At 47.2% G+C, this 53710-nt stretch overlaps 2 protein-coding genes and 1 pseudogene across 8 annotated transcripts; 1 reads left to right on the top strand and 2 right to left on the bottom strand.

The window, feature by feature from the left end:
* Window positions 1–621: 621 nt before the first annotated feature.
* Window positions 622–1565, bottom strand: LOC144307341 (olfactory receptor 6N2-like; annotated as a pseudogene).
* Window positions 1566–10279: 8714 nt separating this feature from the next.
* Window positions 10280–36215, bottom strand: LOC144307185 (olfactory receptor 6N2-like). Of its 7 annotated transcripts, none has more exons than XM_077886728.1 (3): window positions 35688–36215; window positions 35384–35546; window positions 10280–12082 (listed from the first exon to the last, which is right to left on the bottom strand). In XM_077886728.1, exon 3 carries the CDS (start codon window positions 11423–11425, stop codon window positions 10481–10483), a length of 945 nt encoding a protein of 314 aa, XP_077742854.1. In that variant the 5' UTR covers window positions 11426–12082; window positions 35384–35546; window positions 35688–36215; the 3' UTR covers window positions 10280–10480. The 7 variants fall into 7 exon arrangements, 2 of the variants coding, with proteins under 2 accessions (XP_077742854.1, XP_077742853.1); XR_013374116.1 differs by lacking the exon at window positions 10280–12082 and adding exons at window positions 20147–24083; window positions 25311–26267 and having other exon boundaries at window positions 35384–36215; XR_013374114.1 differs by lacking the exon at window positions 10280–12082 and adding exons at window positions 31082–32484; window positions 33152–33308 and having other exon boundaries at window positions 35384–36214.
* On the top strand, window positions 35533–48335 carry MNDA (myeloid cell nuclear differentiation antigen). The gene is made up of 7 exons (XM_077886726.1): window positions 35533–35948; window positions 40775–41057; window positions 42083–42219; window positions 42708–42884; window positions 43830–44252; window positions 45916–46104; window positions 48015–48335. The coding sequence occupies exons 2-7, from the start codon at window positions 40793–40795 to the stop codon at window positions 48147–48149; spliced, it is 1326 nt and encodes a 441-aa protein (XP_077742852.1). The 5' UTR covers window positions 35533–35948; window positions 40775–40792; the 3' UTR covers window positions 48150–48335.
* Window positions 48336–53710: the final 5375 nt, after the last annotated feature.

Below are 53710 nucleotides of genomic sequence, written 5' to 3' on the forward strand. Positions count from 1 at the left end.
GGGATTCCATCCATGATGTTGCCCGGATGACTAACTGACGACCTCAAACTCACAGTGCGGGGCATATTTCTACGACTCACTTCTCACTATCAGCACCCCTAGCACCCTCCTCTCTAACCCCCAATCTCCCCCTGTAGACAATAAATTCCCAGCTCCAGCTTCATACTTTCTTGAACTACGGATTTCCGGGAACATGGAGCCCTGTGCTTCTACAAGCCCTCTTCCCATGGTTTCTTAATCCACATCACCGGAGAATTCTTTCATTTTGCATTTGCTAACCTTGTTTTTCTCCATTCTCAGAGCTTCTCCAGGAATCCCATCCTGAACACGATCCCACAGTCAGCTTTTGTTATTCCAAATTCTTTCAAACGCAGTTCCATCTAAGTTTTAAGTTTACCTAAATATCTGTACCTACATTCTTATTTTTGGTTATTTTTTCTCAGATGTGTCCTTTCACCCATATCGGGTGGGTACGTGTTCAGAGGCCATGTCTACGATGTTCTTGGTTTGCCTCAATCCCAGACTCAGCCCACTTGAATTGGAATATGGAGCATGTTTGAAAAAATTACTTTACTGATTGTTTGATTGACTAACTAACTAAATCCAACAGTCTATAGATCATCAGGGTCCTTTCAAAATGGCCCTAATCTGCTGGATGACCCTCCTGACAGCCCCCTTCACCTCCTTGTTGCGAAGGGTATAGATGATGGGGTTGAGGAAGGGGGTGAGAAGGGTGTACACCAAGGCGATACACTTATCTGTGCCCTCCGCTTGACTCCCGGGCAGCCCCACATAGACAACAAAGGCAGAGCCAAAGAACAGGGCCACCACGGTCACGTGCGAGGTGCAGGTGGAGAAGGCCTTGGCCGGGCTGGCGGCCGAGGGCAGCTTCAGCACCGCCCTCAGGACACCCCCGTACAGTCCTAAAATCAGCACAAAGTTGCATGTGTTGATCATGCCAATCACTGCCCCGTGCACTCGAGCGTGCCAGGCCGTGTCCACACACGCCAACCTCATCAGGGGGGCCAGGTCACAAAAGTAGTGGGCCACCTGCTTCCGGCAGAAGGGCAGGGCGGCCGTGAGGCCGGCTGGCACCAGGGCCGCCGAGAAGCCGGCCACCCAAGCGGCCCCCGCCAGCCCCAGCTGCGCCTTCCTGCTCATGAGCGCGGGGTAGTGCAGCGGGCGGCAGATGGCCAGGTGGCGGTCCAGAGCCATGACGGCCAGCAGGGAGCACTCCGTCATGCCCAGGGAGTGCACGGCGTACAGCTGGAGGAAGCAGCCGGCCGCTGGGATGGGGGGGCGCCCACGGAGCCAGGTGAGCAGCAGCGTGGGCACCGTGGCGCTGACGTACCAGACCTCCAGGAAGGAGAGCACGCCGAGGAAGAAGTAATGGGCGTGGACAGGCCCGCATCCGCCTGCACCAGCACAATGATGAACGAGTTCGAGGCCAGTGTGAGGACATACACGCCCAGGGTAGCCAGGAAGGCGAGCGGCCGCACGGGCCCGGGGGCCCCGAACCCCGTGAGAACGAAGGTCTGCGGCCACGTGCGGTTCAGCCGATCCATGAGCCCTCGAAGCAAGGGGCAAAGACAGGAGATTCACTACCTGTAGGAATCTTACTCCTAACAAATTCCCCAGGGCCAAGAGTATCAATGAATAAACCTGAAAATAATGTAAATGTTATCAAAACACTGTTCAATCCTCACTTTTCAAAAGAGGAACTGAAGGCCTGATGGCAGAAGGTCCCGCTGACAGTTGGGGTGGAGTCCGGGTTCCTGCTGCACAGCCGGTGCTTGGCCAGGTGGATAGAATGTGACCCCAGAGTCAGACCCAGGGTTTCCTCCCACATCTCCCACCGGGAAATGGGAGAGACCAGAAATCCTCACGCTCATCCCCTCACAATCCAAAGGAAACATCCATCAATGCTCTAAAGCATCCACACCTGCGTGCCCTGTCGTCAACAGTCAGTTGTGCTAACCTGTGGAAGAAGGGGACATACTTCCTCAGCTGTGCCTGCTGGGTCTCCTGGGGGAACCCGTCTGCAATTCAACGATGTTCTCAGTCAATGCTGGAGGAGAAAATAGTGAGAGAAGAAAGAAATGTCCTCTGAGAAGAGCCCTTCAAAACTCAGAATGGTAAGGCCAGAAGCGGAATCAGGAGTAGATGTGGTGAATTCTGAGGAAGGGTTCCCACAGAGAATTCTGTCCCAGGAAGTCCCTAAGATGGGTGTGTGTGGACAGATGAGATCGGGGCTCCATGGTGTGGGTCTAGAAAGACAAGGCATAAGATAAAACCCATTCTCTTTTGGAATTGGCTTCCTAAACTTGCATTGCCACTAACTCAAAATGAACATTGAGCCTGACCTTTCCCCTCTCTTTACCTTCTCTTCTCCAAGATGCAAAGATTTAATCAAAATCCTAGAGGAGAACACAGGCAAGAGCCTTTTTGAACTTGGCCACAGCAACTTCTTGCAAGATACATCCATGAAGGCAAGGGAGACAAAAGCAAAAATGAATTATTAGGAGTTAATCAAGATAAAGAGCTTCTGCACAGCAAAAGAAACAGTCGGGAAAACTAAAGACAGCCTACGGAAAGGGAGAAGATATTTGAAAATGACCTATCAGATCAAGGGCTAGCATCCAAGATCTATAAAGAACTTATTAAACTCAACAGCAGAGAAACAAATAATCCCATCATGAAATGGGCAAAAGACATGAACAGACATTTCACCAAGGAAGACACAGACATGGCCAACAAGCACATGAGAAAATGCTCCGCATCACTTGCCATCAGGAAAAGACATATCAAAACCACAATGAGATACCACCTCACACCAGTGAGAATGGGGAAAATTAACGAGATGGGAAACCACAAATATTGGAGAGGATGCGGAGAAAAGGGAATCCTCTTGCACTGTTGGTGGGAATGTGAACTGGTGCAGCCACTCTGGAAAACTGTGTGGAGGTTTCTCAAAGTATTAAAAATAGACCTGCCCTACGACCCAGCAATTGCACTGCTGGGATTTACCCCAAAGATGCAGATGCAGTGAAACGCCGGGACACCTGCACCCCGATGTTCACAGCAGCAATGTCCACAATAGCCAAACTGTGGAAGGAGCCTCGGTGTCCATCGAAAGATGATGGATAAAGAAGATGTGGTCTCTGTATACGCTGGAATATTCCTCAGCCATTAGAAGACAAATACCCACCATTTGCTTCGACCTGGATGGAACTGGAGGGTATGATGCTGAGTGAAATAAGTCAATCGGAAAAGGACGAACATTATATGGTCTCATTCATTTGGGGAATATAAAAAATAGTGAAAGGGAATAAAGGGGAAAGGAGAAAAAAAATGAGTGGGAAATATGAGAAAGGGAGACAGAACATGAGAGACTCCTAACTCTGGGAAACGAACTAGGGGTGGTAGAAGGGGAGGTGGGTGGGGGTGGGAGTGACTGGGTGACGGGAACTGAGGGGGGCACTGGATGGGATGAGCACCAGTGTTATATATGGCAAATCAAATTCCAATAAAAATATGTATGTATAAAATATATATATGTATCTGTTAAATATAACTATGGACAATTTTAAAAAAAAGATTTAAATAGATGTCTTATAAAGGCCTTATTGCCTTGGAAGTCTGTGGTTCCCTAAAGCTACTGAAAAATGTTTTTGAGGTGAAGGTGGAGATAGGTGATTTACACTAAGGTCCCCAGAGTTCTCCTCCCACACCCTACACCCTAACGGGCCTCCCCCCAGGAAGGGTCGACACCCTCCCTGGGTCCTCTGCTTCCCTACGCTCACCTGTGCCACCCACTCCGTGCCCATTACCTGACTGTTGGGATGACAGTGACACTCACAGCGACCTCCTCAGCATCCTTTCCACCCCCAGACTCTCCCCTACTTATACCTCACGTTCCCGCACACGGTCACCTCCCTGGGGCTCCATGCTGGGTGCTCCCCAGGGTTGCTGAGTGTGACTAGGTCTCCCCCAGGGGTTCCTCTGAGGCAGGCAGTTGAGCACAGGGAAGCGAAGCACGTATGTTCTGTTGTTCAAGTGACTTTTCTCAACCCTGCAACCCTGATCCTTGGGCTCTGGAGTCCAGCCTCGGGGCTGTAGCCGCCTGTGGGTGACTACAAGCTGTTGCAAGTTCCACATAGCTTTCTCTGGAGAGACACAGCCCATCTCACATAATCTTGTGCACACATGGATGGTAACACTTTGAACACCCCCAAAGTTTTGTCTTTTCACAATTCCCCTTACAAAGAGTTTCTTCATCCAGCTTCTCTTCCCTAACCTTGGCACCCTGTGAGCATAGTCTGTACAGGCACTGCTGTCACTTCTGTGCCCAACATCACCACCTCCATGTTGTCATGTTTGTTGTGTCTCTATCATTGCTCACTGGTTCCGTCATGGTTTATTGAGCACCTAATATGCTGCTGTAAGTGCATGTTCCAAGTCTCCGTTACCAGTACGGCTGCCATGACCTACACCACCTCCATTATGATCACCCAGGACTTCTGCATGAGGTTTATCTACCCTTTCATGATTACTTTTACTTGTGTTCATACCCTTGATATTTTCATCAAAACCCTTGAGATGAGCATCTGAGCTCTAACCTCAGCTGAGCATTGTCTGTGAGTATATACCTGAATAAATATGGGATTCAGAACAATAATGGAATAAAAGCATTTATCTATTGATAGTAATGCATTTGAATCCTTCACAAATCCAGATGTACTTATCTTCTTTGTTTTGAATCAAAGGTGGGAACAAGACAGCTCCTAAATTAAATGTAAGGTAAAGAGGTAACCGCAGAACATGAGCAAGTACATCAATACTGAAGCAGAGGGGAGTCATGAAATGTTCTAGGACCCAATTGGAGAAGCTTCATGCTGGGGCCGAAGACTTTTGAGCAAAAGGGAAAGAAGACATTTGCCTTTGAGGGGTGCAAATGCAATTTCAGGACTGGAAGAGTCTCTGAGGAAAAAAAAAAATTCTCAAGTATTTGGACAGAGAGCCTGGTTCAATCTGAGCCAGCATTGAGCCTACCTCCCATGTCACGTGAGGTGCCGACCTTTCTCCTGGCAGAGAGTTCTAACTGGACTTTAACTAAATCGCGTGTCCTCCACAGTCCCAAGTACCAAAATACTCTTCATTTTTATCCTCACTTCATGGTTCTGTATAGATTCCTCATCTCTCTAGACTCTTCAAATGAATAATCATGCTGTACCTAGAAGGGTCACATTAATGATTTTTTTTTTGCTGTCGCTATATCACATCACATTGGTATTCCCACAGTCAATTTTTATTGAGGCTTTTATGAGCCAGACTCTGAAACTGAGTTGCATGTTCACTTGCACTCGGACACCTGGATGTCTTGGCCTTAACTCAGAGGATGACAAGACTGTGCACATGACGTAAATACCCAGGAACAGGACTTGTAGACATTATCTGGGACCAGCAGTGCAGAAATTAAAATATATATTAAAGGGCCAAAGTCTTCCATGTACAGGCCTTGCCAGGCCAGGAAAGCGGTGTCTTCTCCTGTATCATCCCCTTTCAGCAGATACGGCTTTCCTGGCATTTTACTCTGCACGAGAAAGACACAAGACCTCATGTCTTCCTCAAGTCATTCATGATGTGGACAGGCAGACGCTTAAAACATAATGAAAGATGCTTCAAACATCTTTAAAACTTAAATGCTTAGTTGTTATTTTTTTTTTAATTTTTATTTATTTATGATAGTAACAGAGAGGGAAAGAGAGGCAGAGACACAGGCAGAGAGAAGCAGGCTCCATGCACCAGGAGCCCCACGTGGGAATCGATCCTGGGTCTCCAGGATCGCGCCCTAGGCCAAAGGCAGGCGCCAAACCGCTGCGCCACCCAGGGATCCCCTAAAACTTAAATGCTTAAAACATAAGTGAAAAAAGCAGGACTGGATGTGTTCAAAAATTCATAGTATCATTGTTTAATATTTGGGGGAAAAAGTCTGTTTATTTGAAATTAAAAGTGAGCAGATGAACAATTGTTTTAAGGCAATGGCATTGTAAGTGATTTTAAAATTTTATTTGTCTCAACATCTTAATATGCTGTGTTTCTGTATAAGGTGTCCTTGGAAAGTGTGATTTAAAGGTTAGAAAAATTGGGGATCCCTGGGTGGCTCAGCGGTTTAGCGCCTGCCTTCGGCCCAGGGCGTGATCCTGGAGTCCCGGGATCGAGTCCCACATTGTGTTCCCTGCATGGAGCCTGCTTCTCCCTCTGCCTGTGTCTCTGTTTCTCTCTCTCTGTCTCTCTCATGAATAAATAAATAAAATCTTTTTAAAAAATAAAAATAAATAAGTGTTAGAAAAATTGTATCGAGTATCACAAAAATAATGTGAGAAATATGGGAACTCACAGTCACTGGTTTTATTCTTTTATTTAATAGATCTTCCAAACATCTTGAACTCCTAGGCCTTACGTTAGGAAGTGGGCAAAATGAGATGCGTTAAACACAGTCCTTCCCTTCATGATGTTTACCATAAAGTTTGGGAGACAGGCCCACAAATCAATCATATAAAAAAATCTAAGGTTCTTTAACCACAGGAAAATGTCGACTTCATACACGAGATCGATCTGAAAGTAAAATTACAATGGACATTATTTCTAGATTTTCATATTTACAGAGGACCGAGGTTTAGAAATACACTTTATAGATATTGTTGTGGGAAAACGAACTTTCATCCACTGCTGATGGAAGAACAAAGTGACATAACCCCCTCCCAGGAAAATGCAGGCATATTTACCTGTATCCCGTGCATCTGCACTATAGGCCAGGAGCAGCGTTCCCGGACATGCGTGCGCACACGTGGGAAGTGAAATAGGCACAGGTTGTCCGTGTGGCTCTGTACTTAATAGGCAAAGGCTGGAGTGACTCAGGGGTCCTTCAATGGGGCCCAGTGAGGCTAAGCACAGGACGGAGTCCCATGGGGTTGATTTAAAATGGGAACGCACTCTCTGCATGGAACTGGAAAGCTCTCCAAGATTTCTCATTAAGGAAAAGGACAACAAAGGATGAGGAATAAAGTATACAGTATGGGGCCTTCTGCTTAAGGCGGAGACATTACAAGACATTCTCATCTTCAGGGCTTTGCCCGTAGAAACGCCGTAATCCTACAGGAAGAAGCATTACAGGTGGTTTCCTATCAGCACGGGGATGAGGAACAGATGGGCTGGGAAGGTGGGCAGCAAGTCTTTTGTATGGAAGTACTTGCTGACTGCTCGGTTGTCCAACTCTTCAGGAATATCATTTGCTGAAGCAAAGAAAATTATATATATATTTTTTAAAAAAACTACCTTACTTAGATGATACACTCTAGCCCTATGTCCGTGGACTCTAGTGTAGCACCCCTGATGTTCCAGAGGAGTTATTAATGGCACCTCTTTGCTCTCTGATGCATTTAGCTGGAGCAACAAGCGCCCGCGCTAGGCAGGCAGCCAGGCCGTGGGCACAGAGCCTGGCCCGGCGGCGGTGAGCGTGCTGCTCTCGCTGGAGCCCATCCAGGTGCCATCGGTGGCCAAGCGCACAGAGCCCAGCCTGGCCTTGAACGCTCATCCCAAAGAGCCTGTGCTTCTCACACATTTAACTCACATCGGAAAAACTGATGCCGACTGTAGAAAGCCGTCAGCTGAACAGAACTCCGGCCAGAGGCGAGCAGCCGGGGCGCGGCTCCCTCGTGGGCCTCGGTGGGGTGGGAGGCAGCTGCCCGCTGTGCTAGGCCCGACCTACACTTTGTAGTTTGGAGGGAAGGACGGCGAGGGGGTCGCAAAAAGGGAGAGCTGGGGACACGAAGGCGAGGGGACTAGGAGCAGTGAAGAGCTCGAGGTAACGTCCCGTCTGCGGCTACGAGCGGCTGTCGACCCGCGGCCCTGACTCTCCGGGACGCCTGCGGGTTCGGGGGTCGGTTCTTCAGTCCGTGGACACCGAGCCCCGCGCCACGGGCCAGCGGGCTGCCTCCAGGGGCTAGGTGGCCGCTGATGCCTCCAGAACGGGATCCGGAGCCCCAGGCGCCCCGCGGAGTAGACCCACAGAGACAAGACCACAGGGCCCTCAACTCCTACGACCCAGGCCGACCCAGGGGGCCGCAGGGCCCAGGAGCCTCCAGGCTCCCCGCTGCCGCCGCCCGAGAACAAAGGCCCCACCGGGCGCACCGACCCTCCTGCCGAGGCTGGCAGCGCGAAGGAGGGAGGAGAGGCCGTGGCCGCAGCCGGTGCCTGCCTTGCAGTGTCGCCGATTCCTCTGGAGTCCACGAAATAGACATGTGAGCTGCGGGGGTCCCCAGGGGCTCAGGGGTTCAGCGCTGCCTTCGGCCCAGCCCGTGACCCTGGGATCCCGGGATCGAGGTTGCGTCAGGCTCCCTGCACAGAGCCTGCTTCTCCCTCTGCCTGGGCCTCTGCTGCTCTCTGTGTCTCATGAATAAATAAATAAAATCTTTTTTTAAAAAAAATGTGAGCTACGTGTGGAACTAAACACCCTCACAGGCAGAGATTTCCACTGCAGCAGCGTCTGTGGAGAACCTTTGAAGAGATGGCGACTGATGATCATACGGTGCCTAACGTTCTACTGTTGTCCTCCTTTTACAGATCAGGAAACTGAGGCACAGGGAAGTTAAGTGAACTGTCTAAGGTCGCACAGCGAGCAAATGATAGAATTAACGTTGGAGCCCAGGCAGAGAGGCAGTAAGGGCCATGCTCTGACCTGCCCCCTGCGCTGCCTCTGAAATACGGGGCCCACTCATGCATCGGGCACTTAGCTTGTGTCCTTTCACTTCATCATTAGAACTCTTTATTACAGAGCCTTTTTTTTCCTTTAAAAAGGTTTTATTTATTCATGAGAGACACAGAGAGAGAGAGGCAGAGACACAGGCAGAGGGAGAAGCAGGCGCCATGCAGGGAGCCCGATGTGGGACTTGATCCTGGGACCCCAGGGTCACGCCCTGAACTGAAGGCAGGCGCTAAACCGCTGAGCCACCCAGGTGCCCCCATTATTTTAAAGACAACAACAACAACAAAAATAAATAAATAAATAAAAAAAGACAACAAAATAGAGGTTGAAGAAAACATACCTTTTTTTTTTTTTTTTGGTTCAGGATCACATAGTCAAAAAGCAGCAAATCTGGGGACTGGGCCAACAGCCACCCCTCTCTGTCCTGGATACGTGGATGTCACCCCCCGGGGCTGCTTCCCCCCTTGACTCCTCTCAGCTCTGTCAGCAGGAGTGAGTGTGAACGGCCAAGTGCCATGGCCCTCGCTGGGCAGCGGGGACGAGGCCACTGCTCTCACCAGGGTCATGCCCCCCAGGGCGAACCCGCGAGCCTCGGACCCACGGACCCAGCTTGGGTCCACGTCTCCCGACGGCAGCATTTCTGACTCCGTCCGGCTGATGGTTCCTTCTTCTTCGGGGGATATGGGAAGATGACAACATCTGAAAGCAGCCACCACTGTCTCAGGCACAGGGCAGACGCATAAAAACTAATTGGGTGGATTTTTTAAGAGTCACTTGTATAAAAATGACCATGGGAGAGGCCGTCGAAGCCCCGTCAAGCGGCCTCCTCTGCACCAGGGTTTGGGTCCCGGCCGCCTCCCTAGGCCCGGGCCCCCGGCAGCGGCGGGCCTCCCATCCACACGTGGCCAGAGGACCGGAGTTTTCAGACTTCGCTCAGCAGAGGACCCAGCGGGTGGGGAGTCGGGGGAAAGGCAGGCAAGGTGACCCGACTTTCTGTCCCGACCCGTTTTCTCCTTGGCACACGTGGGCTTCGTCTACAGGGCGCGCAGAGCTCTTCTGTGGGCAGCTTGGTCTCTGTCCACTTAGCGGGGCTCCAGACCCTTTCCCAGGAATAGTCCGTGAAGATGGGCGGGAACCCAGACAACACCCTCATCGTCCCCCCAGCGGGGAGCCAGCGGTAGTGTCGGGCTCCCAGCTGCCGGCCCCGCGACACTGCTGCTCCCGGCGGGGCTGCGGCCCAGGCCACGCCAGGCCAGCTGCACCCACCTGCTCCGCCCACGCTCACCGCCGCCCGTTGGGGTCCTGCCTGCCGGCTCCCATCTTCCGTGGTCCCACCCCTCCTCTGAGACACTGCCCCCCGCCCCCAGCTCTACATGGTCTTCCTCCCCCCGCGTCGTGCTGTCTCCCCCGGTCAGGAGTTTGCATCGGACCCTGTTGGTTTGTTTTTCTCCTTCTCCTTTGTGGTGTTTCCCACCCACCCACCCCCGTTAGATTGGAATGGAATGAAACCCCTGTCCCCCTTGCCCCTCCCTCCACAGCTGTGAAGCCCGGTTACCCAGACCACGTCCTCCCGAGTGGCCGTTGGCAGCCCGTGTGACCCATCGTCTGACAGCTTCGTTCACGGGGTTTACTGTCGCTGTGGCCGGATGTCTGGCCGACCCACCAGCTGGTTCCCACTGTGGCCCGGGAGCTGAGCGGCGATAACAGAGGTCGTCAGTGTTGATTCAGAGCAGTTCCGACCCTGATGGTGACCCTCTTCACCGCCGCCCTCACCTCCTTGTTGCGAAGGGTATAGATGATGGGGTTGAGGAAGGGGGTCAGAAAGGTGTACACCAAGGCGATACACTTATCTGTGCCCTCGGCTTGACTCCTGGGCAGCCCCACATAGACAACAAAGGCAGAGCCAAAGAACAGGGCCACCACGGTCACATGCGAGGCGCAGGTGGAGAAGGCCTTGGCCCGGCTGGCGGCCGAGGGCAGCTTCAGCACCGCCCTCAGGATACCCCCGTACAGTCCTAAAATCAGCACAAAGTTGCAGCCCGTGGCCACACCGATCACCGCCCCGTGCACTCGAGCGTGCCAGGCCGTGTCCACACACGCCAACCTCATCAGGGGGGCCAGGTCACAAAAGTAGTGGGCCACCTGCTTCCGGCAGAAGGGCAGGGCGGCCGTGAGGCCGGCTGGCACCAGGGCCGCCGAGAAGCCGGCCACCCAAGCGGCCCCCGCCAGCCCCAGCTGCGCCTTCCTGCTCATGAGCGCGGGGTAGTGCAGCGGGCGGCAGATGGCCAGGTGGCGGTCCAGAGCCATGACGGCCAGCAGGGAGCACTCCGTCATGCCCAGGGAGTGCACGGCGTACAGCTGGAGGAAGCAGCCGGCCGCCGGGATGGGGGGGCGCCCACGGAGCCAGGTGAGCAGCAGCGTGGGCACCGTGGCGCTGACGTACCAGACCTCCAGGAAGGAGAGCACGCCGAGGAAGAAGTACATGGGCGTGGACAGGCCCGCATCCGCCTGCACCAGCACAACGATGAACGAGTTCGAGGCCAGTGTGAGGACATACACGCCCAGGGTAGCCAGGAAGGCGAGCGGCCGCACGGGCCCGGGGGCCCCGAACCCCGTGAGAACGAAGGTCTGCGGCCACGTGCGGTTCAGCCGATCCATGAGCCCTCGGAGCCGCTCCAGGATCTCCTTCTCTTTGGAAAACTGTCCTCGTGCCAACGAAGTGTGGGCACCTGGTGGGAACGGAGTTTCTCTAGCCGATGCCCTCCCTTCGCCGCAGAGGAGCCGCCCTCCTGAAGGCAGAAGTGGTCCGTCCCCCGTTACCGGATCTGCTGTTGACAGAGCTGGACCTCGAGACCAAGGTCCCTGACCCCACTGCAACTTTTTTCTAATTTATTGTATTGGGTTCTGGAGAGTCAGGGACCTGGATTTTGTCCCTGTTCCACCGTCAGGAAATAGGACATATAGGAACGATCTTTCCTCTATTCTTCCTGTACCTTCCAATGATGCAAAGACCAGCCAAATTAGGCTGTGGAAAAGACAGAGGTCATCCCCCATATGTGACTGTCAGGGACTCTTCCTGGAAGCCCCGCTGGAGCTTATAGACCGTGCCTACAAGCGCCGGAGGAAGAGGTGGGGAATGACGGAAATGCAGACGCTCTGACAACAGTCCCTGGCATCTCCGTTGCACGGTGCCCGATGGGTGCTCGCTCCCTCAGCAGACACACCGTGTCTTTTGAAAGATGATCCCCACCGGAGAAATGCGCCGGGAATTCCCATGGAGGAAAACCCTGCGGTCAGAAGTCCAAGCAAGAAGTCCTGTGGTATAAAGAAGAGGCTTCTCTGAATCAGGGATCTGGCTTTGGCCGTGCTGCGTCATTGGCCTGCAATGCACACTGAGCTAAGCCTCTTCTCCTCCCCCTCAACTTCTTCTCTAAAATAAATTTTTAAAAGAAGTTTTGAACAGATGTTTCCTAAGACTCTTACAACACAGAAAGGTCATGGTTCCCTAGAGTCACTGAAAATGTATTTGGGGTGAAGGTGGAGATAGGTGATCTACACTAAGGTCCCCAGAGTTCTCCTCCCACACCCTACACCCTAATGGGCCTCCTCCAGGAAAGGTCGACACCCTCCCCGGGTCCTCTGCTTCCCTACGCTCACCTGTGCCACCCACTCCGTGCCCATTACCTGACTGCTGGGATGACAGTGACACTCACAGCGACCTCCTCAGCATCCTTGCCACCCCCCAGACTCTCCCCTACTTATACCTCATGTTCCCGCACACGCTCGCCTCCCTTGGGCTCTGTGCTGGGTGCTCCCCGGGGTTGCTGAGTGTGACTAGGTCTCCCCCAGGGGTTCCTCTGAGGCAGGCAGTTGAGCACAGGGAAGCAAAGCACGTATGTTCTGTTGTTCAAGTGACTTTTCTCAACCCTGCAACCCTGATCCTTGGGCTCTGGAGTCCAGCCTCGGGGCTGTAGCCGCCTGTGGGTGACTACAAGCTTTTGCAAGTTCCACATAGCTTTCTCTGGAGAGACACAGCCCATCTCACATAATCTTGTGCACACATGGACAGTAACAGAAGGGAGTGTTGTCTTTCTAAAACATTGCCAGTGTAAGATGTGTCAATCAGCTTCATTTCCTCCAAAGACAAGGACTGGATGACCCAAGAAGACCAAACCAAGTTTGCCCATGACTAGCTTTGCCATGGTTTGAGAAAGGTCAGCAGCCCTGATATACTTCTTTGGCCCCCTTCATGTCCATGATGACCACCATTGCCACCACTGATGGCCCATGTCCACTATCACCCATTCACTGATTCTCTCATCAGTGCATATCTGCTATGTGCCAAGTGCTATCAGACCACCAGCACCACCAGCACCAGCACCACCAGCACCACCACCAGCAGCACTACCAGCACCACCACCACCACCGCCATCACTGCTTATGCTACCACCACGATCACTAGCACACAGATATCCTGATCCAGCTCCCTGACATCCCTCTCAGTTTATGACCACTGGAATCATCTTCAGAAAGGCCCTGCAGTCAGCGTACAAACCCTGACCTCAACTGGGTACCATACATGTGCATGCACTGGATAGATATAAAGGCCATAAGAGTAATAGACTAAAAACATTAATCCATTGGAGAATAATAGATCTGCATCATCGGTAGGTGCAACCACAGTTTACCATTTAGGAATCAGAGACACAGGACAAGATGGTAGCAAAGCTGAGTTGGCCAGCAAGACATTAACGATGAAAGATTTGCACATAGACCACATAAACTTAGAACAAACCATCTCATCTCTTCAAGTCAATCTAGAAAATCTTCCTGAGAGAGCTAGAGTAGTTTAAAAGGTTTTGAGAATTTAACTTTAGAAAATAATGTAGCCAAGGGAATCAGGAGACTCTCTACTCGAGTAAAAGGTTCTCAGATGCTTGGGCAATTAGAGGTTCTCATTCAGTCGTTTCTAGCCTTCAGCCTATACTTGGCATCACCTGAACACCTGACCTCCCTCCAGGTTGGATATTTGCAACCATCATTTGACAAAATTGCTGCCTTCCCCACGGTCCCAAACACCAAAACACCCCCAATTTTCAGTCTCAGTTATGGATTTGTGAGATTCTTTTTTTTTTTTTTAATATTTTATTTATTTATTTATTTAGGATAGTCACAGAATGAGAGAGAGAGAGGCAGAGACACAGGCAGAGGGAGAAGCAGGCTCCATGCACCGGGAGCCCGACGTGGGATTCGATCCCGGGTCTCCAGGATCGCGCCCTGGGCCAAAGGCAGGCGCCAAACCGCTGCGCCACCCAGGGATCCCGATTTGTGAGATTCTGAGACAGATCTCCCCCTCGCTTTATAGTGCCCGATTGCATATCACCCGGCTCTGCAGTAAGAGTATATCATAATGACTGTGTGTTTGCCTGCAGAAAAGCAATCAACGGGACACACACATGTATTTATAAGAAGCTAATACACAAACCCAGATCAATGCAATAATTAGTGCTAAAGATTTGGCGGTATTTATGAATAAGGACTGGGGTGTTCAAGTTAAAAGTGGCAAGAAGAAAGAAAATAAGAATTGGAGCATTTTAAGTGTAGGCTTTGCTTGGCTGGGGAAGACATTTATTTATCTTCTTCACGTCACCCTCCACCACAGGGCGTGCTCACTAATATTTATTCTGTATTAGACACAGAGCAAGAGCAAGAGGTACCTTTTGATGCCTCCATCAAATACAAGCAGCAAGAGAGAACAAGGTAGTGTTGAAAACAATTGTATACGTGATTTCTTTCATTTTTATTCATCCAAATATTCTGTTTTATGGAGATAGTTACATACAATATTGTTCTTTAAAGGAAAAAAAAGTGGGATCCCTGGGTGGCGCAGTGGTTTGGCGCCTGCCTTTGGTCCAGGGCGCGATCCTGGAGACTCGGGATCGAATCCCACGTCGGGCTCCCGGTGCATGGAGCCTGCTTCTCCCTCTGCCTGTGTCTCTGCCTCTGTCTCTCTCTGTGACTATCATAAATAAATAAAAATTAAAAAAAAAATAAAAAAAAATAAAGGAAAAAAAAGTGATCCAAAGGATAGAAAAATTATTATCAAAAGCAGCTTAAATAGTATGAGGAGGGGGAAAAGCACAATGATTCTGTTACTCATTAATTAAATATATTTATTTTTAAAAATTTTCTACGCTATTAAGGAATGTATGAGATGTATAAAACATCATCTCTTTCTTCAAGATGCTTAATTTGGAGTGAGGGAGACAGACCCCAAAATAGGCATTTATAAAACAACAGAGACACTTAAGTGTATGAAGAAATATTCAACCTGACTCATAATAAGATTCACAGAAATTTAAATACATTGAGGTGCTTTCCTCACCTTCGGATTGACAAGGATCCAGTAGTCTAAAAACACCCTTTGTTGGCAAGACTGCGGGGAACCAGTCTCACGCATTGCTCGTGGGAGTAGAGAACAGCGTGATACATTTGGAGGAAAATCTAGCAAGACTTAGGTGGGCTACGCACTCGCTTGTGCACAGCAATCCCGCTTCCAGCCTCTGTCTCTCAGAGATCTCTGCTATCTGAACTGATGTGTGCCCCGAGTTCTTCCGTAATTCCATTTGTAACGGCAAGACTGGAAGCGACCCATGACCCTTCCCATAAGGGACTGGATAAACTAAACGCACAATGGAATTCCATGGAGCCAGTTATCAACAGGCCATTTCTACAGCGATGTGGAATATTCTGGAGATCTCCAGAGCACATATGAGAATACTCTACATTTACTTGTTTTTGCATAAAGAAACACTTTTGCAGGGTTGTAGGAAGCACTTGGGAAAGTTGTTTCCTTTCGTGGGGATGAGGGCTGGCAAGGACAGAAAGGGGCAGATGGACACGGGTTGGAGAAATGCTCTGCTGCATATGCAATTTAAAGTGTTTTTAAGAAATTTTTGATGATGTAGGTATATTATCTATCAAGAAAAATATTTTTTAAACCCATGTTAATATAGTGACGTGGTGCGATCCTACCCTGGTTTGCCCAAGCGAGTTTGGTCAATGCCTATTTCCCAAGGATAATTATTAGTAGTGCCCTGCTTCATTCTTAAAAATATCTGGGTTTGGGGATCCCTGGGTGGCTCAGCGGTTTAGCACCACCTTCGGCCCAGGGTGTGATCCTGGAGACCCAGGATCGAATCCCACATCGGGCTCCCTGCATGGAGCCTGCTTCTCCCTCTGCCTGTGCCTGTGCCTCTCTCTCTCTCTCTCTCTCTCTTTCTCTCTCTCTCTCTCTGTCTCTCTCTCTGTCTCTCATGAATGAATAAATAAAATCTTAAAAAAATATGGGTTTATTTAATGGATAAACTGTTTAAGCATCTGGGTGATAGAATGTTAGCTTTAATACCACTGCAGAGTTTGTGGTCTGAATATGTGTGTCTTTGTACATATGCATACCATTCTCTAGCTTTTTCCGGGAAGACCATGTGGACATCAGGTTATCACTTCAGAAAGAGAGAAATAAGTCAAAATAAAGTATATATATATATCTATATATGTTAGTGTGTGTAGGTGAGTATATATATATATATAATACATAGAGATATATAGGATATGGCATACAGAAATAATCATATATACGTGTATATAAGTATGTAAATAGCACATACAGTCTATAGAAATAGGTACACATGTGTCCTATAGATAGAAATAGGTATACATAAACGGCATGTAGAAATAAATGTATTACTTATTTCTCTCCTCCGAGAGTAATAGCACTGATGTGAATGTAGAAGAAGGAAGGAACCAAAGAGCTGGCCCTGCGTCAAAGACCCAGTGAGTCACATGGATGCGTCGTTTCCAACTTCTTTCTGCATCACAGCAAAAGGGGACAAAGCGGCATTTGTAAAACGCAGTGAGGTGAGCAGAAAGGCTGCTTGCTGAGCAGAGCCGCTGCCCAGGGCACGGGGGTCCTGGGGCTGTGCACTGCTGCTCAAGGGGAGCCATGCAGGGAGGGGAGCCAGGGGCTGGCCTCCCGTGTGCACCTGGTGGGGCAGTCTGAACAGAGAGACCTCAAAAAGCCCAGGGGTAAGAGAGAGGGTGAGCCTGGAGCACTGCACTGAGGTGGAGGAGACAAATGACTGGGTGGGGAGAAGGGGACCTCGTCACGTCATCCTCACTCTGTCTTCAGGAAGTCCAATCATCCCTTCCTTCCTTCCTTTCTCACTCACCCGTCCATGGCCGGACATGCGGCTCCACAGCAGGGGTCATGGTGGGACACGTGCTGCCCTGACTTGTTGGTGTGCAGACGTCCCCACAGCAGCACCCAGGGCCCTTTGGTCACCGCACGGTGCTGAGCCATCGCTGGAGATGCTTTGGGCCTGCCCCCGGGACGGTGCCCCCAGGATGGTGTCCCATGGGTGCCCCCCAGGACGAGATGCTGAGAGAGCACAGTGCAGGAGAATGGAAGGATGGACAAGAGGCCCAAGACCCCAAAGCTGTGCATTAGGGCTGAGTGGTGATTTTGCAAGCGCACAGAGAAACACACATGAGGTTCCCGGGTGATTTTGGAAACCGAGACCCAGAGGAGAGCACTTGATTTGGAGTCTTAGCAATTCCACTGACCCACACGTGACGGCAGCGGGAGGTCCGCAGCCACCCGGGCTCTAGGAGAGGAGTTCCCACCGCAGAACCCTACACGGCAAATCTGAAGTGACCACCATCTCTTACGCCGTGTTTACCTGTCTACGTGCTTCCCGAATACAAAGTCACTTAACCCTCACAAGAACGACTTAGACACGATGCCACTGGGGGCCTCCTTTGCCAGATGCGGTGGAGAGCCTCGTCCAAGGTCACGGCGCAGGAAGGGGGTCAAGATGATGATTGATGGAGTCAGGGACCCGGGCTTCGGAGGCCCTTCTGTAGCCACTACCTGGCCCTGCTCCGGGACAGTAAGACGGCCCTACTGTTACGGAAGAGCCCTCGCCGTCAGGAACACTCCGCGTGAGGCCCCCGCGAGCGTGGCTTCCTTTAACCCTTAGAGAACGGTGTGGGGGGATCGTTCTGTATTTCTATTAAACGACGAGAAAAATGGATGTTTGGAGAGAGGTTATGTTGGGCCAACACCTCCCCCTCTCTGCTCTGGATATGTGGACCTTTCCTCCTGGGCCCACTTCGGGCCCTGCTTTCTTTAATTTTTTTAAATTTTATTTAAATTCAACTTGCCAACATATAGCATATCACCCAGTGCTCATCCCACCAAGTGCACCCCTCAGAGCCCGTCATCCAGTCACCCCAAACCCCTGCCCACCTCCCCTTCCACTACCCTTTGTTCATTTCCCAGACTTAGGAGTCTCTCATGTTCTGTCTCCCTCCCTGATATTTCCCACTCATTTTCTCTCCTTTCCCCTTTATTCCCTTTCCCTATTTCTTATATTCCCCGTATGAGTGAGACCATATAATAACTGTCCTTCTCTGATTGACTTATTCACTCAGCATCATACCCTCCAGGTCCATCCACCTTGAAGCAAATGGGGGGTATTTGTCGTTTCTAATGGCTGAGGAATATCCCACTGTATCCATAGACCACAGCTTCTCTATCTATTATCTGTCCATGGACACCGAGGCTCCTTCCACAGTGTGGCTATTGTGGACATGGCTGCTGTGAACATCGGGGTGCAGATGTCCCGGCGTTTCACTGCATCCGTATCTTTGGGGTGAATCCCCAGCAATGCAATTGCTGGGTCGTAGGGCAGCTCTATTTGTACCCCTTTGGGGAACCTCCGCACATTTTTCCAGAGTGGCCCCGCTTTCTCTGAGATGTGTTGCAGTCACAGAATCCAAGCTCTGGAAGCAGGAGGGAGTGTGCACAGCCCCACGCGGCAGCTCTGGCTGGGCAGAGCGAGTGAGGCCGCGGGAGTGGATCAGGACCTGGGCTTTGGTCTATGTCTCTTCACAGCAGCTCCAGGAATCTTCGGGATTTTTTTTTTTTTTTTTTTTTTTTTGGTCATTTGAACAGAAAAACAATTCTCTGAGGATGGTGACCTGTCTCTGCCATGTTCCAGTCCCGTCTTTGTCATCATCGAGCTGTGTATCCTCAGCAGGAGACTGTGACCCCCCTGGCCCTCGGCTCATTGGTCTGAAAAGTAAAAACAAACTGAACTATATGATCTCGATGGAGGGACTTGCTGGAAGCCAGGGGAGAAAAGAGGGTGTAGAGAGTGGCCAGGGCTTCCAGTCCCCGCTTCTACTTTCTATTTGAGTCTGTTTTTTTTAAAGATTTTATTTATTTATTCATGATAGACATAGAGAGAGAGAGGCAGAGACACAGGCAGAGGGAGAAGCAGGCTCCATGCAGGGAACCCAACGTGGGACTCGATCCCCGGTCCCCAGGATTGCTCCCTGGACCAAAGGCAGGCGCCAAACTACTGAGCCACCCAGGGATCCCCCCTTGAGTCTGTTTTCTACCTTGTACATACCTGCTTCAGGTGTTATGGTTCTAAAGCTATTTATTTGAAAATATGGAATCAGATGGTTTCCTGAGTTTCTTGACTGATCCTTCAAGAGAGTCTGCTTCCTGCTGGGCGAGGCTGCAGTTGCTGAATGGATGAGGGAGGAAGAAGCATCCTGGTCCCCAGCTGCCCGCGCACCTGCAGCAGACACAGACCCGCGTGCACGCTCCGCAGGTGATAGGATGAGCGCCCTCCTCAGGACAAACAAGAGCCTGGCCTCCGGCGTCTGGATTGGGGTCCAGGGCCCAAGGGCTGGATGGTGGCCTGACTTATTTATAAACTCACTCCTGGCAGGGGAGCCCCGGGGAGCGGGAACGGGCAGGTCTGAGCTTCGACAGGCCGACGACTCTTTTCTGTGTCTAACGGAAACTGGGCGCACTGACATGCTGCAGGTGAGTCTCCTGGCAGGTGCAGAAGGTAGGACCAGGGCGATGATGGGCCCTAGCGCTTTCTGAACCCATCGCCCTGTTGTGTGTCCCACTTACATGCCTTCTTCTCCGGTGATTCCAGACTGGCCCTGATCAAGGAGCCCATCTGCTCACCTGCCTGTATTGGTCCCTAACCTAGAATGTCCTCCTCCCCACCTCACCTGGCCACCAACACTAGGTCCACCCGTTCCCTAGACTGGTCGTGGAACACTCTGAGCCTCAGTTTCCTTACGTATGAGCTCGTACACCCACTTCCCTGGGCTCTCAAATAGCATCTCTGTCATTGCTACCGATGTGTTGGTGGTAGATGTATAAGCATTGAATAAAATTACTGATGGTTGGTCTTGAGCGGGCCAAAAGGTCAGTCAGCTTTGTTTTTTGTTTTGTTTTAAAGATTTTATTTATTTATTCATGAGAGACACCACAGAGAGAGAGGCAGAGGGAGAAGCAGGCTTCTTGCAGGGAGCCCAATGCGGGACTCGATCCCAGGACCCTGAGGTCACGCCCTGGGCTGGAGGCAAAGGCTCAACGGCCGAGCCACCCAGGAGCCCCCAGATCAGGCAACTTTGTCATTTCAACTGAGCTTCCTGAACAAGGGCTAACCCACCCTCCATCTGCGAGGTCTCCATTCTGGGGAGGCTCCCAGGGCCTCAGACCTCCCCCTCCTGGATGGGGGGTCAACAGGTGCCCTGTCTGACCTTGCTCAGTGCAGAGGCTCCTGAGATGGGGGGCAGGGGGCCCAAAGTTGTGCCCGCAGGTGGGGCCTGAGGGAATGCTCGGGGCCGGGGAGGGGCCGGAGAGCACCTGAGGCCTAGAGGAGGCCAAGGGGAGGGCCTCGCTCAGCTACAAGGTGCTACCGTGGTGGGGGCTCTGCGGCACTGGGCCCGGAGACTCTGCTGCCCCCCAGCAGCAGGACGCCGAGCCCCAACCCTGAGCAGCTGTCTGGGCCGAGCCTTACTGTCCCTGGCTTCTCCGCTGGTCTCAGGCAGTGGCGCTGAATTCCGGGTCCCCAACCAAGCCAGCGGTCGCCTCTGCTGCCCTGGGCCAAGCAGGGGAGCCTCGGGGAGCCTCGGGCCCACAGGGGCACTGCTCCCACCCCGCAAAGCCTGTCCCAGCACCCGGATCCCTGGACGGCCAGACCCACCCGGCCAAGGAATCCCTGCACCAAGCTTTCCTCCCTGGCGAGCGAGCGAGTGAGTGGCTCAGGGGACAGGCAAGGCGCTAACAAGTTTGCTAATAAGAAGGCAAACAAGCTGCTTAATTGAGCTGCAGGCGGCCGAGGTGAGGCCCAGTGCTGCTCCCAGGGGCCTCCCAGAGGCCTCAGGAGGCACAGCCTCAACGGTGCTAATTAGCAACGTGTTGTTTTTTTTTTTTTTCCAGAGGCCTTCTCCCGCTGAGTCGTGCAGCAGACACTTGGAGAGCCTCAGGCCTCTCCCTGCCGCCTTCATTTAATACTAATTGGGAACACGGGGCTGCAGAGCAGGATGTGGAAAGCAGCTGTAGCACGAGGCGCCTCTGAGAGTCCCCCACCCCCAGGCCTGGGTCGCACCAGGGTCCCCGGCCTGCCCGAGCCACGTGCAAGAGCCTGTCCCCTGTGCTCCCCTGTGCTCACGGGCAGCTCTATCCACCCGCGGGCCACGGCGACAGGCCTGAGCCTGCACTGACTCATGGCCCCAGACTCACTCACACCCTTTCCCCGGCCCCCTGTTTTGTAGCACATGAAATATGGAGATGGATTTTATCAATTACGTGGTTTCTTTGAACCCCAATTTTATGAGCCACATACACAATACATTTTTCATTCTGATGCCCAGGAAAACAGCATCAGGAATCAACAGTAGGTTGACTTATGCTTAAAAAAAAAATAAAAGTCTCTTAAGGGAAGGAAGTGAAAGAGAAAGAGGGATAGTCAAAGATGTGCCCCCGCCCCGCCAAGAGGGGTGCACGCCATCTGAGTCCAAACACAGGAAGGTATTGCCACATGATTTACTCTTTTAGATCAGTTTTTAAATTCTCATTTCCTTTTGTAAAAAAAAAAAAAGTCACCATTTCCTTCTAGAAAAAAAATCCAGTGGTTCTGATCAGCTGCCTGTCAGCATCCCCCTGCTTGTTTGTGCATCCACCTACCCGTGCACACGCGGCTCCGTGCCTCCCGCTGGCAGGGGCCAGTAACCACATGGAAGCACACGCCGTCGGAAAAACCTGGAATTTGAATTCCACTCCCACAAGTTAGCAGTTATGGGGTGTAGTGCAGTTTAGCTAGACCCTTTTCCAGAATGTCACAAAGTTGAAATTAGTCAGCTGGGAGCCTTTTCAGATTGGCTTCTTCCACTTAATAACATGCAGTTGAGGTACCTCCATGTCTTTTCATGGCTTGACGGCTCATCTCCTTTCAGCACTGAGTAATGGGCTGAGTCTATGGATGATGTTGGTTTGGATTCAGGCAGCTTTCTTCCTTTCTGTAGACAGCCTCTGAACATTTGCCTACATTAGCTTTGGGGGAGCCTCATCCTTCTGGAAGATCAGGTGGTGGTTTGTCACAATAGTGTCTCCTGTGGGGTGCCTGGAAAGCTCCACGGTTGAGCCTCTGCCTTCAGTTCAGGGCATGACCCCGGGCCCTGGGATGGAGTCCCGCCTTGGGCTCCCTGCAGGGAGCCTGCTTCTCCCTCTGCCTTGTCTCTGCCTCTCATGAATAAATAAAAATCTTTAAAAAACCCAAAAGAACCCAATACCGTCTTCTGACTTATGCCATTTGTTTGACGTCTCAGGTTTGACGCTACTCCAGAAATGCAACCACTGCGTCACAAAACAAACAAAACAAAACAAAACAAACAAACAAAAAAACCCTACAGCACAAAGGGTTTATCAGGCCCCCTAATCTTCAAGATGCTCAGTGCTCTTCCAGACTTTTCAAGGCTTCAATACTGTCATAATAGGAGTTCTCTACCCGTTCGTATTTACCCATGATTCACGCAGAAAGCGTGCATGACCATGACTTTAATCACTGAGGCAATGCAGCCTAGTCAAAAGGCAGTAGGGCCAAACTCCTTTGATTTGTTCGAGTAAGGACTTGTATTCATAATGATCTTCTATCTCTGTGAAGCTTCAGGTTTGCCAATTATTAAAAATTGGGTGGGGGATTCCTGAGTGGCGCAGTGGTTTAGCGCCTGCCTTTGGCCCCAGGGCATGATCCTGGGGACCCAGGATCAAGTCCCACGTCGGGCTCCCTATGTGGAGCCTGCTTCTCCCTCTGCCTGTGTCTCTGCCTCTCTCTCTGTGCTTCTCTCATAAATAAATAAATAAGTAAATAAATAAATAAATAAATAAATAAATAAATCTTTTAAAAAAGAAATTAAAAATTGGGTGCATGCTTAGGGACCATTTAAACCAAAGCAATGAAAAAAAAAATACCAAAGCAATGTCATAGAAGGCCCACGCCCATCCCAGAAGATGCAGTCAAGTGCTCATAGAAAGAGAGGCCTCTCCCAACCTCTCCTGCCACTGCCGGTCCGTGAACAGGTGCACAGGGGGATGCAGCCAGGGGGCACCCCACACCCGCGTGATATGCTAAGCCTCATTCAAGGGCCTATAGGTTTCTAATAACCCACATTAGAAAAAAAATTCCAAAGTTCAAACTCCCTTCAGCTACTGATGCTTGAAGTCAAAAGCAAAAAGCAAAGAGGGATTATGTAACTATTGTTTCTCCTTGTGCAAGATTACTATTTATAGACAGCAAACTTCAGTGTCTGGAGCTGCTGAAATAGAGACCGACAAGTCGGAGAGGTGGAGCCTCAAAACCGCCCCTGAATACGTGACCCCGTTGTCCTCAGATGTTGGCATGGTGTGAGATGAACGCCAGCAGCCAGGTCTTTAAGTGACTCTGCCCAGGGCCCTTTCTCCCTTGTGATATTTCAGAAAACATCATTTTCTCCACCCGTCATAAGATTATAATATCCTGAAGTAGACTTTGCAGAGCTTTTCTGTCATTTTTTTTTTCATTCAGAGAAGGCAGTGCCCCTGCGTCTCTGAGGACCGCCACAGAGGACGTCTCCAGGGAGGTGCGATGTGTGAGACTTTCTCCAGGAGAGCCCCGGGCCCCCAGTGGGGAACCGCACAGTCACATAATTAATGGGACTGTCGGGGAACAGGGCTGTATCAACAGTACGCAGAAAAGTGAAAGCTGGTTCTGATCCTCCCTCCATCTAGGTGGAAAATAGACATCTTTCCTTCTACCACACTGAGGCCCGAACAAAGGGCAACATTTTTCGACAACTGCAAATCGAACATTAATTCCCAGAAGTCTCCTGGCATCCATGGGCAATTAGGGGAAAGCTTCGTTTTTGTCCACGGGAGGATGAACAGGAAACTTGGTGGCGGCTGTTGGGCAAGACAGCAGTGGGAGAAAACCATCATGAGCTAATATTAAGCAAAAGATAAATCAGGACATGGACCTGTGTTATGCGTCTTAATACTAAGGCAATTATCCCAATTATGCACCAGGAAATCATGTCTCACTTCCACAAACACGGTTGCACCAAAATGTGGCTTCTTTACTTTTTCATGAGTCTGTTTAATTTTACTTTGAGTTTCATTCTATGACAAGGACGAGAGGCACTACCTCCACCCTTTTTGGGATGGCTGCTCCTTTACTCTGAGACAACGTACATTGGTGCCAAAGGGTGAGGAAAAATCTCAAATATATCTAGCTTTGGGATATATGTTGACGATGTATGGCCTGGTACACGATGAATATCTTTTAATTATTTCATGTGTGCTTGAGAAGAGTCCATAAATGTGGGATTCAGCAGCCTGTAAGTTAGATAAAGGTTCTTAAGCTTGTTAATTGTGTTGGCCAAATCTGAATCTAAATCTTAACTGTTTTGTACTTTGTCCTTCCAGGAATGGAGAGATGGTAAAGTCTCCAACTCTGATGGTGATTTTGTCAATTTCTGTCATCGTCTTGATTTCAACCATATATTTTCATATATAGTTTGCCTATCTATACAAGTATTTATATACTATGTGTGTATATGAAAATAAAGAAAACAAATTTACTGTATGCTGCCCTACTGAGTCATGTAAAGTGATAACAAATTATATACGTATCTATTTTATTATTATTATCTATTTATTATTTATTATTTATTATTATTATCTATTAATATCTATTTATGTACATAAGTACATAATTTAACTTCTATTTTCTTGGGGGTTGAATATTTTGTCATCACGTGGTGAAACTCCGTCTGTACTGACAATTTCTTTCTAGAACTTTATGATAAGCTACACTGTTAAACTGGCTTTCTTCAAGTTAAGGTTTGAATAATATAACTTTCCAAGTTTTTGTTAAGTGACTTAATGCCTTATGTGCATCTTCTCAAGGTTGTATAGCTGGATTTATTTTTAATCCAAATTGAAGACACTTATCTCTGAGCTGGTGAGTTTGGTCCATTTATATACACATTTTATGAGTATGTTTTAATTAGATTCTGACATCTTAGTTCATTTCAGTCTGCTTTCTTTTTCTCCCTTCTTGCCAAATTTCTTTAACATTTTTTTATCTATCTTCTCCTTAAAGACAAAGGCCGTAGCAAACTCTCCTACCTCTGGCTCCTACTGTCCAGTTACCATGTGGATGTACTTCTCTTTGGTTTCTTCTCTTTGGTTCTGGCTTATTTGTAAGGCTGCAGATGAAGGTGTTCATTCTCTTTTACTTCCTTCCTTGTTGGCCCCCAACGCTTCTTGGCCTTATTCTTTCCTGTTGAATAGTTTTTGCCGAAGGGTTGTTGAGCCTTTGTGTTGCCCCACCTCTGAAGCTTTGAATCTGAGATTAATTTTAATTGGGGAAAAACATGTAAAATGTACCCTCTTCACCAGTGTTAAGTAGACCGTTCAGTAGTGTTGTGTGCATTTACACGGTTGTGTGACTCTGCTGCAGACCTCTTTTCATCTTGCAAAACTGAAACTCTGTCCCCGATGAACAAGTTCCCCATCCTCCTTCCCCCAGCTTCTAGAAAACACCAGAAACACTGCTTTCTGTCTCAGTGATTTGAAGACTCTTGATGCCTCATACAAGTACAATCATGTAGTCTTTGGTCTTTTTGTGACCATCTTCCGTCACTTAGCATAGTGCCCTCAAAGTTTATCCATGTTGATCAGGTGACAAAATTTCCTTTATTTTTCTTTTTGCTATGAATGATCACATTTATTTATGTACTTATTTTAATTCAGGTATAGTTAACGTACATTAGTTTCAGATGTGCAATAAAAAACAGACTCAAATACAAAGAACAAACTGGTGGTTGCCAGAGGGGCGATGGGAAGGGAACGGGTGAAATAGGGGGTGGGGATTAAGAATGTGCTTTGTGATGAGAATTTCCTTCCTTTTTAAGGTGGAATAATACTCCATTGTATTATATAACACATTTTATTTATCCACTCACCCATTAATGGACACTTGTATTGCTTTCATGTTCCAGTGGTTGTGAATGCTGCTGTAACAAACATGGGTGTGTAGATGTTTCTTTCAGTTTCTGCTTTTGCTTCTTTGTGCGTATATGCCTAGAAATAAAATTCCTGGATCATAATAATTCTTTTTTTAAAATTTTTTGAGGGTTCATATTGTTTGCATAACCATTGCACTATTTTACATTTCCAGCCACTGCACAAGCTTTGTGACTTCTCTCCATCCTGACTGATTCTTGCTATTTTCTCTCTGGTAGCAGCCATCCTAGTGAATGTGCTATGGTATCTCACTGTGCTTTATTTCAATTTCCATAATGATAATTCTGTAATGAGCATTGATTATTATTGAGCATTTTCTCCTATGCTTATTGTTCATTTGTATAGTACTAAAATAAGTCTACTCAAGTTCTTTGCTCATTGTAATATCAGATTGTTTTTCACTGAGTTATAGGAGCTTTCATATATTCTAGACATTAATCCCTTAGCAGATATACAATTTGAAAACATTTTCTGTCATTCCAAAGGAAAAGGTTTCCTTTTCTCTCTGTTGATTGTGTAAGTTTGATGCACAGAAGGTTTTCATTTTGATGTGGACAGAGTTATGTGTTTTTCTTTTGTTAACTGTGCATTGGGTGTCACATTGAAGAAACCATTGCCAACTCCAAGGTCAGAAGCCTTTCCCTGATGTTTTCTGACAGTTTTATCATTTTAGCTCTTATGTTTAGATCTTTAATTTATTTGAGTTAACTTCTGTATATGGCATAAGTCCAATTTCATTCATTTGCATATTAATATCCTGACTGCCCAACACTATTTTTGACAAAAATAAAAATAAAAAGGAAACAGATTCACGAATGCTGAGAACAACTGAGGGTTGCCGGAGGGGGATGAGTGAAACAGGTGAAGAGGATTAACTGGCACAAACTTCCAAGTATAAAGTAAATAAGTCTACTCAGCACTAGGAATATAGCCAATAATACTGTAATAATTGTGTGTGGTGACAGTCGGTAACTACATGAGTGGTGAGCACTGCATAATGTATACAATTGTTGAATCACTATGTTGCACACCTGAAACTAAGAAAACATTGCACGCCAATGATCCTTCAATTTAAAAAGTATGACTTAAAAAAATCATTTGACCTTACCATAGGTGGTAAGGGTTTATTTCTGTGCTCTGGTTTTCCATCTGGTTTTCCATTTCCATTCCATGTCTGTCTTTATGCCAGTCCTGCACTGTTTTTTTTTTAATTTTTTTATTTATTTATGATAGTCACACACACACAGAGAGAGAGAGAGAGAGAGAGGCAGAGACACAGGCAGAGGGAGAAGCAGGCTCCATGCACCGGAAGCCCGACGTGGGATTCGATCCCGGGTCTCCAGGATCATGCCCTGGGCCAAAGGCAGGCGCCAAACCGCTGCGCCACCCAGGGATCCCAGTCCTGCACTGTTTTGATTGAAATTAGAAATGTGAGACCTCCAAATCTGCTCTTCCTTTTCAAGATTGTTTGGACTATTTGGAAGCTTTGGATATTTCATATGAATTTTAGCATGATTTTTTTCTGTATCTGAAAAGAAATGCCATTGGGATTCTGATAAGGATTGCACTGAACCTATAGATCACTATGGGTACCACTGATACTTTAACGTAATAGGTCTTCCAGTCCATGAATACAGGATGACTTCCCATGTGTCTGTGTCTTCTTTTATTCCTTTTAATCATGTTTTGTAGTTTTCAATGTACAAGTCTTTCACCTTGGTTAAGTTTTTTCCTAAGTATTTCATATTTTTGAAGCCATTATAAATGAAATTGCTTCTTAATTTCCTTTCTGGACTGTGTTTTGTTAGTGTATAAAAGTGAAACTGATTTTTGTGTGTTGATTTCTTTTCATCCACAACTTGGCTGAATTAATTAGTCTAATGGTGCAGTCTTTAGAGTTTTCTGCATATAAGTTCATATTATTTTGAGTTGATTTTTGTGCATGGTATGAGGTAGGGGGTTCAATGTCATTTTTTGTATGTAGCTATCCAGTCTCCCCAACACCATTTGTTGAAGAGATTGTGATTTATTTGTTGTGTATCTTTGGCACCTTTGTCAAAGACAGTTGCCTATACATTCATGGGTTTATTTCGGGGCTTTCTATTCTGTTCCATCAGTCTATATGTTTGTCTTTATAGCAGTTGAAGTAAAGAACCATCCCTCTGAATCAATTAACTGCTTTTAATAGTGATATTGCTAAGGTTGAGAATTCCATTTCAATAAGAGATTCAGTAGAATTGGCCCAGCATGTAGACATTTTTTTTTAATTTCTAAAATTTATTTCAATTCAACTATACTTAACATACAGTGTTATATTAGTTTCAGGTGTACAATATAATGATTCAACAATTCTTTACATTACTCAGAGCTCATCATGATAAGTGTACTTTTACTATCCTCTGCCTTCTCACTCATCCCCCCACCTGCCTCCTCTTCTGGAACCCATCAGTTTGTTCTCTGTATTTAGGAGTCTGTTTTGTTTGCTTGTTGGTCTCTTTTGTTGTTTGTTTTTATATCTGAGCTGTAAGTTAGGTTGCTTTTTAAATAAAAATTCCATCTTCTATTCTTCTGTTTCCTAGGAATACTACAGTTTGCATATAACATCCAAAAAGTAAACAACATTTTATAAAGTTTACTTATTTTATTTTTCTGTATTTTCTAAGAATATTACATTTTCCACCTCACACATTTATAACACAAACAAATAAAACTTCCTTTTTCAAAGGGCATTGTCCACCGAAGTGGCAGATATGGTCCCTTTAATCCAGGAGTGAGTCGGGTCAGGTGGTGGATTTGTGCACAGGGAGCCACGCAGGGTGGGGCGTCCTGGACCTCACCAACATGGGGGTCTGAATCCTGACTGTGGCTTCCAGAGGACAAGGCCTCACTGGGGTCCGCCTCAGGTTAGGCAGGTTGGTCCCACGGCCGATGTGAAGATCAGTGAGTGCTGTCCCTTGGGGAAAGGTTTATTTGGTCCAGAAGAAAAACCTCCTTTCTGCTATTATATCCCTCTGAAGGGGAGTGTTCCTGTCCTTGGTTTCTCTGGAGGAAGCACCATTGGTGCTTGGATTGGATTTATACAGATGGAGCCAATATTTTCCAGAAGCCTCCCTATCCCTAGCTGCTGTGAAATATCTAGTCCCAGCCCCCTATCTGAAGGTACATCACACTATTACCTCTTCAGCTGTATTTTCCTATTCTCGTATTTTTTTTCCTATCCTCATATTTTAGATGTGTGGGCTCCAGACCCACGTGAACCAAGGAGGGACACGCAAGGAGCAAAAAGTTATGAGATAGTGAATGAAATCTACTCTAAGTGACAGTAAATATCACCTAAGGAAATGAAATGGCTGAGATATGACATCAAAGTACAAGCAGCAAAAGCAAAAACCAGTAAGTGGGACTACATCAAATAAAAACTTCTACACAGCAAAAGAAACAACTGATGTAATGAAAAAGCAACCTCGGGAATCAGAGGAAATATTTTCAAGCCATATATCTGATGAGGGATTAACTCCCACAACTCAATAGCAAAACAAAAACAAAACCCCACAATAGAAAATCTGATTAACAAATGGGCAGTTGAACTAATCGACATTTTTCCAAGGAAGACATATCAAGCCAACAGGTATATGAAAAGATGCTCAATATCACCCATCATCAGGGAACTGCAAATCAAAACTACAGTGAGACATCACCTCACACCTGTTAGAATGACTATTATCAAAAATATAAGAGATAACCAATTAACCAATGCTGGCAAGGGTGTAGGAAAAAAAGAACCCTCGTGCACTGTTGATGTCAATGCAAACTGGTGCAGCCACTGTGGAAAAAAGCCTGGAGGTTCATCATAAAACTAAAAATGGAATTCCTATATGATCCAGCAATATGACTTTTGGGTAGACATCCAAAAGTAATAACAGGATATCGAAAAGATATACGTGTACCTTCATGTTTATTGTAGCATTAGTCACAATAGCTAAGATATGGAAATAACCTACGTGTCCATCAGTGGCTGTATGGAAAAAGAAAATGTGGCATATATACACAATGGAATATTAATCAGCCAGGGGAAAGAAGGAAATGTTCCTATCTGCAGCAAGGTTGGATCTAAAGGGCATTATGCTAAGTGAAATAATTCAGACGGAGGAAGACAAATACTGTACGATCTCACTTATATGTAGAATCCAAAAGAAAAGCTGAACTCATTGAAACAGAGTACGTGTTGCTTACCAGAAGTTGGGGCACAGGGTGTGCAGGAAATGAGAAGGTGTTGGTCAAAGCATAGAAACTGCCAGGTGTAAAGTGAGTAGGTTCTGGGGATGCAATGCACAGCATGTGATTACAGTTAATAATCATGTATCACATACTTGAGAGAGTAGACCTCGGATGTCCTCAGCACAAGAAAGGAATGACAATTATGTGATATGAAGGAGGCGTTAGCAAAGGCTAAAGTGTCGATCATTTTGCAACACGTAAGTATATCAGATCAACACACGCGTCTTAAACGAATGCATACGATATATGTCAATTATATCTCAATAAAGCTAAAAAACAATAGAGGTACAAGAGAGCAAGCAGTGCTGGGGACATTGCAGATGGCTTCAGTAGAGATATAAACCCTTGCCATCCAGCTTGACACCAGAAAGACTGAATCCTGGGGAAGAAGGCCCAAGCACCAGAGTAGGGACTGTTATAAAACACACTAACAAAGCCCTAAACCAATCCCTGACAGGAGTCTGAGGTTGAGTCATGACAAATACATGAAACTAGGGAGACAGCTTGGGATTTACACACATCCACCTTAACAAAGCCTAAGCCAAGCTCTGACATGAGAGACGGTTGCTTAGAAACATGACAAAAAGAGAAGCTTGGGAAATACCATGGCCAATTTATTGGAAATTCATAATAACTCAAGAAATGCATCAAATTAAATTTCCAATTATAAAGCAAAACCCAGTAGCATTAGTGCAGTATAAGATAAATCAACAATCACAGATATTTAAAAGCTCTGATGTAGGAATTGATAGGACGAGAAGAAAATCACCAGAAAAGAAACTGAAAAATTGTAGGCCTACATTCAACCAATATGATCTAATTTTCATATAAAGAACATCGTAAAAACAACCAACTACTACATATTCTCTTCAGGTGTACGTGGAATGCTCACCAAAGTGAGATATATGCAGGGACTTACAGTGAGTCTCCGTAAAACTCACCTCTGGGATCTTAGCGTATATTTAATGACCACCACTGGACTAAATTAGAAATCAACAATATGATATCCAGGACATTTTCAACTTGCTTGAAACTATGTGACACTTTTTTTAAAAAAAGATTTTATTTATTTATATATGAGAAACACAGAGAGAGAGAGAGGCAGAGACACAGGCAGAGGGAGAAGCAGGCTCCACGCAGGGAGCCCGACGTGGGACTCGATCCCAGGTCTCCAGGATCAGGCCCTGGGCTGAAGGCGGCACTAAACCGCTGAGCCCCCCGGGGATCCCCTATGTGACACATTTTAAAATAAGCCATAACTTAATACATGCCAAAGATGATTAGGGACAATAAAATCTACACCATACAACGTAGGCAACAAAGCAAAAGTAGTGCTGACAGGAAAAAAAAAATTGTTACTGTTAAGTGTTTTAATTTGAAAGAAGAGAGTCCTAATACAATTGATATAAATGCATGTCTTAGGACATTAGAAAAAAAGGAGCAAAGCGAACAATTAATAGTATATAGAAATAATGACGCCGTAAGCAGAAGTCAACACACAAATTTGACTTTGTTACGAAACACAGGTAAACAGACAAAACAGAAGAGTCAACAGCAAAGAGATGAACAGTAAAATAGACCAGAAAAGATCAAGAAAATTAATATAGCCAAGCATTGGTTCTTATAAGATATTAATTCAGGTGGCTGACAATGTGGTAAATGTGTAAATGAAGACGGTGGCTGAGGCTCACTCAGTAGTAGGTTCTGTTCTGGTCCTTCAGGAAGCGCCAGAGGCGGGGACTTGTGGCTGGACGATACCCAGCATGCTGTCCCCTCCCGTGTTCTTCTCTGAGACTGTAGGGCTCGCTACGGGATCTCGATCCCAAGGTCCAGCACGGAATTTTTAAGGACCTGCCTGTTACTTCTTGGTGCAGCTGCACTTCTATCTTCTCTCACTCCTCCCCTTAGGACCTCTCCTCTCAGGGACACATACTTAAGGCATCAACCCGGTGGTGGACTCTTGACTGAGGATCTCAAGTGACCCTCTCAAGTAGAACTAGGAGATAGGATTTGAGATGACAGGAGGTCACACAGATATCCCAGATCCCAGATATCCCCACCACCACCACCAACAGCACCAGTATTGAGTTCTCTGGTTTCCCAGTTGGCTGATACCATGACAGCAATGAGGCCTTGCAAATTCTGGAACACTGATCTTTTTGATGTAGTTTTGGAATGTAGGTGAGGTGTGGTGGGGTGAGGTCCGGAGCTGACAGTTAAAAAAAGAATTATTGAGACATCTTTGGTGCAAAATGGAGGTTCTATGAAAGCCCCAGGACAGGTCCCGTGGGCACAGAGAGCTGACCCCGGGTTGAGAGGGAGGCTGATTACTTCTTGGGAGTTGGGGGAGGTAAGGAAAAGGGAGGCTTCAAAGGGATTTTCATATGGTAAAGAGGACCTACAGCCCCTGGAGGCCTTGTTATTGTCACGTTAAGGTCGTTTTTCCCTCTAGCAAGGCCTCAGCATTAAGACAGTTGGTCGAACTAGGGGTGGTGGAAGGGGAGGAGGGCGGGAGGGAGGAGACTGGGTGACGGGCACTGAGGGGGGCACTTGATGGGATGAGCACTGGGTGTTATGCTATATGTTGGAAAATTGAACACCAATAAAAAATAAATTTATTAAAAAAAAAAGACAGTTGGTCACACCAGTACCCTCCTTAATACCTTAATCCATCCGGCCATTCACCAACCGTCTCCCTCTATCAACCCGCAGTTCTCGGTCATTAAAGAGCCTGTTATGGCTTGTTTCCCTCTTTCATTGTTTTCTTTCCCTCTTCCCATACATTCATAGGTTTCCTTTCTTCAATTCCACATACGACTCCTATTAACACATAGTTAAAATGAGCACTGGGGTTGTATACAAGTGAGGAATCCCCGAATTCTACCCAAGAAACCAATATTAAACTGTATGTTCACTAACTAAAATTTAAATTAAAAAAATAAATCCATGTGGGTTAACATATGATGAGTTAACTAAATCTGCTTTAAGCAAAATAAGTATTATAAACCCTAAAATTTGTATTATTGTACGGATTAAAACATATAACCCACATGAAAAAAAAAAAAAAAAAAGACAGTTGGGAGCTGCTCGAAGGAACGTGACCCTCTGCCCCTTCAAGTCTCTGCCCCTGGGCTACAGGTGACCGGGACATTTAATTGTATCTACATTTCCTTCTGGAAGCAAGGTTATTGATAAAAATGCTTTTAATTCTTGTAAATTACTAAGGTGTTGGTAAACGGAGGGAGATGCACGTCTCGCAGGACCGTGATCTCCGTAAGGTATCTTTAGGGCAGCCAGGAGTGCCCGAGGACCTCAGGCAGGTCCCACCTGGGGCATCAGGGTTTCGGGCTGTCCGCTGGTGCCTTGTCCTCTGCTCACCTTCTGCTCCCTCATCGTTGTAGTAGGTTGAGGTCCTGGTGAATCCCTGCGTGTCTCTACAATGGCCCAAGTCACCGATTGTTGGACCACTGACCAGGAGTCAGGGCAAAGGCATAGTCGTTTTTCATTTCTTTGGTCCACTTTTTAAAATTCTAAATGCACGTAGGTGATGAGAGAGAGGAAGGGAAGCCAAGGACGAAGCAAAGCTGATACACCCACACGTACCCACCCTGCCCCGTCCGGCCTTTGGCCAAGTGTGACATTCCTCAGGCACTTCTGGCTGCCCTAAAACTAACGGGAGGAAAAAACCCAAACCGTTAATTAATAGAGATCACAGTCCGGCAAGACAGGAGTCTCCCTCAGTTTGCCAATGTCTCAGTGATTTACAAAGAAAAAGCTTTCTTATCCACAGGCTAAACCTCAGAGACCCGTAACTCCATTTCCTGGAGCCTTAACATCACTCTCCCGTCCACGAGTGATGTGGAAACTGAGGCAGGAGTCAATGTAAACAGAGATAAATTTCTTTAGGATCTGTAGCCTATGGACAAGGACCTGCGATGGGAAGAATACCCCGGTCCTGGGGGAAGCTCCCGATTATCTTAATGTTGACACCTTGCTAGAGGGAAAAACCACTCTAGCTTGACAATGGCAGGGCCTCCAGCGTCCTGACGGTCTTGAGCTTATCAAAGTCCTTTTGGACACCCCCTTTTTCCCTTAGCTCCCCCGTACTCCCAAATACATAATCCTCCATCCCTCACAACCCCCGGGCAGCAGCTCTTTCTGCCCGTGGTCCGTCCCCCCGTGCGTTGGTAAAATCACCTTTATTGCACCAAAGACTTCTCAAGAATTCTTTCCTGGCCATCGGCTCCAGACCTCGCCAACCTTCCAAAACTACATCATAGGGACAGAGGAGCATCGTTCCCACTTCCCTGTGTTTGGGGCTGTAGTGTGTGTGTCTTCTGCTGGAGAGACGACAGAGGGCATCACTCCACAGGAGCTAGTTTCCTCCACAGGGAAAAGGAAACAGCCTGAAGCCTGATAGCCCTGTCCTGGGTCTCCTCCCTCTGGCCTCCCTCCAGTCCTTCCCCTCTTCATGCTAGCAGAGCTCAATGCGTCCACCTAAACTGCACGAAAGTCTGCAGTAAAGAGTCAGGGCACCGGCCAGACCCTCCTGGGTTTCTCTGGTCTCCTTCCTGCACATTTAGGGGTTTTTCAAGCCCAGAGTTCAAAGCCACAAACCTGGTTCCAGTGAATCCCATCAGTTTTCTCCACCTTTCGCATGCGGGCCCCTTCTTTCCTGCAAGTCAGCCAGCGGGTGGCCACCATGCCACGTGCCGACTGCTTCCCTTTATTTGACATCTCGGGGTGACAATTCTCCAAATTGCACCCACTGTACAATATAGAAAAAAAAGCTTTGTAGACAAAGTATTTAGCAGGCCCTCAACTCTTCTAGAAGCTTCCTTGCTCTACCAGAATTTGCAGGGTTCATTACGAGCTGATTAGCCGATTGTGCTTACCCGTGAAAAATTGCCCCAGCATCTCCCAGTGACAGCCCGGGTCGCTCTCTCTGTGAACAGGAAAGGAGGATGTCGCGGTTGGTGACTCACTCCTCCTTCGTGGCCTCGCTTAAGGGGCCCTGGAGGCGGCTGCCCCGCAGTGAAGCTGCTGCCTCGGGAAGGTCTAACGCCCCAAGTGCATTCAGATGTTTGAAAAAAAAAAAAAAATGAAACAAATGATTATTTAGCTCGAACTCACGGTGACTAAGATGTTTAAGAGAGAGCTGCTGTGCTCCTCGCACGAGGGAAACAGAAAGCTACAGACCTGGGTGGGAGGAGTCTCAGAGGAGCTCCTGGGGCCTCTGGGGCTGGGCCCGCCCGGCCTGGCCCCGTCACTCGTTACTCTGCGAGGCCATTTTCTTATCTCGGGAAGTAGATTCTTCGCTTCCCGGAGATTGCAGTGGCCGCAGCCCAGTTCCTGAGAGCTGCCCTGATTTGTCTGCCTCCTGGAACCACACGGATACTGATCGGCACCCTTCTGAAGAAGACCTCAAGATCTGAGCTTCTGGGGAGAACCTTCAGCGAGGTAGGTCCAGCCGGAGAGCTGCGCAGGAGATGAGGGTCCTCAGGGGATCCCGGGATCCCAGGATCCCAGGATCACAGGATCCCTGGATCACCGGAAGCGGGCAGCTCTCCAGTCCTTGTGGGGGGAGGGTGCAGGGGGGGCATCCCCTGGATTCTGCAAGGTGGGCACCTCGGTGCCTTCATTCTAATCCTTCCACTACGTGGGGCAATAACGTCCACCTGTGACTCTCGCAGATTTTAAAATTCACTCTGCAGGTGTTTATGATGCGAGCTGATAGTTAGAAGCGGGCCTTGGCTTTCCTGCCTGGAGGGAGCCCAGGAAACGTGCTGCCTGTGTTGGGAGCCCGGGGAGGGGACAGGACGGTGTCAGAAAAAAAAGTATTATGCAATGATGTTAAATAAGAAAACACATCTGGACACAAAACCCTATTCTATGGTATTATACCAGGGTCACAGGACAGGAGCACAGCCCCCCCCCCCCCCCAGCAGCAGCAGCTCAGGCTCCTGGGCCCCCGGCACAGCACACGGGCCCTCCCCTCTCCCAGGTGCTGTGGCCCCACTCGGCCCACGAGGCGGGGGTCACTTGAGGTCCCGACAGGCCTGCTGCTCCCCTTCTTCACTGCACACCGCGGGGGAGTCTGTAGGAAAGACATGGTTGGAGACAAATCTGTAGCCACATTTTGGGATTACTTCAGTCTCTCCATAGAGCTTGGTACCCAGACACTTCGTGTAGTATAATGTTTTAAATATTAGTTTCAGGACTTCCTAAGGGTTAGATCAAGCTTTTCATCCAAGCCTAACACAGTGTTGGTCAACTTTTCTAAGTATTTTCTGCTGCTTTTCTTGCTTTGTTCAGTAACTGACAAGCTAGAATCAAACAGTCATCGTGATTTTGTCCATTTTTCCTAGTAGTTCTCTCAATTGTTAACATATATTATATATATGAATATAGGTAGAGAGAAGCATGCTGCATAACACTATCCATAATATAAATATATAAGCTCATAATACATAATAGGATTAAAACTGTTCCATCCTTCTGGAATATAAACTTTCTATCATCCTGCAGTGAAACTCCAGTTCTGATTAAAACCTTTGTCTTAGGGTCTATTTAAAGCTACACTGACACAGAAACACTACTGTGCTTAGCATTTCTACGTACAACTTCTTGGAACTATTTTTTTTTAGACTTTTAATTACTTTTTATCAATGACACATGTGTAGTTTTTCTTTTTTTAAATCCAGTTTTGAAATGTTGCCTTTTAGTAGGTTTATGACTTTTGTACACTGGGTGAAATGCTGTATTTTGACTAATTTATAACACTTATCTGTAGTGTTTATTCTGCGCTTTCTTCTTCTCCAATAGTTTTGGATTCGTGTCTCTAACGCCTCTTAACTGGCAAGTACCCAGTGAACACACATCCTCCTTCTCCCCAGTCCGCCCCGCTGTGTTGATCTACTTCCTGTTTCTCTTCAGTTAGGGCTTTATTTATTTTTAAGATATTGAAAGAGGCAATCAAAGTCTTGTTCTCACTTACTATTTTTTTTTTAATTTTTTATTTATTTATGATAGTCACAGAGAGAGAGAGAGAGAGAGAGAGAGAGAGAGGCAGAGACACAGGCAGAGGGAGAAGCAGGCTCCATGCACCGGGAGCCCCACGTGGGATTCGATCCCGGGTCTCCAGGATGGCGCCCTGGGCCAAAGGCAGGCGCCAAACCGCTGCGCCACCCAGGGATCCCTCACTTACTTTTTAATCTGCAGCTTTTTCGTTTTGTTTTGTTTTGTTTTCCCCGACCTCATTTATTTTCTTGGAGAATACTATTTCCAAAGCACTGCTGGGTCGGTGTCTCTGGGTCGCCAATCTTCTCCTTTCTGTGCTGGTCAAGATCAGGGCTTGATCCGTCGCCCATTGCCTTTCAATGCCATCGGAACTAGCCACAAAATTCTGGTCTCAAAATTATTTTTCCTTCATGTTGACAACACTTCTCTGAAAACTTTGGGTTCACATATGTTTTGAAATTCGGAACGTGAGTGAATTAGGAAAGGCTGTCTGGAACATGGAAGACTCCTAACTCTGGGAAACGAACTAGGGGTGGTGGAAGGGGAGGAGGGCGGGGGGTGGGGGTGAGTGGGTGACGGGCACTGAGGGGGGCACTTGACGGGATGAGCACTGGGTGTTATTCCGTATGTTGGCAAATTGAACACCAATAAAAAATAAATTTATTATTAAAAAAATTAAAATTAAAATTAAAAAAAGGCTGTCTGATGCACACACCACATCTTGTGTCTTATATAGTTCATCTAAGTCCATATAAGTAAGATCTGAGTCCTGACTCTTGGCTTCACAGGCATCCATAGTCCTGTAGCAATGATGTGGGAAACAAAGGCAGAAGGCGACGTAGATAAAATTAAACATCCTTATAACCTGCAGCCCACTGACAAATAACTGAGGCAGGCAGAGGTAACGTTCCTCCTGGAAGCTCCCAGCTGTCTTCATGATAATGCATTGCTAGAGGGAAGATCAACCTTGGCTTGGCAGTGGCTAGGCCTCCAGGATCCTGTGCATCTTCTTTACTATATGAAAATCCTTTTGGAACTTCCTTGAGCTTTACTTCCTCTCACCCCAAACTATACAATCAGTCACCCCTCACAACCCCGGAGCAGCAGCTCTTTCTGCCCAAGGGTCCTGTCCCCTTGCTTTAGTAAAACCACCTTTTTTGCACCAAAGATGTCTCTAGAATTTTTTCTTGGCTCTGGGCTCCAGGCCTCAACAACTCTACTCAAAACCACATCAACAAGACCCAGGAGCACTTGCACTAAGATGGAATTTAAAAAAAAAAAAAAAAAATTCTATGTAGGCTCCTGAGATCTCACATCACATATTTTTCTAATAAATTTTGTCACCAAATTGACACACTTGTACAATGTGCAGTCACGCGCACCCACACAACTTTTGCTTTCACGTTTTTTGAGAGATTTCAAAAGTGCAGACATGGAATTTGGGTGAGATACTATATAAAGGTACTCCCTGCCATTTTTGCTGTTGAAAATCTGATTTTGAAACTTTGTAAGTGATCTTCTCTTTTCCTCTGGAAATTAAATTTTTCTTGCTGTTTTGGGTATTTCTCAGTTTCTCTACATTATGTCCTGATGTGGGTTTTTCCTTCACTCTGTTGGCCAGTCCCTCTGAGGATGTTCCTGTTATTTTATTCTAGGAAGTGTATCTCATTCTTTCTTTAAATATTTTCTGTCTTTCATTTTATATTTCACTCTTTTAACAGCAAACAGCATGTGGGCATGGACACTTTGACCTGCCCTGACATGTCTGACATGCACTTTCTATCTTCTATTTCTGAATCCATTCTGTCTTCTGGTGGGACAGTTTTCAATCTCATCTTACAAATCACCACATGATCATATTCTAGGAGCTAAGTCCTCCGAACTCCAAAGTCTAAGCTGTTAACCACCATCTTCCACTTACAGAGTCATGTGTTGAGGAAAGGTATCAGAGAAAAGAAATTACAAAAAAGGCATTTTTCACAAATAATGGTTTTCATAAGTAGAATTACATTCAGAGTTTAGGATTATGTGAAAATATCTGACATAAGAATATGATTGGATTCAGGCTGAACACGTCTGCACGTTCACCTAATTTGCTAGAATTTGAAGTTAGGTTATACTAGTTTCATGAACACCATGTATTCTCTAGATTTACCATTTAGAAAAAAGGTAAGAAGTACATTCCATGTAGACAGCCTGAAATAGCAGGATGCTATGTATGCATCTGGAGCTTAAATATGAAAAATAGAAAAGGGGAGAAGTCAGAAAAAGACATTATTCTGGGTGCCTGGGTGGCTCAGCAGTTGAATGTCTGCCTTCAGCTCAGGTTGTGATCCCAGGGTCCTGGGATCGAGACCCTGCTTCTCCCTCTGCCTATGTCTCTGCCTCTCTCTCTGTGTATCTCATGAATATTTATAAATAAATAAAATCTTTTAAAAAAGGAAAAGAAAGAGACATTATTCAAGACCTCCAAGCCAGGCTTGATATCAAGGAATACTTCCTAAGGAAAGCAGGGAAATACCAAAGGGTTTCAAAAACACTAGAAGTGCAGTTTATGGAGAGAGAAGTGAGGAGAGAAATTAGCCTGAAAGGAGGAAATTTAGGCAACAATGAAATAGTCCTGGCCAACCAGTGCTGTGATTCTGCGGGAGAGAGCAGATAGATGTCCCACGGGAGGTCGAGGGGCCAGAGGCCTCGAGAACGTGGGCTGAGCTGAGCCCCAGGAAGAGAGGATGCATGATGGGCTGACTCGGGAGGAGCCAGCTGTGCGGGGCCGAGGACCCGGCGTGGTGGGAGGACAGTTGCAGGGGGTGAGAGGCTGCAGCCCACTCTGCACGCGGCCCCTTCAGCCAGAGCGGGCGGCCCAGTCAGGAGCCAGCAGGTGGGCATCCAAGGAGAGACGCAGTCCCAACACGGGATGGGAGGGGGGGCGGGTACTCCGATGCCCTGTAGCCCACATGCCACGCAGGGCGACAACTGCCTCCTTCCACACTTCCTGCCGCCACACCCATTGCAACCCAACTCAACTGTCATTATTAAAAGGAGAGAATTTCGTAGAAGTCCCAAATATAGCTCAAGCCATGTATATGAGTCCCAATATAGTTCTCAACCCATTTTCCACAGTGACACCTGGAAATTCAGTTCTTCTTTGTCACACACACTCGAGGATGACAGCCCGGCATGGGCCACTCACTGACGTAGACACAACCAGGCTTTTACCTCTTGCGGATGAAAGTCTAACGCCCTGCGGTATTTTTCTCTCCCAGGTTCAGCCACACGTGGAGATGGAGGGTGAGTACAAGAAGATTATTCTGCTGAAAGGACTGGAGCCCATCAATGACTACCAGTTTAGCATAGTCAAGTCCGTACTGGCCCGCGATTTGGGACTGACCGCAAACATGCAAGAAGAATATAACAAGGTCAAGATTGCCGACCTGATGGAAAAGAAGTTCCCAGGGGTTGCCTGCGTGAACAAGCTAATAGACCTGTTCAAGGAAATGCCATCACTTACGGACATTGTCAAACAACTTAGAAATGAGAAGGTAAAAGGTAATAAGGAAGATCCCACACCCATCTGTTCCACCTTGACCCCCCTCCCCAAACTGAGTACAAGAGCACTTGGTGGCGGCTGGTGTACCCCTTTACCAGGGCACGGCTCCGCAGCCAGGAGGTCAGGGGCTGCCAAGGCCAACAGGCTGGCAGCCTGGGGCATCCCCTTTCCTGTGAGAGGGACGGACCTATGCTGGAGGGTGCATGTGGGGTGATGCCTTAGAAAAATCACAAGGGGGCAGCCCAGGTGGCGCGGCGGTTTAGCGCCGCCTTCTGCCCAGGGCGTGATCCTGGAGACCCGGGATCAAGTCCCACATCGGGCTCCCTGCATGGAGCCTGCTTCTCCCTCTGCCTGTGTCTCTGCCTCTCTCTCTCTCTATCTCTGTCTCTCATGAATAAATAAATAAAATCTTTACAAAAAAGGAAAAATCACAAAATAATCACTTATTTTAAAATAATTGCATGAAACCAATGAATGTACCTGTTCTACTAACACTGTTTGCCACGTGATCACTTCCTCTCTAGCAACAAAGGTATAACAACTTACCATAAGGCCTGCCTCTCAGAGAGGGGGACTCAGCATACTAAAATAAACTTAAAAAAAAAAAAAGTCCAAAGGCCAATGGCACCATTTTGTCACAATCTGTAGCGTATTTCCTTTCGTTGGTTTCTGTAATTTTAAGGGATCTTTTGAAGAACATGAGCAAGCAGTCAGTATCATGAAAACCTTGGATTTCTTTTTTTTTTTTTAAGAAAACGATGGGAGAACAGGGCTGGGAGAGGGTGGGGTTGGGGCACCTGGGAGCCCACGCTCACTGCATGGGAAGGGAGAACAGGAGCCGCTGAGGAGCCGGCCGCGCTCGCCCCAGCCTGCGGTGCTGTGGGGTCGGGGCCGGGGCCGGGGGCCTGGGCACAGCAGGGCAGGGGGCAGGGGCGCACCTAGATCCCCGGCAGGGGCCCAGGGGACTTAGCTTGGAAACCGCTCCATCTCTGGCTTCATCGTGTCCTCCTTGTCTGTGTATCAGCTGCGAAGAAAACCAAAGCAACAGAAGAAACTCCAAGGAGAAAGAGGCCGCGGGAAGGAGCGGGCCCTGCTCCACACGCCCCGACCGCAGGCAGCGCGGTGCCGCGTGGGGGAGCCGAGGGGACCAGGAAGACTCAGGTAAGTTGAGGAGGGACAGTGGGCACCAGGTGTCAAGAAAGGAGCTTTGCCGAGGCCCTTGCTGCTTCCTAATATCCTAACGGTGCGGATTTGCCAAATTGAGGCATCATGGGTCACGGGCCTGGTGCCGGGCGAAGAGGGAGGCGCCCAGAAATGCCGTCCAGGCCCCTGCGGCGGAGACGTGCTGACCTCGTGGCCCTTCTAGGATGGGCTCCCGGTCAGTGGGGAGCACGGCTCGTGCACCGTCGCGACCTCGATCGCCTGTCGTCTAGAGATGTCCCCTTCCCCCCGGGGGGCTGTGTGTGCTTTAGGTGTCATCTCTGCCCGCTCTGACCCCTGCCTGTCTCTGGAGGTGACAGGCGGGGGCATCCTGGGGTTTCTAAGGACATCACGTGCCATATGAGAAGAACCTACCACAAAATAATGGAACTATGTTGTGTTTCATTTAGCACAGGTGACTGCTAACAGGAAAATTACATTGCTTTCAGAAAAGAAACACGGCCACCAAAGAACTGGCTTCGACAAAAAAGAATAAGGGGTTCGGGCCGCCGACTCAGCCCACCTGCCATTCAGGAGCCAACCCGTCCGCAGCCACGGGCTTTATGGGCTTGCTTCCGCAGCCCCACACCTCATCGTCGACGCCCTGGGCCGCGGCCTTCCCCGAGGTACCCCCGCCCCGTTCTCCTTGCCGGGCTCCCGTCAACCCACCAACAGCCACTGCTGTCCATCGTGGGCACACCAACTCGCTTGGGCCCAAGTGCTTCCCTTGTTGTGGGTCAACCGGTCACATGAAGAGAAGCCACCGCCACACAGAGGACAGTGGTGGTCGCCGTGTGTCCCGGCCCCGGGCCAGACCAGTCCAAGTATTTCTAGTCTGTGGGGGGCAAATGGTTTGGCTCCAAGTTCTCTGGGCCCAACACCCATCCCTCCCTCCATACTTCCTGCGCAGACAAGGGGGCTTCCTCTTCATGGCAGGATTCGAGAAATGCTGTGGGTACGTGGTTCTAGCCACAACTCCTGTCCTGAGCCAAGTAGACTAGGGGACTTGGAGCCACCGCGTGCCCTTCTCACTACTTGTCACAACTGTTTCCTGAGCAGAGGTGACATGGGTTGGATCCTCAACATGACCCCGGACACACCGAAAACTGTGATCTCTGAGGCTCGCGTGGGCGCCACTCCTCACCTTCAGGGCTGTCAGCGTTCTTCACTCGCTCTTTCTTCTCTTTAATCTTTTAAGACTAAACGGGAGGAGGATATAGTCGAATAAAAGATTTGAATCTGTTCCTTAGGGCAGGGCTCTCGTCGTCCCCAGTTCTGTGCCGCTCTTGCTGGGGACCATGCTTTCATTCTTCTGAGGGCAGAGGGACGGGCCCTTCTGTTGAAATGCAGGGTCTGGACTCCACGCCACCGCCCACTACCTGACACTTGCTGCCGAGCTACCAGCCCCTTAGCTTTTCCCTTTTGTGAGGCGATTCCTCTGCAGCCTGGCTCCAGCTCCACATACCCGTGGGGGCCCCTCTTGGTCCCAATGTTATCACTGAGGTTTCACACATGAGAAAGTGACCGGTATTCATCCCCTAGGTCTGTTTCCCTGCTTCTGTCCCCCACAGAACCAGATGGTGCAGGGCCAACATCAAGGCGCCGCGAGAGGACGTGTCCTTCAGAAGGACCCCCTGACAGTCCTGGTTCTGAAGGCAACGGAGCCCTTCGAGTACGAGTGCCCAGAGGAGGGGAGAAGCAGAATGTTTCACGCTACCGTGGCCACCTCCAGTCAGTTTTTCCAAGTGAAGGTCTTAAACAGCAACCTGAAGGAGAAGTTCACCAAGGAGAATATCCTTACCATCTCGGACTACTTCGAATGCAAGGGAATCCTCGAGATAAACAAAACCTCATGCGTGTACGAGGCTGATCCTTTCCAAGTGATTGCGGTCCCAAACAGCATCACCAAAAGAGCAAATGAAACCCCCAAGATTGATAACCTTTACAAGCAAGCATCGGGAACATTTGTGTATGGATTATTTCCGTTAACTCAGGTAATCCCTTAAAATCGTTTTCATTTTCTCCATCCACACCTGAACGGGAGTGTTAGCCCTTGTGCTGCTCTGTGTACTGACCGGGGGTGGAGCCCGGCTCCGAGCCCTCTCCCTTGACAACAGGTAGGTGGTCGGGTGTGCTGCCCAGCAGGACGCAGGACTGGGGACTCAGGGCTTCCACCCAAGACACCTTCATGCAAGTTCTTTGAAAAAGAGTCACTAGAGCCTTGTCATTTCCCCAGTAATGATTATTTTCATTCAGCCTCTGTGAGCAAAGACAGCACAGGGTATAAATCAGCGTGCGCATGTTCGTAATTGTAGCTCTGTGCTCCTCCACGACTGTATACACGTTTAAAAAAAAAACGCATATATTTTCAATACTAGATTGCCCTAACAAAGATTAATTCTGGTTGTGACACATATTCAGAGTAGAAACTATATTGGCTTGTATTCTCCTGAAGGTGAATGCCTTCAACGTGGACACAACTGACAAAATCATTCAAGGCTGCCTCTTTTCACCTATTTATTTAATATGTCATTTATGAACAGTTTACTGGAGACTAAGGTTTCGTATTGCATGATATTTGGAAGACATGGCGATCGAATTCCATTATATCCCCAAAAGGAGGGAGGGATGGCATGGAGAGTTTTACTGATACGTCATGTCCAAATTCAGGGTCCTCGTTAGTATGATGCATTCAATTCTCCCCAGAATCTACAAACTGCCATGAACTCCCCTGGTAGCTCATATGATCTCATGTGATCCTATACGCTTCATGACCCCATGGGCTTGTCTTCCAGGAGAGCCCCTTAATTTACTTCCATTACTTTCTTACACTGTCTTTAAGAGACCACGTGGTAAGAAATGCATTTATAGAATCGATGGGTTATAACTTAAGAAAGTAAGACTCCATGGATTGTGAACTGCAGGATCCCAGTGGAGATAAGATTTGGAGAAGAGCGGGTAAAAGGAGAAGGTGGAATAAAGAATTAGTGAGCTCCTGGAAGCTTACTTGTTATATAGAATCTTTATAATGGCCTGAATGAATAGTTGTGGCCAGGTCCATTCCTTTCTGCATGAGGGCAAGAGCTAAGAGAGTCCACCAGAGCTCCCCAATTCCTCTGATTCCAGTCGTTTTAAGGAACCGAAGCTTCCCTTGTGGGGAAGCAGTAGAAAATAGGAAGAAAACTCATTGTTGTAGGATTGCCAGGTAGAAAATGTCTAGAACAAAGAAGGGGAAGAAAATACAAAAGCAGGATAGTAAAGGGCAAGTTCTCTGCGAAGACCTTACCCAAGTTGTATGTGTCTCTGTGCCTATAATTGCTTTTTTACGCCTTGCGGTTACTGTGCCACCAGGGGCTTCCTCATACATATGAAGGTCACTACGAGGTCTTCAGGAACTGAATGTCAGGGACACCTGGGGGGCTCAGTCAGTCAAGCATCAGCCTTCAGCTCAGGTCATGACCTCAGGGTCCTCAGATCAACCCCGCATCAGGCTTTCTGATCAGTGAGGGGTCTGCTTCTCCCTCTCCTTCCGTCTGCTGCTTCCCATGCTTGCTCTCTCTCTTGCTCGCTCTCTCTCTCTCTCTCTGTCAAATCAATAAATAAAGCTATTTTTCTATTAAAAAGAAAAAGAAACTGAATGTTAAATTTCTGTGACAGATAAAAGTGAATAGGAAGACGACGATCTACACAATACAGGATAATACAGGAGCGATGGAGGTCTTGGGCACCGGAAGATGGCACAACATCCCGTGCAAGGAAGGAGATAAACTCCGACTCTTCTACTTCCAACTGAAAACCATTGACCAGAAGCTGAAACTGACCTGTGGAACTCACAGCTTCATCCAGGTGGGAACTGGATAGAGGAACGGTAGTTTGCCAAGGATGCAAATAATTTTGTTTAGGTCCTGAGAGCACCAGGTCCCCGTTTTCTTATCCATAGAGTCCAGCAGGTGGGAGGAGAACACAACCTTGCCTTGCATTCACTTTTAGGTGGAGGGTTTTTAAGAGGCTATGAAAAAAAAATGACATTCATGTGGATTTCAAAAGGATATGATACTTGTGCTATATAAGGAAATATTTGAAGAAATTAGGAATGAAGGAAGGCAACTTCTCATAATGGTTGAGAGCAGGGCTTTGTATAGGACAGACCTGATTAGAACCCTGGCTTCAGCAGTCACCGCTTGCCTGACGTTGGGGATGTAGCTTGACTGGTCCTCCAAGGGTCAAAATCTCTAACTCTAGCTAAGTCCCTGACATTAGCTAACTGTCCAACACGAAAACGGAAAGAAATCTGCCCTGGTGACTCTTTTTCTTAGCAAAGGAGACATTGGAAAGAACTCTAGGCAAAGGAAATGATGTATGCGTATCCTCTAAAGGGTGAAACAACATGATTTCTCTACACCTGAAATGCCATAGGTGTGGAGACAGTGGGAAGATGGGTCCAGAGAGTAAAAACAGAGGAGTCAGGGCCTGATGGTGTATTTCTTTTGTCAGAAATAAGTGGAAATGGAAAATTCATCGTGAAAATAAGTAACCACTTAAAAAATGGAAAGATTTTATGTAGAAGAATGCTTGACTACTTTGACATCTTAGCAAAAAGTATTCTAGTAACTATCTGGAAAGATGCCAGGTTTGGAGACTGGGGTAGCAAGCAGCAGCAGCATTTGTCAGGTTAGGGGATAATTCTTAAAGTCGTGGCTGGGAACGATATTGCCTCGGAGAAATAATAACATTATAACATGTATATTTATACTAATAAGAAAACACATAGCTGAGCGCTTACTGTGTGCTGGGAACCGAGACAATGATGAAGATACATCATTATTCCCACTTCATTGATAGAGATATTGATTATCATTATTTTTGAAAGACCTGTATTTGCTGGAACTGACATTCCTATGCTGGCCCAGGTGCGTGGGCTCCAGAGTCAGATTCTGGGGCATGCTCCGTGGGCAGATCAGACACATAAGGGTGAAGCTTTGGGGAAAAACCAGTCCTTGAGAGTGGCCCAAGGTGAAACACACCACACAAGAATGAAAGAAGTGAGCACAGGTGTCAGAAGTAAAATGGAAAATGTGTATAATAAGCACGAAGAATGAGATTAACGAGGAAGAGGGTCAACAGTGCGAACGCCAGACACAAAACAACCAAGGGGGTCCCAGGACCTTGGACAACTGTATGTTAGATCAAAAGGTACCACACTGTAGTGCAGCGCACATTCTGGCCCACGTGGCACTGGGCTCTCTTTCTTAAGGACATAGGAACATGCACACAGTCACAGAGGTCCACCGTGGAGTTCCTGGTACACTAATTAATGTTAAATTGAGTCCAATAATTAATTTAGAAGTACTGATATATTCATGTAAACCGACGTGGACCAGCACGTCAGTGCCACTTCTCAGATCTCCTGAAGCAAGAATCCCTGACTTTTACCTTAAATCCAGAGCAGTTGTACTGGGAAAAATACTTAACCTTTTGTGACTTCCTGTCCCCTTTCTGCTCCAGTGAGGACTCCCCTTCTTTCACAGTTCCGTCCCACCTTCCTGTAGAGCTCTTACGCTGTTCAGATGGACCCATGGGGGCTCCAGAAAATATCTCCTTTAGGCTCCAGGTAGTGAGGAGGGACAGGGCTCACCAGAGGGGGTGCATGGCAGGAGATGGGAGACAGAATGAGCAGCTCTGAGAAAGGACACCGGTGGTAGAAGGAGAAAAAGCAGCAGAGGATCTCATTGTGTCTTTCTCACTCCTCCTTTAAGGTCATCAAGACGAGGAAAACCAAGAAGGAACCAGCCGGCTATGATTTTCAGCTGGAGTTTGATATGATGAACTCCCCTCCAAATCAATTCGTGGCCTATAACAGTGACATTGTTAAAACTGAGAATTTCTTTTAAAAACAGAAGCCGTAGAAATACTGCAGCATATTAATGGCTTTTTATGTCTGAGCTGTAGATTACATTTCTTTATTTTATGAAATTTACTTCTTCTTCTGTATTTTCTAAGCATATTACATTTTGCACCTTATACATTTATGATGCAAACAAATAAAACTGCCTTTTTCAAAGGGCATCGTCTGCCAACGTGCCAGATACGGTCCTTTTAATCCAGGAGTGAGCTGGGTCAGGTGGTGGATTTGTGCACACAGGGTGGGGCGCCCTGGACCTCACCAACATGGGGGTCTGAATCCTGACTGTGGCTTCCAGAGGACAAGGCCTCACTGGGGTCCGCTTCAGGTTAGGCAGGTTGGTCCCACGGCCAATGTGAAGATCAGTGAGTCCTGTTCCCTGGGGAAAGGTTTATTTGGTCCAGAAGAAAAACCTCCTTTCTGCTATTATATCCCTCTGAAGGGGAGTGTTCCTGTCCTTGGTTTCTCTGGAGGAAGCACCATTGGTGCTTGAATTGGATTTATACGGGGAGGGGGGGACAATTTTTTCCAGAAGCCTCCCTATCCTTAGCTGCTGTGAAATATCTAGTCCCAGCCCCCTATCTGAAGGTACATCACATTATTACCTCTTCCGCTGTATTTTCCTATTCTCATATTTTAGATGTGTGGACTCCAGACCCATATGACCCAAGGAGGGACATGCAAGGAGCAAAAAGTTATGAAACAGTGAATGAAATCTATTCTAAGTGACAGTAAATATCACCTAAGGAAATGAAATGCCTAAAATCAATATTTAAAATAGACCAGTTGACTTTTTCTGGGGAATTACAGAGTACCCTCCCCACAGAAGCAATACCACGACTCCATCCTAGAACGTGAGGTGACAGTTTCAGGCTTTGAATAGCAAGCAGCCCAAAGATAAGATCCCTGAGAGAAAGCAGACTCAGGTCAGGGGTTGGGTGAGTGCCTGGGTGGCTCAATCGGTTGTGTCCAACTCTTAGTTTGGGCTCAGGTTGTGATCCCATGGGTCATGGGATCTAGCCCCACATTGCATCAGGTTCCACACTCAGTGAGGAGTCTGCTTGATTCTGTCCCTACCCCACTTGTGCTTTCTCTCTCTTTCTCTCTCTGTCTTTCAAATAAATAAATATTTAAAAGAAAAAAAGAAAGTAGACTCAGGAGATAAGTACCACAGTTGCCTGCGGGCTTAACTGAGAGGATTTCCTGACTGCAACCAGTGGTGCAGTTGTCAAAGCAGAGCTTGGCAGCCACACTGGCCATGGCAGTAAACACCAGTTTTCATGGCACCTAAAAAAGCTGGAATCTAGAGAGAAGAGAGCTATGCAGAAGGGGCCTCATTTACTGGCTGAATCCTGGGTTGTACCTATTAGGGGGGAACAAATGAGGCCCATTAGTTTCTATGGGGTTGAACACAGCAGAAGGGCAAGAGAGCAGCACAGTGTTGGCAAGGTAGATGTTACTACAATAGAGACACATCGTTCCAACCTGGGCAACAAGGTGAAGCAGGGAGGCTGCACGTGAGGGGTCAACCTCACACCATGGACAACCCTAGATCCATCCCAAGGCTTGAGCCAAGCCTCAACCTGATTGAGCAGGGCTTTTTTATTGGACCCTCTGAGGTCCCTAATGTTCCTCTCTACCCACGACCAGCTCAGTGCATCAGCAGAAGCAGCACTAAAGTCTGTGATAAAGAGTCATGAAAACCCACAGCTTTTGTAGGACTCATGCCAGATCCTGCTGGATTTTCCCTGACTTATTTGTGCTTTGATGAAGTAAAACAGTTTGCAAATTCAGACTTCATCTTCTCTTCCCTGTCACTAGTCTGAATGAACCAAATCAGTTTCTTCTTCCTTCAGATGACCTTGGACGATCTCCACATTTAGCTGTTTTGCAGGGACCGTTTCCAGTCATGGCCTCACCCTCGTAGCTCAGACAATAGCTCACCACAGTACCTAGTCCTGACTCATCCTGTTCACTTGGCATCTTGACATTACAGCTCACCAGGGTGCATTCATTATCTCTAATGGGGAAAAAACAAGTATTAATCAGATCCTCAAGTCTTCCACAAGCTCAGTGCTCTTGGGGAATATGAAGACTTTATTGTGGTCCTAGGAGTTCATTACTCACTTGTTTTTCTGTGTGTAATTGAGAAAAGCAAAGCTAATAATGAAATTCAATCACTGAAGTGATGGATCCTGAGCATAGACAAGAAGATAACTGGTGAAAATTTCATCTATAAATATCCTAGGAAGGTTCACATATTTATGATGATGCTGTGCCTCTGTTTCCAGGATTGCCCACTGTTAATAACTAAGAGAATGTCCCGTATTACTGACAGCTCAAGGAGCTCATAGCAGACCTTTCTCCAACCAGGAGGTACAATCAAGTACAAGGGATGACAGATGCTCCTCCCAAGGTCTCCTCCCACACAGCCACCCTGAGAACAGGACAGGAGGCACAAGCGGTTGGGTGACTCACCTTTCCATTTGGATCTAATATAAGGGACTGTGGTTTCTACTGACTCACATTTAAGTTTACTGGATGAGGAAAGTCTAATGTAACTCTTCAGCTATGAATGTATATCAGGACCAAAAGAGGATATTTCTGCTATTATTTTATTCATTTTGAATAAAATATTTAGAGAAAGGAAATTGTTGGGTTTTCCTAATAATCTCAAAAGCTATGAACATTGATGGGTAGAGTGTCCAAATTACCTCATACCTTCAAAACTCTTTCTGGGAAAAAGCAAAAAAGGGGAGACAACTATCTCATGGCACCGCATGACGGGGCAGGACTAACCAACTTTTTAAAATCATCTGAACTAGTACCATTTGCCATTGAAATCTTCCAAAATAGTTCATTCTCTTAGGCTTTCACAAGCTTATAATTTTCTGTATTTCAGTTTCCAGAGATTTTCACTAAATTATATTTCTACACAGTGATTTATGAGATTTCTGAAGACTATCTCCAGGTCCAGACCCCTGTGGAGAAGTTCGGTGGGGTAAGACATGTAGGGATTTTTGCAGAGAGAGATCTGGATACCTAGTTAGTGATCACATGTTCACAAGGGCATTTTACTTTAAATAAGATATTTTCTTCCTGTTTCTCCTTTGCTCCATTTTCTTTAATGCATATTACTGTGTTTGAGCCTTAAAATGTCATCTCATTTCATCTTCTACAAAAATAACTCTAATTGTCATGTAATCAAATGCATATGTTAAGAATTAACTGCAGTTTAATGTTTTTCTTTTACAAGAGATACTCGGTGAGTCTGACATTATTTCCGACCTCAGGAAGTTTTCTGTCTTTTCTCTTTCTGGTGGAGGGAGAGAAATCTGTAGCATCCAGAAGAATACGTGTGAACGCATCAGTGGGCTCATTGTCTCGTGATGGAGTTTCTCAAATGTCTTCCTTTGTATTCTACTCAGAGTTTCTTCAAGACACTACTTCCTTCCACTGAAGGACTCTCACAAACCTAATTTGGTCAACCCTTTTCATCCTCTGGTTCCCAATTTAATGTCTTCCTCTTAGGAAATCCTCCCTTAGGTCCTGTCTTAGGCTAGAAGAAGTATAGGGTCTTGGTTTTTCCTTTACTACCACTTGTGACAACTGTAATTATTATTTGTCATGTCACTCACACTATGAGCTTCAAGGGTAGGAGTGCCTCGTCTGTCTTTTAGAGTACTTTATCCAAGTTACTAGCTCAGGACCTGCCTCAGAGTACACTCTCAATAAATACACTAGCCTGACAAAATAACAGCGAGTACCAAGGTAGGAATTCCACAGTGTCCAAGGAAGCATAAATGAGAGTCGTCTAATCCAGGCAAGAAGTAGTATGTAAATTGAGGTCAAAGGATGTCCAACCACACACAGAGAGACACACACTAAAGTACCAAGAAAAGGGTAGGAGGCTAAGGGTCTAGGAAAATCCAGGCAGAAGGAAAAACATACATACACCAATACCTGGTAATGAAATAGAGAAAGCTGCCTTTTATAATTACATGATTTTATTAGTTCCGATTATACGGTTCTGACACCTGGATTTGCCAGACTCTTGCTATGTCCCCAGTATGAGGGCCAGTCTAATAGGTCATTGAAATACCAACGACCCCTCGTGTGAAAGAAGAGCGTTTTGTTCTACACAAGAAGAGGGAGAGGATTACGGGGAACCAGAGTGGCAAAACCATATCAGATACAATTTCTTATCTTTCCTTCTATTTCCTTCTCCTTTTTAAAACTCTCTTGTGGTGTAATTAATACATACTTATCTCAGCCAAAACTGATTAAATCCAGACCAGAATCACTGAAACAAAATGCAACTTAACCTGAAATTCCATCATCCACTTATACATCTGAGTCCTTTCTGATTTTCACCGTGTGGATACACAGAATTTTTCTGAAAGTGGCATCCTACATTCATCAATATTCCGTAACCTATTTTATTTGTTTAAGATCTTATGACCATCTTACAAGTCCATATGTAGGGATAGAAAGAGACTTAAGGAGTAGAACGCTAAAATGCATGGATGTCCTGAAGTACATTTGAAGCCATCGTAATCCCACGTGGTATGAATTCTCTATATCTGGTGCTACAGTTATCTCTGTAATGAGCACACATGCTCCCTGTTGTCCTGTCGTGTCACTCCAAGTAGTTGTACAGTCTCTTTCAGGCTGCATCCCACTGTTAGTATTGTTACTTTCATACAGAAATCTATTATCGCTGATTTCACTTTCCTGGGTTCTGGAAGATTGGTGACATTGATGAGAAGTCAAGCACAAGGAAAATCCACTCACACACAGGTGACTGCCCTGCGTAATGTCAAGTTCACACCACTCTTCAGTATTTCTGGTCTGAGGAGGTGGCCAGCAGGGCTCCTTGGACTTGTTTTCCATCCCTGCCTCTCACACTTCCGTCTACAGATTAGGCAACTTTCTCTTCATAAAGCATTCTGATGAACTCATGTGATCCCAGGCCACTGTGGAGACAGGATGATGAAGGCGAGCCGGTCTGCTCCCAGGTTCTCTGTTGGCAGCATGCTGGCTCCGAGAGCCCTGACATTGAGAAGTCCTCTTTATTCACGCTCAAGGCTGTGGCTCTAAAAACACAGCCCTGAGACTGATGAATTAAGAGACGCATGGGGGGCCACCAGCACCTGTCTTTCCCACTCTTTGCAACACAGAGCTATTTTTTTGGAAATGGACAGTAGGAGTTGGCCACTCAGCCCAGGGCACACTTGGTATGATGAAAAGGGTTGTTTGTGGCTTCCAGTGGCAGTCAGTCTCCAATTTCAATGCTCTGCAAGGCAGCCTTTCTTTTTCTTTTTCTTCTTTTTATTTAGCTATTTTCATTTTCTTTGGTCACTTAAGTGGTTAAAGGTGTATTTAAATTTGTTATTCTTTTATCGAGAGAGCAAACAAAATTTCTAAGATCAATATTCTTCACAAATAAACTTCAGAAACAATTGTGAATGTGTGGTTCGAGTTACGTTAAGACAAGCCCTCCAACGTTTGCTCAGTTTTCTTCTCCAACACACGGAATTAGAAGTCTTG

The sequence above is a fragment of the Canis aureus genome, chromosome 38 (genome assembly GCF_053574225.1).
Source record: "Canis aureus isolate CA01 chromosome 38, VMU_Caureus_v.1.0, whole genome shotgun sequence".
Classification (NCBI taxonomy): Eukaryota; Metazoa; Chordata; class Mammalia; order Carnivora; family Canidae; genus Canis; species Canis aureus.

What these genes read in the sequence shown, in the direction of transcription:
- LOC144307185 (XM_077886728.1), bottom strand. Translation starts at nt 11,425, where the DNA reads ATGGATCGGCTGAACCGCACGTGGCCGCAGACCTTCGTTCTCACGGGG.
- MNDA (XM_077886726.1), top strand. Translation starts at nt 40,793, where the DNA reads ATGGAGGGTGAGTACAAGAAGATTATTCTGCTGAAAGGACTGGAGCCC. An exon ending in GATTATTTCCGTTAACTCAG is followed by an intron (nt 44,253 to 45,915) that starts GTAATCCCTTAA and finishes TTTCTGTGACAG; the next exon opens with ATAAAAGTGAATAGGAAGAC. An exon ending in GAACTCACAGCTTCATCCAG is followed by an intron (nt 46,105 to 48,014) that starts GTGGGAACTGGA and finishes TCCTCCTTTAAG; the next exon opens with GTCATCAAGACGAGGAAAAC.